The sequence below is a fragment of the Marmota monax genome, unplaced genomic scaffold, assembly GCF_021218885.2.
Source record: "Marmota monax isolate L192 unplaced genomic scaffold, Marmota_monax_Labrador192_F-V1.1 WCK01_AAM20220418_F8-fsc01492, whole genome shotgun sequence".
Classification (NCBI taxonomy): Eukaryota; Metazoa; Chordata; class Mammalia; order Rodentia; family Sciuridae; genus Marmota; species Marmota monax.
In genome coordinates, this window is record NW_026695017.1 from 1 (window position 1) to 62680 (window position 62680).

The 62680-nt window shown below is 35.1% G+C and overlaps 1 protein-coding gene across 1 annotated transcript; it reads left to right on the forward strand.

Moving 5' to 3' along the window:
* Positions 1-1235: 1235 nt before the first annotated feature.
* On the forward strand, positions 1236-49661 carry LOC124081418 (contactin-associated protein-like 3; the record flags this gene model as incomplete). Its single annotated transcript, XM_046427612.2, has 12 exons — positions 1236-1433; positions 5148-5304; positions 11417-11544; positions 15179-15349; positions 16863-17081; positions 27125-27364; positions 27927-28157; positions 29434-29567; positions 30289-30376; positions 45211-45441; positions 45653-45724; positions 49093-49661. Coding segments are annotated over 12 exons (2063 nt in total), but the record flags the coding sequence as incomplete, so codon positions are not given.
* Positions 49662-62680: the final 13019 nt, after the last annotated feature.

The following is a 62680-nucleotide window of genomic DNA, read 5'->3' on the forward strand; positions in this document are numbered from 1 at the left end:
TAAGGCATCTTCAAGTCGGCTTTATACCATTGAAGTAAGCTTTTATACCTTTATGATGTAAGGTGAATTGGGGGAGAAAGTGAGAGAAGTCAAAAGTTTTTTCTTCCATAAATATTTTGGAATGTATTTTCATTTCTTCTAATTTCCTTCATTAAAAAATAGGTAATGTAACAGAAATATGTCAGAATTTGTCAGCTGACATTGGTGTCACTGTGGTTATTACCAGGAATAGGTATATTAGATGTTCAAATGTCTTGTGTATTTTAGTATTGACCACAGAATGAGTTGCTGATGCCATATTAGTCAATTTTAATCAAAAATATTTATTTTAGGGTTGGGACTGTAGCTCAGTGGTAAAGCACTTTTCTAGCATACACAAAACCCTGAGTTTAATCCCCAACACCTCAAAAGATTGATTTTATATTATTTTTCATTATTATATAGACTTTTTCTTCCACAAATGTGTCTGTTATACAAACATTTGATTTTCTAAGAAAAAGGTACTTGGGTACTTGATATGGAAAAGATTATGCTTCTTAAAATGATAATATCTTGGCATTTGCAGGTAAATGGATGGAGTTGGAGAATATAATGCTAAGTGAAGTTAGTCCCAAAAAACCAAATGTTTTACTTGATATAAGGACGCTGATTCATAATGGGGTTGTTGGGGAGCATGGGAGGATTAGACAAACTCTAAATAGAGCAAAGGGAGGGAGGGGAATGGAGGGGGCATAGGAGTAGGAAAGTCAGTAGAATGAGATGAACATCATTACCTACCCTAAGTACATGTATGAAGACATGAATGATGTGACTATTTTATGTACAACCAGAGATATAAAAAACTGTGCTCTATATGTATAATATGAATTATAATGCATTCTTCTGTTATATAATATATAACAAATTAGAATTAAAAAGATAAATATTTATAACTTGTGGTATTATATCACAGAAATTCACAAGTGGACCTTTTAGCAATGTTGACTAAATTGTCAAACAGATTTCACCAAAGATAATTCCTGCAAATACACAGTAATGTAAATTTCAATAAAACTTCAAATTTTAATACTGATATCTTAAGAATTCCAATTATGCTGTTCTTAATCTCAAAGAGATCTGATGATTAAAAAAAACTTAATTCAGATAAGAGATGCCTCTGATGTTCATACTCATTTCAGGTATTTCAGCCTAGTCAAGTTCTGCTTTCTCCCTCCCAACCCCTTTCTGCCCACAAGACTCTGCATGGACTTCAGTGCAGCACAATGGCTCCCACCTGGCCAGAGTCAAAAGCTCTCATGGAGAAAGCCCACAGCCTGTGATTTTCAAGTACATGGCCAGCATGGACCAACTCCAGGCCCTAATTGACCAGGCGGACCACTGCCAACAGGAGCTAGCTTTCCACTGCAGGAAGTCAAGGCTTTCAGCTCACCTTGGTAAGTCATCAGCCATTGCAGACTTTAGTTCCCAGGAGCTTGCAGCAAGCAGGTGTAGATTCATGAGACTCCTGTATCCACAGCACCAAGGTCACAGCCTGGAAAGTACAAAGATGCTTTTCCCTGGGGACAAAGAGCCAAGGCAGTAGTTGCTCTTCTTTGCTGAAAGCTTGAGTGGTCTGAAGTCTCTTCCCAGGCTCACTTGGGCAACTGAGCAGTAAAGATGTTCTGATGAGGCCCTTGTTCATACATTATGAGGGGCAGCATTTCCTCACTGTGTTTTATCTCAGAAAAGATTGCTAACAGCATGGCTTAGTTATTTGAAGGTGATTATTCCATGAGATTATCTCTCAGACTGAATGCAACTAGTATCTTGGATAATTGCTAATTAGAGAAAAGAGTTGGTGTCTTACAGTTCTTTTAGGACTCAAGGTAATTCTGCTGATAGCTGATTATTTATTTTTAATCCACACTGGAAAATTCTGTTATGGGTTTTATATCTTCTCCCTTTGAAGCCATTCAATTTGTGAATATGTCCAACCCTGCTGCCATCATGATACTTCTTTGGTTTTCTGGAGGCTGGTCTGCCTTCTCTGATCAGGCATGCTGGGGAGTGGTAGGCAGAATTCTCTGAGGTCATGTTTCAAGTCTGTCACTCAGCATCTGTGGGTCTGAACTATTCTTTAATAGTTCTGAATCTATAGAGCTAAGACACTCATCTCTCTAAGACTTAGTAGTGCAGCATCTATAAAGCATGTTAAATAAATACTATTTATTCACAGCTCTTGTAGTGTATTGCATTTATAGTTAGAGCTAGGAGGCCTAGTACTTATTGTTAGTCCGTTGCTACCATATAGATCACTGAACTAAGATTGTATATTACCAAAAGGATGAGAAAGTCGGCTCCTAGAGATTAAATCAGTGACATAAAACAATCAAAGTTGGGCCATTTAACCAGAGAAAATGAGGCAAATGAAGTAGTGTTTTTTTTTTTTTTTTTTTTTTGACTGTTAGTTAACCAATAACAATAAGAAAAAAAAATCACCCAGTGAGTCTGGGAATAAAACTCATGTATTCCCATCATATGGCCTATTCCAGAAGTGGAGAATTGCCTAGATAGTAAAGAATTTCTACCTGAAGGGGTGGTGTGTTTCTAGTGATATGCACATATTTATTTGATTGTTGCCTTTCCATATAAGTATTTCAAACAACAAGAGTGACACAAATAAGTGTTTTATTGGGCTTAGGACAAAAGAAAGACAGAGAAAAGAATTTTAAACTTATTAAACCCTTTCTAAAGAAAATAAAAGGAATACATTATAGATACTCAAAATTTGTGAATGTCTTACATGCTGTCTCTGGAGAATTTTCAGTAGACACTTAATTCAGACAAATTCAGTTACAGACCCATGTATGTTCAGAAGCTTTAAACCAGAGAGAGATAAGATAGGCAGCTAGTGTAGCCCAGTTCATTCAAATCATTACACTAATTGGCTTTGTGTCATCAATCAATGCAAATAGGTATGCAGAACATGGATGTTGCCCTTGTGTAGAAGGTGTAATGCCAACCAAAGCCTTCAACTAAAGCCTTCCTTAGAATGTTGCAGAGTGAGAAGATCAAGAAAAACTTCAATAGGGGGAGCAAATAGCATCAGGTTAGAGGGGCAAATAGCATTCAAGATACAGATCCATTTCATTTCCAGAAATTTTTATTAAACAAATTCTCAGAAAGTATTAGGAACCAATACCTCGATTAATCACAAGTAGAGACTCGGGAACAGCAAGATGGGCCATAGTTTAGTAGTATTTTTGTTGTTTGATTTTGCAACTTACCTTGAAGGAAAGGTTAGGCACCAAGAAGGTGAGTCTTCTCAGTTCCAAATAAAGAGCCAAGCCATGTCATAGGGGGAAAAGAAGAAATAAAAAAAGAATAAACATGTATCTCTAAGCAATTTTTAACACACAATAGGGAATGTCAGCCTGGTGCAGTATCACATGCCAGTGGGAAATGGCTCAGGAGGCTAAGGAAGGAGGATCAGGAATTCAAAGCCAGCCTCAGCAAAAGCAAGGCACTAAGCAACTCAGCGAGACCCTGTCTCTAGATACAATACCAAATAGGGCTGGGGATGTGGCTCAGTGGTTGGGTGCCCCTGAGTTTAATCCCCGCTATCCCTCCTCCTCCCCTGCCAAAATAGGGAATGTCAGTGTTATAAAGACACTTTTTGTCTTCTAGCATCTTCCAGGTCTTTGTATTAGAAAGTTTCAAAGGATACAATCATGGGTGGCTAAAAAGGAAGTGTGACAGTGTTGATGCTGTGGGAAAGTATTCAGTTACCACATTGTGAATGAATACTAAGGTAACTGACAATTGTACCTGTGGCCAAAATACTTGAGGAAGTAGAACAGTATACTTTGTCCGTTGATTCCTTACTTATTCCTCTTCATTTCAGCCTCTGATTCCTTTTGATGTCTTTTTAAATCATTCCCTATACAAATTCTCTTGGTCACTCAAATAAATCTTGAATGGAGCCAAAGACATTCTGTACTTTTAAAAACATTCATTTGTTCCTAATTTATGAATAAAATTATAAACTCCAATACAAACACAAAATTGTTTATATATATATATATATATATATATATATATATATATATATATATATATATATGGGTTTTTTGCTGTTAATCTGTGAAAGAATGAATGTTGAATAATTGTTTTTTAAAGTGGAATTTTGAACACATCTATCAAATATCTGTTAAAAGTTCTGCTCCCTAGAGATAAGTTTGCAACAGTTTCTAAAAAGGAAGAAGGCTGGTTGATACTGATTCTTTGCACATGCCTCAACCACTGGTTCAGGGCTGAGTGATGATGAATGCAGTTAGTATGTTTGCAAGCTAAGATGTTGTCAGCAGAAGCAGAGGGCTCCTCTAACAGGGAGCCATCATGCTGCTTGTGAGTTAGGGAGAACAGAGGTCCCATTTCAGATTCTCAGTAGTGAACCAGTGGTGACAGCTGATGGGTTTGAAAGAGCATGTTGAAAATGACAAGCGTCTTTGCAACTGATTTACTGTTACTTCCATTTTCCCTCTGGTCCTGCTTCTCTATGGAGGGGGAAGTGCCCCTCCCCACTTGCATACCACCCACTTTCTAGTCACCTCACTCTCACCCTCACCTGGACTCAGCATCAAGATGAGCCCCCTTAGAGTTGAGGTGGCCTCCGACTCCGTGGCTGAGTTATGGTGGCTCTGAGCAAGTGGTGCTGGAGGACTCAGATATAATTGTCTCAGAGTTGTTCTGAACCCCAAATTCACCTCAAGCATGAAGGTGAATCTCCACAGTTTCCAAATTAAGAGCCAAGCCATTTAGTATGTCCCTAAGGAATTTTTAACACACAATAGGAAATATCAGTGTTACTTTAATTAAAATAGTAAAAGAAACCATATTTTGTATAACAAATTCTTTCATGGCAGTTTAGTATCTCAAACAGATTTTAGGTTCAATGTATAAAATAATAATGTATAAATAGTAATAATTCTCAATATTAATTTTTAAAACATTCAGGAGTCCTTTAAAAATTATCCTCTTGTAGAGTTAAAAATGTGATCACTTCTAAAATCGTCTATTTTTAACATAGGGGGGAATAAAGGAATGATATGGGGAGGCAGGTAGTGGGGGGCAAAGTAGGTGTCACCTTTCTCATACTTGTCTTTCAGATGGAACCCCAGTGAGCTGGTGGGTTGGAAGAACCAATGAAACACACACTTACTGTGGAGGTTCTCTGCCTGATGCTCAAAAGTGTACTTGTGGATTAGAGGGGAACTGCATTGATTCTCAATATCACTGCAACTGTGATGCTGACCAGGATGAATGGTGATTTCCACATGCTTTCCCTGTGCAAACTGTAATTTTTTAATTGCTTAAACTGTGTACCTTAGGCAGATATTAGACAAGATACTACAATAGGGAGAATAAAGAATTTCCCAAGAAGTTAAAGAATAAGTTTTGATGTGTATGATGTCATTCATCTAAGGCCTAAAACATGAAAATGATTTTTTTCATTTATCTGTGAATAATTATGTCCGTTTTATTTTTCTAATAAAACAAAATGGAAATACCAAATTGTTTCACATTAAATGGAAGTACAATATCAGCCTTCTTAAAGTTAAATTGATTTTCCATGGCTGATCTTGAGTTGTTTTTTGATCCCCTAAATCCTTAAATGGCCACATGGGGGAAATCAGAAAAGGCCCTGGCTCCATGAAAAGAACATATGGAATTCTAAATTTTCCCTACAGTTAGAGGTCTCAAAAGGCTTCAAACCCAATGAAAAGGTGAATAAGGACAAATCTTCCAGTTAGCACATGAGATAGAAAACTCATGTCTAGACACCCTCACACAGATTTTTAATTCAATACATAATTTTAATTGCAATATATAAGATGGTTTCAAAATTAAGTTACCATGGCCACAGGTTGGTAGCTCCAATAGCTTGTCATAGAATTACAAGATATTCTTACTACAGGTCTGCCCTCCTCCTTCCTTCAGGAATCACAGGGTTCTGACAGATAAAATGCCTTGAAGTATAAGCTCACACTCCAGTTTTACAAAACACAAAAGAAAGTGGGAGGGTAGAGAAACCGCAAAGGGGAGAATTGGAAATGTAAATGTCCCAGATAATGGGTATAATTAGAAGTGTAAAATAAATGTATGAGCAGATTGAAAAATAAGCAATGGAGTTGAGAAAACAATCAAATACTATTAATAGAGATAATTGCTATTTACAAAAGAACCAAACAAATGTTTGGAAATGAAATTATTGTTTTTATCGAAAATTTTAAGACTTGTTGGATCAAATATTGGACACAAGTGATTTGAAGACTAGTGAAATGATTAATATATGTAACCAAATTACGTGGCTTGTAGCACAGAGAGAAACAAATTGGGAACCCTGAAAGGGTTGCAGAGAAGAGAGAATGCATGTCTGGCTGAAGTTTCTAAAGAAGATGGGACATAATTAGGAAGAGGCAATATTCCAAATAGGTAAGAAATTTCCAGACTAGAGAAAATACTGAAATACCAAGCAGGATAAATAAAAGCAAATCCATATCTAGACATACTATGGTGAAATAGAAGAACTTTAAAGAAAATGTCAAAAGAAAAAAGAAAAAGAAAATGTTGAATGAAGCAGATATGGAAGAAAGACTTCTGAAAGGAAAGAATTGTAGAGCACAACAAGCTCTTCATAATTGGAAATAAAATTACTATCCATCTCGAAATTTTTGCTCAGCTGCTATTTTCAAAAATGAGTGATAAAAATGAAGATCCTCTCAGGCAATAAGATACTGAGAAGTTTACCGCCAGCACACCCCACAGGAGGAAGTTCTGAAGAACAGCTTTCAAAAAGAAAGAAAATGACCTTTTAAAGGGAAAGTCTCGGATGCAAAAAGAAATATTGAGAAAAGAAATTTGTAAACTCAGAGGCCCCAAAATAAATACCAGACACCAGGAACATGTAACTATTTTATGTATAGCTACATTTCACATCTAGCTACATGAAATTAAAACATGAGAAAGCAGTCATCTAATCTATTAACAAAGATGATCATAATTGACAAAATAGCCAAAAGAATGTTGAGAAGTAAAAATATCATTGAAATTTGAACTTGGGGTATTAGCATTAAATTACTCCCAGTGTGCATTAGTTTTAGGTGTAATCTCTAAAAGAATAAATATAGAACAAATAAATTCAAATCAGCAGAGGAAAGAAAGGAAAAACTGGGGAGGTTGGGGTTGTAGCTCAGTGGTGGGATGTTGGCAGGTATGCTAAAAAGAAGGAGGAAAGGAGAAAAAAAACCCAATTTTGCAATTCAGTTAATCAAAAAGAAGATAGCAAATGAGATTTAAAAAGAAAAAGCAACACAATAAATTCAGAGTGAGATCATAGTCTTGCACAAGGAGTGTGACGAAAGTGTCCATTTAAATCTAGATATGTCAAATTGAATAAAAAGCAAGCATATCTTATCTGTACATGCAGAAATAATGAAACTGAATATTAAAAAAATTACTAGGAAAATATACACAAAAGTAAGCAAATTTAATAACTCTAATTTTGGGGGCTGGGGTTGTGGCTCAGAGGCAGAGTACTTGCCTCGCACATGTGAGGCACTGGGTTCGATCCTTAGCACCACATAAAAATAAATCAACAAAATAAAGATTTTTTTAAAAAGCCCTAATTTTGAACAAGGATGTTCATACTTTTCAATCTTACCAGAAAGAACCAAGTGTTCTAAACTAGTACACTTGTAATAGAAATAACTCAGAATTCTAAGAATTACAAGAAGAAATTCACAAATTACCCAATAGGAAAAAGTTGAAATGCACATCTGTTAGTAATTGGTAAAACAGGTGGAAAATAATTAGAAGACAGACTATTTTGAAACCAAATTAATAACTTGATTTGTTATACATATAAAATTAAAGGATGCATCATTTTATCTAACACTTATGGCATAGTTTTGCAAACTGATTACAAACATCAAACATTTTTACAAGAGTTAGTACCATATGGACAGTTTCTCTATGCAACTTGGCTAGAAGTGAATAGTAAAAATTAAAAATACATATTCAAAAGAACAAATGATTAGAAACAACTCAATAAAGATTATTTACAGGGGGCTGGGGATATAGCTCAGTTGGTAGAAAGCTTGCCTTGCATGCACAAGGCCCTGGGTTCAATCCCCAGCACCGCAAAAAAAAAAAAAAAAAAAAAAAAAGATTCTTTACAAGCAATAAACAATATGATTGCAAAAATCAAAGAAAATTATTAAAACTAATGGGAGTATAATAAAGCTGCTGAATCTTAGAATAACTGGATTCCTATAAAGAACATGATACCATAAGAAATGTTATAAAAACTATTTGCAAAATCAACAAAAGGAATGACAACTTGGAATAAAGATTTTTTAAAAAGTATGTAAGTTTTTTATGGAAAAGATAGCATAAACTTGATCATGAGAATTTAAGAAGACCTAAATAAATGGAAATAAGATTCTATTGCCATGCATGATAAAACTGGGTACCTCTCCCTCAAGTGCTTTTTTGGTTTAATTTCAAACCAATGCCAAATATTTGTTCATGATTTTTTTCAACATGACTCTAAACTTTATATAAACAGTGGGGAACAAGAAGCTAGGACTATGGTGAAGATGGAAACCAGGTGGGAAGACCTGACACACCAAACATGAAGCTTTATTTCAGTGATGCGCAGATGGAATAGTGAAAGTCAACGGAGAGGCCACGCTGCCAGATTATTGTAATTCTGGATGATAATTATGTGGTTCCCACCCCTCTTTCACTGGAATAATTGTGAATTATGAAACTTGACCTACCATTTTCCCCCTGTAGCTTTCTCAGTAGCACAAAATACTCAAAGTTCTATTTTACCACCAAAAATAAGTCCTTTGAATCAGTGAATGGTAAGAATTATTTATAGAGAATTAGAAATCAAAAACAAAAGGGTTTGGAAATTATCTTACTGAATGTTTTAAGGAGTCTCGTGACCATGACAATTAGTATCATGCATAAGACATGAGCAGTTGAGAATGCCCTGTACTAATGAGAACAATTTTAAATATAATTGTTAAAAACTCCCGCAGTTACCAAAGTACTTTACAAACAATAAAACTGTTATAAAATCTGTTCTAATATATACTACAAGCATTATTACTTGCTTATGGATTTTCAGAATTCTGTATGTACATTGTTAATGTTGAAGACAGAATTAAGTTGTAGTTTTTCTTACATTGGAAAGCATAGTTTTGAATGGTTCCTCGGTATTCAAGGATCCTCAATGAATAACTAATATACACATTTTTCCTCTCAAATGGCAATCACAGGATTTAATTTACCAGGTTATCCCTAGAGTTGTAATAAGTTCCCAGACTGACTCCCCCAATAATGTGGTGGTACCTTCTAGCTTTCTGACAGCCTGATTTATGACAAACCAGACATTGATGTGCTTGTTATAATCTGCTTGTGTGCTTCTGTTTAGCAGGAACCACAGGGACTTACTTATTTAGTCTGATACTTTGAAATGAATTGATTCAATAAAACCGTTTTTGTTTTTTTTTTAATTTCAGGATATTCATCTTCTGTTTTTCATAACACCATATGCACTTCCAGTTACTTTATTAATAATTTTAAGAAAGAATAAAAGTTTTAATAATTCTAACTTTTCTATCTTAAAAGAATATTTGGTAGCTAAATATAATTGGAATGATTAATAAATTATTCAGATTCATTCCTGTAAAGCTATTAGGTTGAACCATGTTAAATTCCTGGATTTTTTTTTACATGCCAAAGTGGTATTTTTCTGTGCTTCAATTTGTGTATCCTATGTATGAAATATGATATGTCAAGAGCTTTGTAAAGTTTTGAACAACCAATAAAAAAATAAATAAAAAAAAAGAAATGAAACATTTCAATCATTATGGAAAGGACATTTCTTTTTTCTTAAAATAATAATTTGGTGTTATTCAAATTTCACTCAAAAGTGATGAGTACCACTACACTACTCCAAATAAAAAGTTAAATGTCAAAAAAAAAAAATTATGTATCCTAGAGTAAGTGACAGTTTTGTAACTGTTAGGAATTAAGACTTACTAGTTCTACATAGATATGAGACATCAGAAAGATAAACTAGACAAAAATCTTTTTTGTCCATAAATTATAAATGCAAATATAATTGAAAAGTCTGCAATAAAAAGTATGAACAGCTTAAAAAGTATAGAAAAATCTTATTTTACCCAGAGGGGAAGCTGTTGATTGCCAGCTTACAATCCAGGGTCTCTGGCTCCTTTTCTAGTCCTTTCTGTATTGGAAACATAGATATTAATGTTTCCTCACTTATTACATTACATAATAATAATATAGTTGCCATTACATTTATGATATTCACTAGAATACCTAGGGGCACTGATAATGTTTTTTATGTCCATATACCCAACACACAAAGCCTGGTAGATAGAAAATGTTGAATAAGTGTTTGTTGTATGAGTGGATGGTGATAAAGGTTGACAAAGCACTTTCTATCCCTCCTGTTAATTTTAGGAGTGTTATATCCTACCTTCATCTTGGTTTTGAGTCAGTATGATTTTTTGTTTTTAAATTTATGGAGTCAACAAGTAGGAAAATACCTAATAACCACAATAGGAATTTTTTAGAGCTTTACTATAGAGTCCCCACCATATCTTGAAGACCCCAATAGATCCCTGAAACCACAGATAGTAATGAACACAGTATAGGTACAGCTAGATGTATGTATACTATTTACATACATACATGTGGTTTTTTCATGTATATAAAATATATATATATTTGATAAAGTTTAATTTATAAATTAGACACAGTAAGATATTAATAATAATAATTATAACAATATGCTGTAATAAAAATTAAATAAATGTGGTTCTCTCCCTTGAAAGAGTCAAAACAAATAATATATTTCGACAAGGCAGACCGTGAGTAACTGAATTTGCAGAAAGTGAAACTACAGATAAATGGAGACTATTGTAATAAAATGATGAGGATTTAAATTCTAAATCTTGTCATTCAGGTATCTTTTGTATTGTTTGTGTTTGTGAAGGCGGATTGCTCTTCTTTGCAGAAGTTCTGTATTTAAATTCTATACAGTGGTTGAATTGGACAGAATCCTGAGCCACTTAGTTGCTTTAAGAATGCAACCTCACACCTGCACCCATGACCACATATGAGTCTGTGCACTTCCTTCTTAGTGGTCAGGTGCATGAACAGTGACCTCCTGTCCTCAGATATATGCTTATGCTTCTAAGTGTTAAGATAAGCATTTTGATTTCCCTGCTATATGTATTTACAAATTTGCTTAATACTTCTTGAACTGCAATAAAAAACTATAATTTCTTATGTTATTCAGAATAAAGTTGAGATGGTTGTGTTTATTTCCTAGGACCAGTGACACAGGAGTCCTTTCCCATAAGGAGCACCTGCCAGTCACTCAGGTTATGATGACAGATGCAGGCCGGCCACACTCTGAAGCAGCTTATACCCTGGGGCCTCTGCTCTGCCGAGGGGACAGTAAGTAGCAGTCAGAGGGATCTAATAATGCATGGTAATGTTTTATGAGAAATTAACTGCATGGGTTTATGAAAAGACTATCTGTTTTAGTAATCTGTATTTCATAGGAATATATTAACTTATAAAAAAGAAAAATAATTATAATGGAAAAAAAAGAGAAATTATATTACTTTTGGGTTCTGACTCTTTTATGCTGTATTTAAATAACACTACGGATGTAAAGACTAAGGGAATCATCTGAAATAATTTGTCACTTGGTTAACAAACTTTATCTTTTCTTTTTTTCCCAGTACTGGGGGCTGAACCCACGGGTGCTTTACCACTGAGCCATGTCCCCAGCCCTTTTTACTTTTTATTTTGAGACAGGGTCTCAAGTTGCTGAGATTCTCGCTGAATTGCTGAGTCTGGCCTCAAATTTGCAATTCTTCTGCAATTACAGACATGTGCCACTGTGCTTGACAGCACTTTCTATACCTTATCCCACCTACTAATTTTAAGGCAGCAAACTTTTATTCCTTTTAGATCCCTTATCTAAAATTCTTGGGACCTAAAATCTAAAATAATTTTAGATTTCAGGTTTTGTTTTTGTTTTTGATTTTTTTTTGGGGGGGGGGATTTGAGGATATTTGCATGTGCATAATGAGAAATATTGTAAATGAAACCCAAGTCTAAACACTAAATTCATTCATGCTTTTTATGACCTTATGCACATGGCACTGATTTAACACAATACTTTTAGTTCACCTGCATTTCGACTGCAACTTACCACATGAGGTCAGGGAGAAATTTTCTACTTGTACTGTCAATACTCAAAGTTTCTGATTTTCATTCATTTCATACTTTGGATTATTTGATTATGTATGCTCAGCCTGGATTATTTGGTTATGTATGCTCAGCCTATACATGCCTACTAAGTTCTAAGTACAAGTACTTTGATGAGTGCTGATATGCCTAAAATCCAGAAGATAATGAGAAAATGAAAGGGCAGAGCCCATTATAGGCAGAATTCTACAGTATTAATTAATCCCATTAGGTATTAATTAATTCTGAATGTTACCCAGGAACTTTGATGATCTTAACTTTCTGAAAAACAAAAAACATGTGTTCTAACTTCATTTCCATCCTTATGGTCTCTTCTAAATAAACTCCATCAAGGTTTGTCCTCCTTCCCTCCCCACACACTGCTCTCTTCCAGATCACCAGTGTGACCTTGATATTGTTAAACCCAATTATTATTTTTCAGTTTTCCTCTTAATGGACTGGCCAGCCACTTTGGACTCCATCATGATTCACTTTTTAATTCACTTTCCTTACCAGGCCACCAACATGCCACAAAGTCTGCATTTTACTCCTTCCCTCCTCCCTCCAGTATTTATTTCACCAATAGGCTCATGTTGGGATGTTCATTGTTCCCCTCATTGACCTTGTCCTTCTCTGCATGAGAATGATCGCTTCCCATCAGTCTCTTCGCTTTAAATACTCAGTAACCCCACTTTATACCTCAAGCCCAATAACTGAGCTTCAGGCTTGCCCACCTGGCTGGATGATGAACCTCTGCTTGTGCCTTAATAGATGCTTCAGATTCACCCTGACAAATCAGGGGGTGGGAAAGAAAATAATTTCTACAACTTTCCCCAATTCAGTGTGTGGCAATTCCATTCTTCTCATCACCCCTTAAACTGAGACCATTGGTCACTTTTAACTTCTCTCTTCCTCTCACACTCTCATCACTACTCACATCTGATGCATCAGCAAATCCTGTTGTTGCTAACTTCAAGAATGGATTGAGAATCTGACCACACCTCACCACTTCCTTTGCTACCTGGCCTGGATTATTGTTCCATTCTTGAAATGTTCTGCCTGCCTCTGTCTTTGCTCACTCAGGCTTATTCTCAGCACAGCCACCAGTGTGAATGAAGTCTTGTCATGTAAGTCCTCTGCCCAGAACTCTCCAATGTTGCCTGAATCAGAGGTCCACCAAGGACCCAGTAGCCATGCTAACCTCTAAGACAGAGAAATCCTGTGGAGCCTATGGGACCCAAGGTTCTCCATGGGGCCTATACAAGGAATTGCTCTGGGAGAAAGTCCTAGTGTTTCTGAATGTTATGACTAATAGTTTAGATAATAAAAATCACATGTCAAGGTTTTATTCTGAATGAATTGATTAAATGATAATTTGAATTATCATGATAACTAATGCAGCATAATAATTTATAATAAAATGCTTAGCAAAATAGCAATAGAACTTTTTTAGCTCAAGAAAGAATATCTACACAAAACAAAGCTAGCATTGTAATCAATAGTAAAAAAACTGAATTCTTTTCTCCTGAGATTGAGAACAAGACAAAGCCTGCAATTATGTAATAAAATAAATAAACATACACAGATTGAAATAAATAAAATTCTACTCATAAATACATACATATATATATATGTGTGTGTGTGTGTGTGTGTGTGTGTGTGTATTATATGACTGTTTTCACAGAAAATCTCAAGGAATTTAAACACACACACACACACACACACACACATACCCTACTGACATGCAACAAAACATGTTTACTTGAAATCTATAAAAGACTGAAGGCAAAAATCAAGAAAATATAAATAAGAGGAGACACATACACTGTGTCCATGATTGGAAAACTCAATATAGGAAAGATGTTGATTCTCCCCAAACTGAGGACACTCTTCATCAAAAACGATGTAAGGATAGCACAGATGTACATGAGAAGACGTTCTACAACATCAGCCATTAGGAAAGGCAAATTGATACCACAACACACCAATGTGAATTGCCAAAAAACAAACAAAAACTTCTAATGCCAAGTGCTGTGTGAGGATGTAAAAATACTCATACATTGTTGATGGAAATGACAAATGTACAGCCACTCTAGAAAACTGTTTGGCAGTTTGCTTTAGAGTTAAATACATACCTACCATATGATCCAGAAATTCCATGCTGGGTATTTACTAACCTAGAGAAATGAAAACTTATGTTCACCCGAAAAACTGTACACAAATATTATAGCAGCTCTCTTCCCAAATCTGGAAATGATGTTCAATGTTCTTCAGTTTGGTCAAACTATAGCATATCTACATTAGAGAAGTCAGTAGGAGGAAAAAGCAGATATTTATATGTACAACAATGTGAGTGGATCTCAAAGCCATTATACTGAGTGAAAGGAGCCAATCTTGAAATGTTAAAAAGTGGATCACTCTTTATACGACCTTTAGAAAAGGCAAACTATAAAGGGATGAGGAAGAAAGGATGTGAGTTTAGGGGGATATCAAGAGGGAGATCTCTCAATTTTGGTAAAAGTTACACAAATCAATGCAGATTAAAATCAAAATCAATAGTCATTTTTAACTCCTTAAATTAAAAGTAAAATTGTGTTTAAAAACACAGACCATTTCCATAGTGATTCTACTCAGTTATCCATGTCCAGAATCTTAATGATCCAAGTAATCACCATTTGGATATTCATATCATGGCTTCATGTCTAGAAGAACCTCAAAATGAAGACTTCCTTAGATGAGTAATGCATTTAATAGTAAAAATAAATGCTAGACACATAAAATGCAATTATTGTTTTGTTTCACTATTACTTTCACTCTTTTTTTTAATAAACAGATTCATTTTGGAATTCAGCTTCATTCAATACTGAGACTTCGTATCTTCATTTCCCTACATTCCATGGAGAGCTCAGTGCTGATGTGTCTTTCTTTTTTAAGACAACAGCTTCTTCTGGGGTGTTTGTAGAGAACCTGGGTATCACAGACTTTATCAGACTAGAACTGCACGGTGAGTTGCCACTGAGACAAAGCCACAGAATGCTCAGTAATGAGCAATAAACCCTTTAGTATTCTCATTCCTAATCTGCTGCCATGCTTCCTTATCAAGTATATTTTTATAAATACCAAAATTCTATTATTTTAAAAAAATTCTTTTATCTTAAAGAAGTCAGCATTCTATCCTTATAACAAAATATCTAAGGCAGTTAACTTAGAAAGGTTTATTTTGGCTCATGGTTCTAGAGGTTTCAGCCCAAAATAGAGTGGCTGCATAGTGTTGGACCTCTAGTGAGGGCAGTATGTCATCATGGGAGCATGTGCTTACCCCTGAGCCAGGAAAAAAAGAGAAAGAGGAAAGGGCTAAGGCCCCACAATCCTCTTCAAGGCCATGCCCTCTCAATTACCTAAAGACCTTCCTGGAAGGTCCTGCCTTCCAAAGGTTCCACTTCCCAATAGCACCACCCTGAGGACCAAGACTTTAATAACACCTGAGCCTTTGGGAATTACTCATCCAAACTATAGCAGGTAAAGAGTGAAACAACATCTCCTGAGATATACAACAGATTATAATGGTTTGGTGCTACTTTACTTCTGTGTGCAGTCAGGAGATTAAACCAGACTGGTCAAATAACTAATTTCTACTAAATTAAAAATTATTTGACTGAATTGACTGCTCACATTATTTAATCACATGTGCAAATCTTTATTTCTTATGGTCAAAGATTTCACTTACGATTTTTTAAATTATATGAAGTTTTAAATCACCTTTAATCAAAATCATTTATATGAAGCCAGATCACATGCTAGATTTCTTTCAATAGGTAAATGTCTGCTAGTTAGAGCTTAGCAAGATGAGCAATTAAACTCTGTTTTAGTCAGCTTTTTCACTGCTGTAACCAAAAGACCTGATAAGAACAATTAGAGGAGGAAAAGTTTATTTGGAGGCTCATGGTTTCAGAGGTCTCTGTCTATAGATGGCCAACTCCATTCCTTGAGGCCTGAGTTGAGACAGAACATAATGGCCTAAGAGTGTGGAGGAGGAAAGCAGCTCAGGACCTGGCACCAGGAAGCAGAGAGAGTGAGCTGTAATTACCAAGAACAAAATATAAACCCCAAAAGCATGTCCTCAGGGACCTTCCTCCTTCAGCCACACCTTATCTGCCTACTGTTGCCAACAAGTTAATTCCTATTAATGGATTAACACATTGATTAGGTTAAGGCTCTCATAACTCAATCAGTGCACCTCTAAACCCTTTTGTATTGGTTCACATATGAGCTTTTGGGGGACATCTCATATCTCAACCATAACAAACTCTGAGAAAGAATGTATTAAAATCAGTTTTGTTTTTCTTTCTCCAGGATTCAAATTTATTTTTCCCTCCTAACCAACTCTAAGTAATTCTTTCCTGCATCACTGCCCTATTCATTATGAGCATACCACAATACTGTTTTCATGTCCACTCAGGATTACATTTTCTCCCTTTTGAATTAACTTGAGAAACTTTAATATCCACAATTTCCAGCTCCCACAGAAGTGACCTTTTCCTTTGATGTGGGGAATGGTCCTTGTGAAGTCACAGTACAGTCACCCACTCCCTTTAATGACAACGGATGGCATCACGTGAAGGCAGAAAGAAATGTTAAAGAAGCATCTCTCCAAGTGGATCAGCTCCCTCAAAAGTTTCAACCTGCCCCCACTGGTGGGCACCTCCTCTTGCAGCTCAACAGCCAGCTCTTCATTGGTGAGTACTGATGGTTTATAACTGAGCTGTGCTCTAAGTGCAGCTGAACCAAAAGAAACTGTAATTTAAAATAGCAGTGATAAACCAGGCATGGTGACACATGCCTGCAATCCCAGCAGCTCAGGAAGCTGAGGCAAGAGGATCATGAGTTCAAAGCCAGCCTCAGCAACTTAGTGAGGTGCTAAGACCCTGTCTCTAAATAAAATACAAAAAAGGACTGGAGATGTGGCTCAGTGGTTGAGTACCCCTGAGTTCAATCCCTGGTATCAAAAAAAAAAAATAGCGATAACAGCAATGATGACAATAGAGACTGTAGCACCATTTGTAAGACCTTCGTATTTAATATTTAATATCTCCTTTTACAGATGCTGTTTTGCCCAATTTACTGAGAAGATAATGCAGCCTCAAAGAGATTGACTGACTTGAACCACAGAAACCCAAACTGACCCAATTAGAATTTCCAAATTTATACTCAATGTAATAGCCAATTTGCATTTTCTTCAGCTACTTCTCATCAATACTATTTTATCGAACATTTAGCCATTTTTATCTATTTCTCCTATTTTAAATCTCTGTAGAATTAGAGAACCTGCCTTGCAATTAGGACAGAATCCTCCAGTGTACCCTCAAAACAGACCACAGGAGACCATGTCACAGAAGTTATCTAGTGTGTCTGTCCCTGGCAAGAAATACCCCCATGTCGTTCCTGGCCTCCCTTGTCCTATTCCACTTCTGCTTCTCTGTGTTCACATTGGCCATGTTCATAACCATGTCTGACTTCTTTGTTCCCCATTCTTTAAAGATTACAGCTCAAACTGTGCACAGTAGCACATTTCTATAATTCCAGTGATTTGTGAGGCCAAAGTAGGAAGATCACAAGTTGAGGCCAGCCAGCCTCTGCAACTTAGACCCTGTCCAAAATTATAAAAAAAAAAAAAAGAGTTGGGAATGAATCTCAGTGGTAAAGGGTCCCTGGGTTTTATTCCCCCTATGGAAGGTTGGGAAAGAGATATCTCTGGACAATGGAAATCTTTCCTTTATTTATTTGTTATTTTATTATTGTTTTTCTCAAGGAAAAAAATGTCTTATTACATTATGTTTCAAGCAACTCTATTCTAATTTGGAAAGTAAGCAGATTAACCAAGTAGCTCTCACTTGGTCATTTCTCATGTCTTTTAAAGTAAATGAAAACAAAATCCAATTAAAACAAATATAAATCACAAGTTAGTAAGCTGGAATATACCTACACCAAAGAGGATCTAATGTTATTCAGTGAATTTAAGCAATTGTGTGTGGTGGGGGTGGGAGGTGGCGGGGGGGCGGTGTACAACCCAGGGCTCCTTAAAATTGGCTTCAAGCACAATTAGTTCTTATTGATATAAAGCTTCATTTCAAATCATCAAACTACAGCTCAACTTACACAATTTTATTTTCTGATTTATAATCCTTAGGGTAAATTAATGGAATTTCTTGAAGCCAAGTTTGCATGAAATTCACCTAGAATTAGCATCCCTACAGAGTAAGATTTCTAATGCCTTGAGAAGCTAGTTGAAAATTCAGATATGGGATATCCTAAGTATGAGATTTGTGTTTTTTAACAAGCTCTGCAGTTACACCTGTGCTTCCATGTTTGCAAACTATCACCTTAAACTCACATGAGAGTTAAGAAAATTACAGAGGAGCATAGTGTTCAGGCTGTGTTACACCACCATGACCCTGGATTAACGGGGTCCAGCCAGTAAGCCTGAGGTCCTCATTCATGGCTTCACCCTTGTGTCCTCTTTATTGCTCCCTCCTCAGTTTCTCTTCACAGCTTTAGTACTGAGAGCTCTTCAAAAAAAGAAGTTCACATATATAATTAGAGATTTTCAGCTACATAACCTTTCAAGACATATCATTTAAATTATTTAAATTATTATTTAAATTATTTAAAAATGATCATGGAGGCCCGGGTTGTGGCTCAGTGGTAGAGTGCTTGCCTAGCATGCATGAGGCACTGGGTTTGATTCCCGGAACCACATAAAAATAAACAAATAAAATAAAGTTATTGTGTCCATCTACAAACAAACAAACAACAATAAATAAATAGATATGATCATGGATCTTTATTTCATGCTTTATAAAGGAAAAATGTAAACATCTTTTTAAATGTAACCTGAAGAGCTGAGGTTGTGGCTCAGCAGTAGAGCGCTGGCGCAGCACATGCGGGGGCCCTGGGTTTCATCCTCAGCACCACATAAAAAAATAAACAAACAAAATAAAGGTATTTGTCCATCTATAACTAAAAAAAATAAATGTAACCTGAAGAAGTGTTTTTAGAATATTTACTAACTTCAACTTTTAAAAATATATTTATATTAGTGGTTTATTCAGTACTGCTTAATAATTCTCAACAATTGGTCACAATTATGTTTTCAAAATTGCATTTGTTTAGAGAACATTTTTTCTTTTTTGTTTTTATTTTATTTTTTAAAATTTATATATTCTAATTTGTTATACATTACAGCAGGATGCATATCAATCCATAGTGCACATATATTGCACAGTTTTTCATTTCTCTGGTTGTACACAAAGTAGAGTCATACTATTTGTGTCTTCATACGTGTACTTAGGGTAATGATGTCCATCTCATTCCACCATCTTTCCTACCCCCATGCCCCCTCCCTTCTCCTTCCCCTTTTCCCTCTCCAAAGTTCCTCCATGCTTCCCATGCTCCCCCTCACCCCACTTATGTATCGGCATCCACATATCAGAGAAAACATTTGGCCTTTGGTTTTTTGGGATTGGCTTACTTCACTTAGCATAATGTTCTCTAACTCTATCCATATACCTGCAAATACCATGATTTTATTCTGTTTTAATGCTGAGTAATATTTCACTGTGTATACATACCTCAGTTTCTTTATCCATTCATCTACCGAAGGGCATCTAGGTTCATTCCACGATTTAGCTATTTTGAATTGTGCTGCTATATATATTGATGTGATTGCATCACTGAAGTATGCTGTTTTTAAGTCTTTGGCTATAAACCAAGGAGTGGGATAGCTGGGTCAAATGGTGGTTCTATCTCAAGTTTGCCAAGGAATCTCCATATTGCTTTGCAGATTGGTTGCACTGATTTGCAGTCCTACCACCAATGTATGATTGTTCCTTTCCCCCCACATCCTCTAGCGGCCATTCTGACTGGAGTGAGATAAAATCTTAGAGTAGTTTTCATTTGCATTCTTCAATTGCTAGAGATATTGAACATTTTTCCATAAATTCGTTAATCATCTTCTGAGAAGTGTCTGTTCAGTTCCTTAGCCCATTTATTGATTGGGTTGTTGTTGTTGTTATTATTATTATTATTATTATTATTATTATTATTGATGTTAAGTTTTTTTGAGTTCTTTATATGTACCCTAGAAATTAGTGCTCTATCTGATGTGCATGTGGTAAAAATTTGCTCCCATTCTGTAAGCTGTCTCTTCACCTCACTGTGTCTTTTGCTGTAAAGAAACTTTTCAGTTTGAATCCCTCCCATTTATTAATTCTTGATTTTATTTCTTGCACTAAAGGAGTCTTGTTAAGATAGTTTAGGCCTAATCTGACATGATGAAGATTTGGGCCTACTTTTTCTTCATTAGGTACAGGGTCTCTGGTCTAATTCCTAGGTCCTTGATCAGCTTTCAGTTGAGTTATGTGCGTGGTGAGAGATAGGGGCTTAATTCATTATGATGCATATGGATTTCCAGTTTTCCCAGCACCATTTGTTGAAGAGGCTATCTTTTTTCCAATATGTGTTTTTGGCACCTTTGTCTAGTATGAGGTAACTGTATTTAGGTGGTTGTCTCTGTGTCCTCTATTCTGTACCATTAGTCTACAAGTCTATTTTGGTGCCAATAACATGTTGTTTTTGTTACTACAGCTTTGTAGTATAGTTTAAGGTGTGGCATGATGCAATCTGATTCATTCTTCTTGCTAAGGATTGCTTTGGCTATTCTAGGTCTCTTATTTTTCCAGATGAGTTTTATGACTGCTTTTTCTATTTCTATGAGGAATGTCATTGGGATTTTGATTGGAATTGCATTAAATCTGTATAGTGCTTTTGGTAGTATGGTTATTTTGACAATATTAATTCTGCCTATTCAAGAACAAGGAGGATCTTTCCATCTTCTTAGGTCGTCTTTAATTTCTTTCTTGAGTATTCTATAGTTTTCATTGTAGAGGTCTTTCACCTCTTCCGTTCAGTTGATTCCCAAGTTTTTTATTTTATTTTTTGAAGTTATTGTAAATGGGGTAGTTCTCTTAGTTTCTCTTTCAGAGGATTTGTCACTGATGTATAGAAATGCCTTTGATTTATGGGTGTTGATTTTATATCCTGCTACTTCATTGAATTCATTTATTGGTTCTGGATGTTTTCTGGTGGAATTTTTTGGATCCTCTAGGTATGGAATCATGTCATCAGCAAATAGTGATAGTTTGAATTCTTCTCCTATGCGTATCTCTTTAATTTCTTTCATCTGTCTCATTGCCTATGGCTAGAGTTTCAAGAACTAAATAGAAGTGGTAAAAGATTATATATCCCACATTTTCATTATCCATTTATCTATTGAGGGACACCTAGGTTTGTTCCATAGTCTAGCTATTGTGAATTGAGCTGCTGTAAAAATTGATGTGTGTGCGTCACTATAGTATGCTGATTTTAAGTCTTTTGGGTATAAAACAATGAGTAGGATAGCTGGGTCAAATGGTAGTTCTATTCCCAGTTTTCTGAGGAATCTCCATACTGCTTTCCATAGTAGTTGCACCAATTTGCAGTCCCACCAGCAAAATTATGGCATCTGCCAGTAAATGGTTGGAGGTGGAGAATATTCTAAGTGAAATAAGCCAATCCAACAAAACCAAAGGCCGAATGTTTTCTCTAATAGGCAAATGCTAATTCACAATATGGTGCGGGGCACTAGGGAAGAAGAGCGTTTCCTTAGATTAGGTAGAGGGAAGTGATGGGAGGGGAGGGAAGAGGATGTGGGGATAGGAAAAATAGTAGAATGAAACAGACATTATTGCTGTATGTATATATGTGACTACATGACCAATATTGATTCTGCAACATGTACACTCAGAAAAGTGAGAAATTATATCCCATCTATGTATGATATATCAAAGTATATAAATGCATTCTACTGTCATTTATAACTAATTAAAACAAAGAAATTAGGAAAAAAAGAAGTGGTGATGGAGGGCATCCCTGTCTTGTTCCAGTTTTTCGACGGAATGTTTTCAATTTTTCTCCATTTAGAAAGATGTTAGCCTTGGGCTTAGCATAGATAGCTTTTATAATGTTGAGATATGGTTCCTATTATCCCTAGTTTTTCTAGTTTTGAACATGAAGGGGTGCTGTATTTGTAGAATGCTTTTTCTGCATCTATTGAGATGATCATATGGTACTTATCTTTAAGTCTATTGATGTGACCAATTACATTTACTGATTTCTATATGTTGAACAAACCTGGGGTGAACCCCACTGGATTGTGGTACACTATCATTTTAATATGTTTTTGTATTAGATTTGCCAGAATTTTTATTGAGAATTTTTGCATCTATGTTCATTAGAGATAATGGTCTGAAGTTTTCTTTCTTTGATGTGTCTTTGCCTGGTTTTGGAATCAGAGTAATATTGGCCTCATAGAATGAGTTTGGAATTTTTTTCCTTTTTTTCTCTTTAATGGAATAATTTTAGGAGTATTGGTATTAGTTCTTCTTTGAAGGTCTTATAGAGCTTAGCTATGTATCCATCTGGCCCTGGGTTTCTCTTGGTTGGTAGGCTTATGATGGCATCTTCTATTTCATTGCTTGAAATTGATCTGTTTAACTTGTATATATCATCCTGATTCAGTTTGGGCAAATCACATGACTCTAGAAATTTGTCGATGCCGTCAATATTTTCTATTTTATTGAAGTACAAATTTTCAAAAGAATTACTAATTATCTTCTGTATTTCTGTAGTGTCCATCATGATATTTCCTTTTTCATCATGGATGTTAGTTATTTGAGTTTTCTCTCTCCTTCTCTTCGTTAGCACAGCTAAGGGTTTATCAATTTTATTTATTTTTTTCAAAGAACTAACTTTTTGTTTTGTCAAATATTTTAATTGTTTCTTTTGTTTCAGTTTCATTGATTTCAGCTCTGATTTTAATTATTTCCTGCTTCTACTTTTTTGGTTTGTTCTTCTTTTTCTAGGGTTTTGAGATGTAATGTTAAATCATTTGTTTGTTGACTTTTTTTTCTTTTAAGGAATGAACTCCATGCAATAACTTTCCTCTTAGTACTGCCTTCATAGTGTCCTAGATATTTCAGTATGTTGTATCAGTATTCTCATTTACCTCTAAGAACTTTTTAATCTCTTCTTTAATGCCTTCTGCAATCCATTGTTCATTCAATAGCATATTTAGTCTCCAGGTGTTAGAGTAGCTCCTAGTTTTTATTTTATCATTGATTTCTAATTTTATTCCATTGTGATCTCATAGAATATAGAGTAGTATCTCTGTTTTTTGGATTTGCTAAGAGTTACTTTGTGGCATAATATATGGTCTATTTTAGAGAAGGATCCATGTGTTGCTGAGAAGAAAGTGTATTTCACTCATTGATGGATGAAATATCTATATATGTCTGGTAAGTCTAATTGATTGTATTATTGAGTTCTGTAGTTTCTTTGTTTAACTTTTGTTTGGAAGGTCTGTCCAATGGTGAAAGAGGTGTGTTAAACTCACCCAGTATTATTGTGTTGTGGTCTATTTGACTCTTGAAATTGAGAAGAGTTTGTTTGATGAACATAGATGTTCCATTGTTTGCAGCATATAGATTTATAATTGTTATGTCTTGTTAATGTATGGTTCCCTTAAGCAGTATATAATATCCTTCTTTATTCCTTTTGATTAACTTTGGCTTGAAGTTTACTTTATTTGATATGAGGATGGAAACCCCTGTTTCTTACTGCAGTCCATGTGAGGGATATCTTTTTCCCAATCTTTCACCTTCCATCTGTGGATGTCTTTTCCTAAGAGAGGAGTCTTTTGAAGGCAGCATATTGTTGGGTCTATTTTAAATCAAATCTGCCTGCCTGTCTTTTGATTGATGAGCTTAGGCCATTAACATTCAGGTTTATTATTGAGACGTGATTTATATTTCTAGTCACTTTTGTTTATTTTTACTATATAACTTGACTTGGTTTTTCCTTTGATTGGTTTTTCTTTTAGTGTAAAACCTACCATTGCTTATTTTCATTGTTGATTTTGTTTCCTTCTCATGAAATATCTTGCTGAGGATGTTCTGTAGTGCAGGCTTTCTAGTTGTAAATTTTTTAAAATTTTGTTTATCATAGAAGGTTTTTGTTTCGTCATCACATCTAAAGCTTAATTTTGCTGATATAATATTCTTGGTTTCTTTCAGAGCTTGGCATATGTTTTTCTAGGATCTTCTAGTTTTCAGGATCTGGGTTGGAAAATCTGCAGATAGCCTAATTGGTTTCCCCCTATATGTAATCTGATTCCTTTCTCTTATAGCTTTTAAAATTCTCCCATTCTGTATGCTAGGTGTTTTCATTATAATGTGCCTTGGTGTGGATCTGTTATGATTTTGTACATTTGGTGTCCTATAAGTCTCTTGTATTTGATTTTCCAATTCATCCTTCATATTTGGAAAATTTTCTGGTTTTATTGAATAGATTGTTCATTTCTTTGGTTTGTAACTCTATGCCTTCCTCTATCCCAATAATTCTTAAATTTGGTCTTTTTATGTTATCTCATAATTCTTGAATGTTCTGCTTATGGTTTCATTTTGTGGTCAACATTATTTCAAGATTATATGTTTTCTCTTTATTGTCTGAGGTTTTGTCTTCCAAATGATCTAACCTGTTGGTGATGCTTTCCATTGTGTTTTTAATTTGGTTTATTCTTTCCTTCATTTCAAGGACTTCTGTTGTTTTTTTTTTTTTGCCCCCTCAGAACCTCCATCTCCTTTTTGAAGGAATCTTTTGTTTCCTATATTGGCTTATGTAACTCTTTATTGTAATTATATTTTGCTGCCTGTATTTGCTCTCTTATATCATCCTTTAATGCACAGAACATTTTAATTATGTATATCCTGAACTCCTTCTCTGTCATTTCTTCTGCTGTGCTGGCCATGGATTCTAGTAATATAGTATCTTGGTTTGTTTAGGGCACTTCATTCCCTTGTTTTCTCATGTTGTTTGTATGTCTTCCCTTGTAGCACTGCAGATCCAAGGTGTTACAGTTTTTACCCTATAGGCATATAGTGTCCCTGCAGGGTTCCAATACCTCTCTTTTAAGGGGGAGAACAATATTAACAGATCCCAATACAAACAATATACAACCTTGAACCAAATAACCACTATTAAGACATTTGTGGGGTTGTCACAATATGCAGAAATGTTGAGTTTAATTATTATCTACAATATAAACAGTAGGTTTGCAAAAGGGTCTACAGTTTCGGATGGTGAACAAAGAGAACAGGGGTGTGGTATAGGATGAGATGTTAAGGAGGTAGGAGGTAAGGATATAAAGACTTATTAGATCTTAGGAAGCTTGAAAAAGGAATCTAGTTGGCTAGTAGCAGGAGAAAAGAGAGAAAGTAATTTTGATGAGACTAGTAAGTGAGAAGACAATGGAATAAAAAAACAAATAACCATAAAAATTAAGAAAAATAAAAATGTAGAAATAGGAGATAAAATAATATGCAACACAACTGTCATATACTACACAGACATTCCAGTCCTCAATAGCCTAATCCATGAAAAATACTTGGTTTCACAAATGTTGGGGATGTGGGGGTGGGAGAAGAGAGAGAGAGAGAGAGAGAGAGAGAGAGAGAGAGAGAGAGAGAGAGAGGGGAAAAAAGAGAAAAGAAAAAATCTCAAAGGAAAATACAAGGATTGTTTTTGTTGGAGTTCAGTATCTTTCCTGCTTCCCTACTCATCCAGTAGTTGGGATTGTCTGTTGTTTGCTGGTATCTCCACCCTTAGGCTAATGAAGATTATTAGGGTAGGAGGGTTGGTCTTGGGGATGGAGCTCCTGGAAGTGGCATATAGTAGTTGCATGTCCCCAGTGGGAGACAGCATCTTAAGTATCTCCTTTGGGGCCTACACATGTGATGTAGGTGCCTGGTCTTATCTCCTTATATCACCTATAGACCATAGCCCTCACAATTCCTGGTATCTAATGTAGTCTCTAAACTGTATCTCACTCACCCCCTCCCTTTCTACTTCCCAATCAGGAACCTCTCTCTCCAGAGATCTTATGGACTGTGCTATGGGGGCTGCGTACCTGTCCCAGAGAGCTGTTTTGTATTGGGCAGTTCAGGGCCAGGCTTGCGAGCTTGCCACATAGCCGCAAGCACTGTGCCCTGTTAGTGGCTGCAGGGGAGGAAGGAGTTGGGGACTATAGGTACTTTGACATTGCTTCTAGGACCCAGCCGGTTTGCCAAGCTGGGAGTTGCCCCAACTAAAGATGGTGACAAAGGTGTCCCAAGGGCTGGACAGTGGCATTGGGTGTCGTGTTCAGAGATGCAGCTCGGTGGTGTACAGTGTTGTGGCTGGTGGCTGTCTTCAGACCCTGTTTGGTGTCCCCAGGTGCAGGCTATTGCAAGTAAGGGACTATGGCAGTGGTTACAGTGTCCCAAGATGGAGGCGACAGGGGAGCCTCATGGGATTGCACAGAGGAATGGTGACCAGAGGTCCTGCGCATAGGCAGCCACAACCAGGATCCTGTGTGGGTTTGCAGCAAGGGACCTGTGCATTAATGTTCTGGCACAGCTGTTGGGGGTCCTCTAATAACTCACAGAAAAACAGTATTCCCCACTGCTTGAATCCAGGTCACAGAGCAACACAGAATGCAGCCTTCCTCTAGCCCACAATCTTGGGTCTCCATAGAGAACATTTTTAAGGGTCCTGGTTTTTGATCTTGTCCACAAGGCCTCAGGTGGAGTGTTGACTTGCCAATAGTACAGGAGGAACTGTGCTGCCATTTGCAGTGTTTCCCTTGCAGGTGGAACGGCCAGCAGGCAGAGGGGCTTTCTGGGGTGTATTCGGTTTCTGCAGTTGAACGGGATGGCTCTGGACCTGGAGGGAAGAGCCAAGGTGACTCCAGGAGTGGAGGCAGGGTGTGCAGGACACTGCAGCAGCTATGCACACTTGTGTCACAATGGGGGCATATGTCAAGAACAGCACAGAGGAGTGGCTTGCGACTGTACATCCTCTGCCTATGAGGGCCCATTCTGCTCACATGGTAAGTGGCCAAGAAGGAGGCTTCAAGTACAACATGAAGAATGTTCTGGCATATGATGCTACAAAGAAAGGACAAAGCAACTCTATGATGATTTGAAATAGAATTTCTGTCCCAAATCCTCTGTGTAATTCAGGAAGAGATAGGAATCTGTTTTGAGAAGCCATTACTGGCTACTTCTGTTAGCTCTGGTAGCAGTCATTTCTGGATTGCCGTAGTGAAATGCCCCATGAAGAGGAAAAACCTCTGAATTATATGTTTAGACTAGAGATTTAATTTTATGTAAATCTAAGATGAAATATTTTGAAGGCAACAGTGAAATATTTATCATTACAAAATCAAGTTATAAAAATAATGGAGAATGAGTATGTGTAATATTTTATTAGATAAATAATAGTATATATACATTTTTAACCTTAAAATTGTAAAAGTAAAATGAAACAGTAAAAATGCCATTATTATTTTCTCTCTTGGGATAGTGAGGGATTAGGTTTTTTTAAAAAATGTGCATAAAGCAAGTATTATTGCACTTAAGTATTACTAACAAAACAAAAATTTTGTCCAGAGATTTCTGCCTATTTTGGAGCTGGTTCCTCCATAATCTACAGTTTTCAAGAGCATCACAATTACACCTTCAATGGGAACTCCAGCTCCTTAGCAGCTTTATTTCATGAGGAGCTAACACTAACCAGGGAAATAGTCACCTTGAGCTTCCGAACCACGGGGACTCCCAGCCTGCTGCTGTTTGTAGGCTCTGTCTATGAGGAGTACCTTTCAGTTATCCTTGCCTCCAATGGTGAGTATGAGAACCAACCCACTTGAATCAAATGTATGAAATATGATATGTCAAGAGCTTTGTAATGTTTTGAACAACCAATAATAAATAAATAAATAAATAAATAAGAAACTGAGTAAGAAAAATGTGACCATAAAGCCACAGGACCTTTCGGTGATCCAGTCACAAACCAGGCTTTACTACAGTTGCTTTATTTTTCATTATAACCCCAAATATTTACAGCAAAAGTTAACATTTCAACGATTCAATTAAGATGCCTTTCTCCCATAAACGTTTGATTATTTTATGGGTTTGGTGTGAAACTGTGCTTCCTGTGATTCCCTGGGGGGGGCCTATGCTTCTATGTATGAAATATATAATTGAATTTTGTAGTTCTCTTTGAAATATCTTGTTTAATACATGGAAAATATTTCTAGTTCCCTCTAAGAAAAAAAAATAAAGAAATATTTAAACCATAGAAAAGACAATATCCATAAGCATCCAATAAATATGATGGTTCTTTATCTATTAGTAGTTGAGAAATCACTAGTGTCATGCGTATATGAAAAAGTTGAGTGACCCACCCAACTGAAGCCTGCTAAGGCTTTTTCAGGAGTACACAGTTGGAGAACAAACAATCTTAAACTGGTTTCTATGGATATGCAAAAACCATATGAGAATTATAAGTATTAAGAGAATTATTGAGCTCCATCTGTGAAGAAGTACAGTATGTGGAATGAGAGATTTGGATACTGCAAAAAACAATATATTTCTATTTTTCTCTATTTCTTTGTTATGGCACAAACTTTAGGGGGAAAAATCCTGATCGTGTAAGGAAAAAAATTAATTATGCAAATGTCAACAATACATTAAATTGCAGTGAATTCAGATTAAAAGAAGTTAAAGAACCTGAACATTAATGCAGTATTGCTTGAGGTTTTACCATTTAATAATATGACTATCACATTAATAATTGACTTAGAGCCTGGTTCAGAGTTTTCATATGCTCAACTTACACTTTTTCATTTAGTTAAGGAAAATTGAGGATGTTGGAAAGGAGACTGTTCATTATAATCCATTTGATATTAACTTTTAAAATAGTAACTAAATTTAGAATGTGGCCCTAAAATAGCTCATAAACGATCAATTTTCCAGGAGAAGTATATATTGTTCCACCCAAAAATATGCTCCATAGATTCAAATTATATTTAGAAAATTTAATGTGATTTAGAACCTGCGTGGGCAATTTTTGTAAAGTTTTGTTTTAGTTAAAACTGTCTTTTTTTTTTGTCTTCAGGAAGTTTGCAGATCAGGTATAAGCTAGACAGACACAGAGAGCCAGATGTTTTTAACTTTGATTTTAAAAACCTGGCTGATGGGCAACTTCACAATGTGAAGATTAACAGAGAAGCTGCAGTGGTCTTTGTAGAGGTAAGATAATAAATCTAACAATGGCATCAATAATTAAAATAGTGGCTCTCAGAATGTATGAGTTAAAGCAAAAATTTGATAATACATCTTAATAACAGAAATACCCATTTAGCACTATTATTCTCTAAGTCTTGTTAGGACAGACATGTAATCAAAGTGTTTTGTTTAGCAATGAGATTATCAAAGCTGTTGTTAGTAAGTACTAACAGTTTTAAAAGCAAAGCTGTCCTCAGATGTTTTACTTGACTTGATAGAGAAATATCTAATATATGATAGTGAAAGTTGACAAACCCATTCCCACTTTATACAAAAGAATAAATGCTACAGCAATTTAAACACAAGGAAAAGGTCAAGATCTTGCTTAAAATAAGAATCTATTTTTGAAAAAGCACCAGAGTAAATTAAACTTTGAGATTTAAAATAGCTTATTGCATTTCCTACGGATTATACCATTTATGGATACTTATACCATGAATAAAAATAAAGGGAAAAGGGTGAGACAGTGAGGACAAGTGGAATTTAATGTATTACTGAAATTGTTCAAGAAAGGGTTTCTCCATTCTAGATAATCTATTGTTTGAAGTTGGTTTCTTTCATCTTTCTGATAGCACTAATGTATCACTTATCTTTGTCATTTTTCTTGGCCTGCCCTTGATTCCCATCCTCTTATCATCCAAATTGCTCACATTTCCATGTCTACTTCTTGTGGACTGTTTAATAGGTTAACCAGAATGCAAGGAGAAGAGCCACTCTGTCATCAGGGATGGAATTCAATGCTGTCATATCTCTTGTGTTGGGGATGATTTTAGGTAAGTGAAAGAGTGTCTCCCCACAAGAAATGGCTCATAACCACGGAATTGCAAATGCAGGAAGCTTTTGTCAAGCTGAAAGAGGCTTCTTGTCATGTTGGTAATTTTCAGTGAGTGCTAATCAAGGTAGAAACCATATTCTTATCTGAGTGCACCTGTAATCCTAAGTGCTGCCTGCCAGGAGCTGCAGCCTTCCTTGAAAAGCTCTCCCACTAACCTCCCCTCACTTGGCAATTGGCATAACCCTTAAAAACTTGGTAATTTTCTAACTCAAAAAAGCCAAAATCAAAGCAGATATTAAGTTCACAAGTTACATTTAGAAACTTAATACACACTTTCAGCGAAGAATTCACAAGCCAAATAAGAAATTATTTAATGATAAAACTAGACAAGATTAAGAGAAGAAGACAATTGTGAGTTGCAATGAGATGTGTCACTTACTCTCAGCCACTCTTGTAAAATCACAGCCTAAATATCTCACAGACATTTTTCTGCCCCTAGTTATTTTCCATAAAATCATCAAAATAAAAGTGTACTTTACTAATTAGGCATCAAATTCTTTGTGTCTTTATTTTTCCTTTTTCAACATGAATTAAATAGAAATAAAAGTCAAATTTTAAATTATTTTAAAGAAAGCATTATGAATCCCAGTGCTCTCCAGGGTGTTCCCATACATGTTAAAAACAAATGTGTGAAGTTTAGATGGTGCAGCCTAACTGACAGCTCTATGCTGGTCACATGGCATTAAAGATAAGATTAAGAGTTCCGGGTGTGGCTCAGTGGTAGAGCAGTTGCCTAGCATGATGGGCAATGCCCTGGGTTTCATCCCCTTCACCACACACACACACACACACACACACACACACACACACACACACAGAGGGCACATTGGGTTTCTTGAGGAGGGTATTTGAATTCTTTGCTGAAAGTGTATAGTAAGTTTCTAAATGGAATTGATAGGGAAATTTCAGCTTAAAGGGGTGATTCTGCATTGTCATCAAAATTTCAATAAAGAATCTAGCTAGTCCTGGAGGAGAAACAGCTTGTACTATTGGTCCTTTCACATGATTTGTTACTCTAGCCCTGGTTCTCATACATGGAAATCTGATTGAACCAGTTAAAACAGAAACAAAAATAATGATGGTTGCTTCACATTCTGTGTTAGGAGATGCTCATTACTGTTGCAGTCTGGTATAGAAGTGCTGCTAGTTATTTTCCTAGTCTCTAGCAAACTGGCTGTATTTCCTAGGCATTTCTGGATATCTGTGTTTTCATGATATTAGTAGTTTTTTATTCTATAGTATAGGAAACCAGAAGGAATTGGAAAAACAGATGAAAGAAACTGCTCCAACTGTCAGCCATGGAATAACAGAATACAGTTAGAGAAGGCTGTGAGATTCCAAAAAGTTCAAAGGCAGTGTTGAGTTTTAGGAACCAGTGGTTGCTACCCAGTTCTCAGCCATCAGCTGAACTATAATTATTTTTAACATTCTGATGAATGCTGAGATAATAATCAAGGAGTACAAAGCCTCAGATTTTTGTAAGGTCTTTTCTAAGAGCTGAATACTATACATTTCAATGTCACTGGGAGGCTGGATCTTGAATGTTCTCAATACAGTAAAATGTTTGAGGTGATGGATAGGTTGGTTGGCTTAATTTGGTTATTTCACATTGTAACAAAAAAAAATCACAGCATCATCATTTTGTATCTTAAAAACACATATAGCTATAATTTATCAATGTGCATATTTTTAAAAACATACAAGTAGAAAAGACTTTGCTTTCTCTTTAAAAATTTGCTATTGAGCTCTACCCTCTGTCCTGGCTGGTGGTGACTAAGTTTGAGAGAAATGAGAAATTGTTCCCACACGTGGTACACCGATCCCAAGCTGTACTTTGGTAGAGTAGATGCAGTCTATGAGTGCAGAGGTGGTTCCTCTCTGCCCTCAGTGAACCAATTCCTCTTTATTCCCAGATCAGATGTCTTTACTTTTTTCAAGCCACCAAGACAGAGTCAGTCGATAAGCAAAACAAACATAAACACACAAACAATTAACTTCCTGCCCTTAGTGTCTTCAGTGCCTGGAAGGAAAAATGAGTTATGTTCAGAAATGTCCATAGGAAGTTGTCTTCCATAAATGAAATTGGCAAAGGAGTAGTTTTAAATAGAATTTAGTCTTAGATTTAATGTGGGTAAAGAAAGATGCAGTAGGGCTGGGACTGGTAGCACACAGTTGCCTGGCATGTGTGAGGCGCTGGGTTTGTTTCTTAGCACCATACATAAATACATAAATAAAATAAAATCAACAACTAAAAAAATATTTAAAAAAGAAAGATGCAATAAATTATGGAAATTGATTAAAGTGAAGCATATTTTATGAATGGTGTTCATATTAGTTAAAAAGTAGAATAATAAATTGTATTGCATAAATTTTTATTTTCCTACTAATTAATATGTAGAGGACAGTGGCATTAAACCAAAAATGTTTATTTAAGAGTGATGTAGTCAAAACAATGTCATTTCAGATTGTAAAAATTAAAGTTGAAATTTGACAATGAAGCTTATAGACTGAAGCAATTGGTCTAATAAAATAATAAGTATTTCATTTCATCTCTACCTAGAGGCATGCATCTTGAATTAAAGGCTAGTACAAATTTTCATGTTTTAGATAACTGTATTTCAAGATGGCTTCTGTTCCAAGTTGCTGCTTTTCAGTTAACAAGCTAAGGATGAACACAATTTTGTTCTCATATTTGGAGACAGCAATTTGGGTTTCATTTCATTAGCTTAAAATGAAATAGAACAATAGGTAGACTCAACAGAGATCCATTCATTTTACAAGAAGTTGTCCTAAATTATGACAAGTTATTCATTACTTATTGTTAAAATTTTTAAATTGACAAAAATTATATATGTGAATCAGGTAAAAAAATGGTGTTTTAAAATTCGTATACATTGTGGAACGGCTAAATTGTACTTATCAACATATGCATCAACTCATATACTTATCACTTTTTGTATGGAAAACACTTAAAATAGACTCTGAGATGTTATTTTATATCCTTTACCAACATCTCCCCAACTCCTGTTCCCACCAACCCCAGTAACCACCATACCATTCTGTTCTCTGTTCTGAGTTCAACTTTTACATTTCACATATAGATAATGAGGTCACCAAGTACTTTTAATTCTGTGCCTGGTGTATTTCACTTAATTCAATGGCCTTCCTGATTCATCCATGTAGTTGCAAAGAACAGAATTTCCTGGAAGTCCATGTGTTATTTTTTTTCCTTCCTCTTGAGTTGAGTTCCTAATGTGTCTGAGGTGTCAGCCCCGCTATCAGATGCACAGGTTGTAAGTATTTTCTCCAATTCTGTAGATTGACTCTTTACTGTGCTGCTTCCTTTACTGTGTAGAAGCTTTTTGGTTGCTGTAACTATATATTTTTACTTTTGATACCTATCCTTTTTAGGTCATATCCAGAATCAGTGCCCAGAATGTCATCAAGAAGCATTTTCCATATTTCTTCATATATTAGTTTTATAGTTCTAGACTGAATGTTGAACTATGCAATCCATTTTGAGTTGATTTTTTAAATGATGTGACATAAGAGTCTAGTGTCATTCTTCTGCCTATGGATATCTAGTTTTCCTAACACCATTTGTTGTACAGACTTTTTCCCATTGTGTATTCTGGGAATCTTTGTCAAAAATAAGTTAGCTAAAAGTACGTAGTTCTGGGTTCTCTGTTCTGTTCGATTGGTCTGTATGTCTGTTTTTATCCCAGCACCATGCTATTGATTACTATACTTTTGTGGTATATTTTAAAATCAGGTAGTGTGATGCTCCCAGGTTTATTCTACTTGCTTAAGATTCCTTTGTTAATTCAGGATCTTTAATGATTCTGTATAAATTTTAGGATTCTTTTCTATTTCTATAAAAAATATCATTGGAATTTTTATACAGATTATTAATCTTTATACAAAATTAGACATTTTGGCAATATTAATTCTTTGAATGCAGAAATATCAATCCAGGAATATCTTCTTCATTTTCTTTCAGCAATGTTTTATGATTTTCAGTGTATAAATCATTTGCCTCCTTAGTTAAATTTATTTATAATAATTTAATTATTTTTAAATGTTGTAAATGGAATTTTAAAAATTCTTCTTTGAATAATTTATTTTGTGCAGAAAATCTACTGATGTTTGCATGTTGATATTGTATCCTATAACTTTGTTGAGTTTGTTTACCCATTCTAGCAGATTTTTGGTGAGTCTGTAGGATGGTGAAAATATAAAATCATGTCATCTGCAAACAGGAACAGTTTATTTGCTTTCCAATTTGGTTGCTTTTTGCTTTATTTTGAGGTTTCTTATTTGTTGTTTTGTTTTGTTGTCTTGTTTCTTTTTGTTCATTTTTTTTCTGGGAGTATTTTTGATGTTGTTGTTATTGTTGTGACATTTGTTTTGTTTTTCTTATACTGGGGTTTAAACCTAGAGGTGCTTTATGACTAAACTGCATCCCAAGACCTTTTTATTTTTTATTTTGAGACATAGTCTCAAAATCTTTTGATTTTACCTTGAAAAGTTCCCATTGGCATTTCTTATAAGTCAGTTCTTGAACTTGCAGTCCTCTTACCTCAACCCCCCAAGTAGCTGGGATTACAGGTGCCCACCTCAATTTGATGCTTTTGATTTCCTTCTCTTACCTAATTCTCTGGTTAGATTTCCACTACTTTGTTGAATAGAAATGGAAAGAGTGAGCAGTTCTCTTGTTTCCTATTTTAGAGGACAGCTTTTAACTTTCCACTGTTGAGTGTAATTTAACTTGTACCTTTATCACATATGACTGTGATATGCTTTGGTTCCTTTTGCTTTGTGATTTCTGTAAGGCTTACATAAAACATAGTGATAAGGAATTTATTTTAGGCTGATAGCATCTTGATAATGTAAGGAAAACAATATTTTTACTTTATCTCCCCCCATAGTTTGTTTTTATGTCACAATTACATATTTTTTGTTGTATATCCCTTAACAAATTATTGTCACTGTCATTATTTTAATTGTTTTATGTTTTAAGCTTCATACCAATGATACAGGTGATTTATATATCACCACTACAGTATTTCTAATTTGTGTACTTACTTTTACCATTGAGTTTTATACTTTCATATGCTTTCATGTTATTGATTATCAGTTTTTGCTTTCATCTTGAAAAAAAGTCCCTTTGGCATCTCTTGTAAATCAGGTCTGGTGGTATTGAACTGCCTCAATTGTTGTCTGGGTAAATCTTTCTCTTTCATTTCTGAGTGATGGCTTTTAGGGTAAAGTATTCTTGTTTGGCAGTTTTTTCTTTGAGCGTTTTGAATAACTCATCCATTCTCTGTGCCGTTTCTGCTGAAAAATCTGCTGCTAACCTTAATGGAACTTGCTTATATGTGATATGCTTTTCTTCTCTTGAGATTTTCAAGATTCCCTTTCTCTCTGGTTTTTGGCAGTTTAATCATAGCATGTCTTTGTACAGGCTTGTTTGGATTTGAGTCTGCTTGGAGACCTTTTACCTTCCTGTACCTGGATATTTTTATCTTTCTCCAGATTTGGAAACCATTATTTCCTTAAATAAATTTTCTGGCCCTTTGTCTCTTTCTTCTCCATTTTGAGCTCCTATAACTTGGATATTTGTGCTATTTCATAAATTCTAAAAGCTTTCTTCATCCCTTTTCATTTTTTTCTATTTTCAAATAACCTGTCTTCATGTTTACAGATTTTTGCTTCTTGATCCCTAATATACCCTTATATTTCATTAGACATTTGAATGCCTAGCACAAAGACACACACTGTACCTGCCTCCACAGGGTTTGCATATAATAGAGAATATAGATATAAATAGCATCCATGTCCAGCTGGGCATGGTGCCACACACCTGTAATCCCAACAGCTCAGGAGGCTGAGGCAGGAGGATTGCAAGTTCAAAGCCAGCTTTAGCAACTTAATGAGGTCTTAAGCAACTTAATGAAACCCTGTCTTAAAATAAAAAATAAAAAGTGCTAAGAATGTGGCTCAGTGGTTAAGTACCTCTGGGTTCAATAATCCATGGTACTAAAAAAAATAGCATTCATGTCCAATTTAACTTATTATTTACCCTGATATATCTTGGAAAAAAAGGTAGAGATTCAACTTCCACGATGGGGGATCTAGCCCAATAGGAGAGCACTTGCCTAGCATGCACAAGGTTCTGGATTCCATCCCTAGCACTGAAAATAAAAATGCATTTCTAATTAATGTGCTCTTATAAAAAATATTATACAACATGCTTTAGTAGTATTTACCCCAGGGATTTAAAATTGGCTCAACAGATAAAAATCACCCAATATAATGTACCTTGGTATTAGAATAAAGGACCAAAACCACATTACCACCTCAGTTGGACACACAAAAGTCATCGGAAAAATTCAATATATTTTTGTCGTACAAATACTGAACAAACTAAGAATAGAAGGGAAACTTCCTTACCAGGCATGGTGTCACAAACCTGTAATCCCAGCTACTTGGCAGGCTGAGGCAAAAGGATCACAGGTTTTTTTTTTAAATGCTAATCCTACTATCAGTCAACATCTTATCTTGAGTATTTTGACATTAAACATTCTTAGAAAACACTTTTTAAATTTTTTTTAGTTGTCAATAGACCTTTGTTCTATTTATTTTTATGTGGGGCTGAGAATCTAACCCAGTTCTCACACATGCTAGGCAAGTGCTCTACCACTGAGCCACAACCCCAGCCCCAAGGATCACAAATGTGAGGCCAGCTTGGGCAATGTAGCAAGACACTGTCTCAAAATAAAATAAAAAACACTGGAAGTGTAGCACTTGATCAAGCATGCACATTGACTCCCCTTTACCCCAAACAAAACAAACAAATTGAAAAGGGGGGGGGGACTTTCTCACATGGTTTAATCCATTTACAAGAAACACATAGCTAATGTGACACTGGACGTTGAAAGATGAAATCACCCTCCTCAGATCAGAAACAAAACAAGGATGTATGTTGTCATGGCTTTTAGTCAAGATTATAGTACAGGTTTAAAATAGGGCTATTAGGCAAGAAAAATAACTTAAGCATCCAGATTAAAAAGAAAAAAAGTAAAACTATATTTAGAGAACATAATCTTATAAGGAATCTACAAAAATAACTATTAGAGCTACTAAAAGTTTCAGCAAGATTTCAGTATTCAAGATCAATACACAAAAGTTCAGTGTATTTCTGTATACTAGCAATGAACAACATGAAATTGGAATGGAGAACCAAATATAAATTCCATTTAAAATAGCCACAAAATGTAGCATTATTTTGTTAGGAATTATTTTAACAAAAGAAGTTCAATCCATATCTACTGAAAATTATGAAATAATGTTTAAAGGCATTATAAAAGATCTTCTTAAATGTAAAGACATCCTGTGTTCAGGAATTGGAAAACAATCTTGCTAAGAAGATACTATTCTACAAATGTAGGTATAGTTTCAACACAATCCATATTAAAACTTAAATGACTTTTTAAGTATAAATTTGCAAGTTATGCTGTTAGCCATATTGAAATTCACTTATATGTGATATGTGTCTTTTCTGGAGGCTTTCATTTTATAACAAAAATTCATATGGAGGACTCAGGATATAACTCAGTGTTACAGCACTTGCCTAACATGTATGAGGCCCTGGGTACAATTTTCAGTACTGCCCATAAAAAAGAAAAGGAAACTAATTCAAATGGAAATGCAAGACTCTGCTAATAGCCAAAAGATCTTATTAAGAAGGTCAGAGTTGGAAGTCTCATTCTTCTTGATTTCAAAACTTAGTAGAAAGACACAGTAATCAAGACTGTTGTAGTTACAAGGATAGGCATATGGATAAATGGAATTGAACTAAGAGCCAAGAATTAACCCATACATTCATGATGAGCTGACTGTTGATGCTGGTGCCAGGACCATTCAATGGGAGAAAGAATATTCTCTTTCACAACGTTGCTGGACCAGTGATATATACACATTTGGGGGAAAAAAAAGATGCTACCTTATACCACATACAGATTAACTCAACATGGGTGATAGATCAAATTATAGGAACTAATACTATAAAACTCTCTGAGCAAAACCTAGTTGTACATATTTGTGAATTAGATAAAGTTTTTCAAAAGCCTTAGATTAGATGATGGTTTCTCAAAAGCAGAAACAAGGAAAGATTAAATTGTACTTGATCAAAATGAAAAATTTCCATAATTCAGAAGACACTATCAAGAAAGTAAAAGAGAACCCATGAAGTGGGGTGGGAGTTGTTTGCAATTCATGTATTCTATAAGGGTTTTTTCTAACATTATATAAAGCCATGACAACATACAACATACAATAAAGAACTCTTTCAACTAAATAATATATGTGGTATACAAAAGGCTCACATGAAAATCTGCTCAATATCATTAGTCATAAAGGAAATACAATTGAAACTACAATGAGATACCATTTCACACTGAATAGGTCAGCTATAACATAAAAAGATAGACAACAAGTGTTACCAAGTGATGTGTGAAAATCATATACATCCCTGATGGGAACAACACAGACTCTATGGAAATAGTTTGACAGATCCTTAAAAAGTTAAATACAGACTTACATATGACCCAGTCATTCTACTCCTGTGTATAGTAAATAGATAATTGACAATTTATGGCCATACAAAAACCATATACACAAATCTTCATGCTATTATATTACTTATAATAGCCAAAAAGTGGGAACAACTTTCATCAACCAAGGAATGGATAAACAAAAATGGTTTATCCTTATAATGGAATATTGTTTACCCATAAAATTAAACAAAGATTAGTATTTGTTACAGCATGGATGAAAACAAAGCAGAGACACCAAACACAAAGGCCACATATCATGATTTATTTTGTAAGAAATATCTAGAATAGGCAAATTCACAGAATCAGAAAGTAGTTTGGGTTTGCCAGGGTCTAGGGAGAGACAGGATGAGGATTACAGAAAATATGCACTGGATTCTTTGGGGGTGAACAAATGATTCTGGCAATAGTAAGGGTGAATTTAATAACCAATTCTATTTCAATAATAAGAAAAAAATTGATTAGAGATGTATTTGCCAAAGCCTTTTATCCTATGCATGCACCCTAGAGAATTAGAACAATGAGCCATAACTGGACATTTGTCCAATTTGAATGAGTTCGTTTAGGAACAGGATGGGATGTAAGAGAAAGAAAAAAGAGAACTGGAAGCACTCAGAAGTTTATGGCCACTGGCATGCAGCTGGGGAGGCTGGATAAGCCAATGTTGCAATTTTGAGTAGCGGTCATGAGTTAAGGACAGCAAACACAAAAAAGAATAATCATGCTGCTTTGACATAAAGAAGGCTGACAAAGATTATCTGCATATTATTACAAGAGCTGTTATTTACTTACAGAAGATTCTTGCAGAAAATTTGTGATGGAATTGCTTACTACAGGGCCACAAACTACCTGATCTCTTCCCACGCATAGGTGAGAGTGTCAGGGATAGTTTGATATGGTGGTAACAGGAAGGGAGATGATTCACTTCTTTCTGACTGAATACCAGAGCTCTCCAAAAGACTAAAAAAAGTCAGTCTGGTAGTCATTTTTTAATTATGGTATTCATTTATAATAAAAAAAGTTCACTCTGTTTTATATGTGTATATATCTAGAATAAATTGCAGATCAACATTTACATTGTCTCATTGCTTCCATTCATTAAAACTTTTTAACATTCATCCATGCTCTCCCATGTGGAAATAATTTATTCATTTTCATTGCTATGTGGACTTTTATTATAAGAATATACCACAATTTATTTATCCATTCTCATGATGATGCACACTTGCATTGCTTCTAGTCATTGGCTGCTAATATCCTGTACTGACTTTACAGTTAAACCTCTTGTCTACAGCAAACCTTTCAGAAGCACTCATTATTCATTGTGGGTAGCAAAGAGCCTTTTGTACACATTTTTAATTATTTGTCTCTTCCTTTTCAAGAGCAGAAATCATCTTACATATTGCAATATATAACTTACATGATAGATTTTGAAGACAAAACTACTCAACACCTGAGACAGTGGAGAATATTTGTGTCCTGAATTCTTGGAAGTTTGCCTGGACTCTCAACACTTCCTACCAGAGAAAATTTTTAAGAGAAAGGAAGATTAAATGAGTCTGTATTCAAAGTGATTGAGAGATTCTTCTCAGAATTGAAGTGGAAGTGAACTTTATGCTCAGCCCTTTAGTCCACCCTTTCCTAAACTTTGCTTTTTTCATGGCCCACTTGAACCATATTCCTGGTTCCCTTCTTACCTAGTCTGAAACTGCATCTGTCTCCCAATTTCCTATGGTTCTACCCATGTTCTCAAGATAGCAACTGAGTGCATGTTTCACCAGGCTGTGTCAATGACTAAATAACACACTAGGTATTCTCCAAAGTTCCTTCCTAACTTTTTCTTTTCCTTTCTTTATGTTTTAATGAGAAGAAATTTTTTTTAGTCAAAAGAACCTTAATGATAAAATTTCAGGACTTAGCTAATAGGGGAAACACATTTTACACTCTTTATCTAAATACAGTTCTATTCACTCTGATGCTGACCTACTTTGGGATGATGGCAGTTTAGATTATTATACTTGTGCTCCTGGGTAAAGAGCTGATGTGCTAGCCCAGCAGCAGGATCAGGAGAAGATGTAAATGACAGCTGTAGTGAACACTTTGCAGTGGGCTGGTGGAGAACACAACACAGCACCAAGGAAATACAAACACTATGGGTCCTATATAAAGTTTAACTTGCAGAAAACTCGGAAATGTCAAAGGAGCATCAACAGTGCTCAGCCTGATTGTGTCCATTTCCATCATGCCTCTGGAACTAAGGATAAGAGACAGTCTGTAGGCAGGTCCCTTCTTTTGACAGGATCAGAGAAACTGTACCTTCCATATTGTCAGGACTTGTATATCATATCAGATTCACAACCATGGAAGTAAGCAGACAAATAAATAAGAAAGTAAGTAATGGCATACCTAATGGAATTGAACAGCAAAGTTGGGGGTGAGAAGGAGGAAGAATAAACAGCAAATAACATTTTCTATGCCAGAATACACTGTTGAAGAAGACAGTAAACAGCAAAGATGCAAATTGGAATTCAAGGAGATTTTAGGCAAAGAGAAAAACACATGGGAAATTTAAATAAATTTTACAAAATTTCACTGGGTGATCTGAAGAAGATAATGATCACTGATTATCCTTAAATAGTGGCCTAGATATAATGTCTCAGATCACAGAGCAAGAAGATTAACAGAGAGGGAAAATAGGAAGTACATGGAAATCTAATCTAGAAAAACCTCACTTGTATAATTGGAGATCTAGAAAGAGAATTTAAAACAAAGGCATTAATATATTTTAAACTAGGCAATTTCTCCAAGCTAAAAAAAAAAAAACAGAATAAAAAGCAGTTCTAATGAAAAAAGATAAATTTGGAAAAATTCTGATAAAATTCCTGAAGTGCAAAACAAAAAAGAAAAACCTTCCAAATTTTCTAGGCAGAAGTTTCTACAATGAAATATGATGATTTTGTCATTAGAAGCCAACATCTAATTGTAGTAGTGAAATAAAAAAATAAAATAAAGATGAAGTAAAAATGTCATCTACTACATAATTTATCTGATAAGGTTAAAAAATGTTTTTTGAGGGTAACAAGGATGGACTGAGATTAAATATTAACCATGCATCCCATCTCAGCAAAATACTGGGAAATTAATTCAGTCTAAAACTGGACAAAATCATGAACCTACCATAGGAAAATATGAGGGAGCCAGTGCAGGCAGCAAACCTGTCCAGGTGAATTTATACCTAATGTACACATAATGTTCAGAGTTGGGCTATTGGGGTACATATAAATCTAGCCCACACATTCATGCCCACAAATATACATACATATGTACAAATATTAAGTGGAGATTCTTGAAATAGAGGCAATTATAATGTAGTACCTATGTGTCTTTCTTCAGTAATAGCACTATCAGCAAAGATGAAGCTCAGTTGTCTTTAGAAAATAAATTTCACAGAATTAGTATAATTCATTAATTAGCGTAATATTTGCCATGTTCCTTTCTTTCTTTCTTTTTTCTTTTTTTTTTTGCTTAATAGCTAGGATTTTAAATTGAATTTTAATGTTTTTTCCATAATTTAGCTTTCCCAAAGAAGTTCCATGTTGCTGTTGCAATATCTTCCCATTTTATTTCTTCTTGACACACTTTCAAGTATATCAAGCAAATATTTCTTTCTGTAAATTATACATTATCAAATTATAAAATGATAAATAAAGTCATCTTGGAAGACATCTCTAAATTTATAATATTCTTTGAGTTGATTTGTTCCAAGCTTACTTTCTCCTAGTATGCTTAAAATTTACCAGGAATTTATCACACAAAAGTTTTTTGATGTCTCATATAATCAGCCTGACCAAGATATTTAAGAAAAATTTGTTTATTATAATATCATAAACATCATGCCCCTAATTTTAATTGCTTTAGATGTTTTTTTTACACACAAACATTTACTGTTGCAACTTAACATTCCCTAAGTTTGTAAGTCAAACAGTTCACAACACACTTTTTTCAAGAGACAACTCTCTTTCAAGTCAGAAGGAATAAGAATACAAAAGATTGGATTTTCAAGAATGACAGACTAAAATAATGAAGTGAAGATTAGTAGGAATGAAAAGGAATACCTAAAATTAGATTTAAGAAGCCCCACCTTATGAGTAGAAGATTCAGAGTACATAGCTTAACCTTACTTTCAATCTAACAACAACAAACAGATTCTTCAGAGAATAGTGGTATTTCTTTAGGAATAGCATTGCAATCAGAGTAACAAAGCACTGCAAAGGGAATACACCATCAAAGTAACGTAGGAGTATAGTCAAGGAAACTTGGGGAAAGAAAATACATTACAGACAAAACTGAAGATTTCATCAGATATTTTGAAACAATAATCTTTGGGTACAGTGATTAATAACAACAGTGGCATCAGTCTGAGGTTGAACAGATACTTGATGGGTAGGTATCCTTGCAGAAGTTCTTTTGTTTGCTTTGTTTTTTTGTATACTCCTGTGCAAGCTTGTGGCCTGACAGAGACTTTAATGATAGTCCTACAAGACAGTCTTTATGACTAAGAACACTTGTTTTGTAATCTTTCCTCTCTCCCTCCCTCCCTCCTTCCCTTTCTTTCTTTGCCAGGATTGGAACAAGCAACTCCATTCTGTTGGATAATTTTCACATTTCTTTCATATTAGCACAACAACAGAGGTGACTTTAGGTACCCCAACACTCAAAAAAAAAAACCTTAACACTCAAGAAAACTCAGTGGCATGAGATGGCAATCAGCTATGGAAGTGCATTTTTATCTTGATCCAATGCATGTAATCTTTTAGAACAGATGGCTCTTCTATCCTCATGAGTGCCACATTATAAAAATTATTTCAGTAGCTACTAAGCATCCATAGAAAGATGAATTTATGGTGATGGGACTGTATATTCCTCTAATATAAAAACATATTTCAAGCATCCTCAAATTCAAAAGAAATAAGGATTGTCCTTTGAGAGTTTAACTACAACATCAAGACAGAATGGATCTGAACTGAGATTCTCAGAGGTAACTTAAAGATTGGTTCTTAAGTCAACCAAAAAGCATTTATTGAATATGTACATATGTGCTATGGAAAAATATATGAACTTATAAAAGTAAAAATAGTATAATGATCCCCATTTACCAGTCCCTCCATGTGAGCAATTATGAACATATACAGAATATACTAATGGGGGAAAAAAAGAATATCTTGTTGAGAAAGGGGTTGAACACAAGAGGCCTAAATTCAGATCCCCCCCTCCAGTAACCTTAATGTCCTACTAACTTATGCTACAAACTTCTGAACCTTCATCTCTTCAGTTATAAAATAGGAATAAAAGTATTCATTGTTTTATGCTGCAAAGATTAAAATGATAACCTATAGTAAATCATTTGGCAAATTCTTGACAACTATGTATTCATTCATTGGTTGTTAGAATAAGGAGAATCAACTGCAGTTTCCCCACAGCCAGTTTGCAAAGGGAATTTGACATCAGATATCAAGCACTCACAGCATATTGACATGGTTTCCTCTGCAGGGTAGAGGATGCTTCTCTGTTTGACATTTAAATTTTTAAACTTCACCTCTTACTCCCCTTGTCAGATTCCATGCCCATTGAGCAAGTGGAAAGGCAGAGTATATTCACTGAAATTAGCAACCTCAAGTTTTCATCTTCCGTCGCAATTGCTCTTACTTAGATCTTGCTAAAACCAACCTTCCTTGCTTGTGGTTAAAGGCAGGTGGGTCCTGGCAGGGACAGAATGGAGACCACATTGTGAAGGGGAGCAGCCTCTGGTGTTGAATACAGACTAGGAAATTTTTTAGAGAAATTTCCAGAGTGTCCTAAAATCCAAGAGATATTTCGCTTTACCCAATTGTACTAATAGGTACAAATTCCATCCAAAAGCATTGTAATGATCATTTGAAAAAGTGAAGTGCCCGAGGAATTCGCCCTTATCTACTCCGTGGCTACCTTTAGGGAAGTTTTTAGCAAAATGGACCAAAGTTACCACCCCGCTTGTCAACAACTCAGGCCATTGGTAATGGCCGCAGTGTATTTCCTTAAAGACGAAAAGATAGGGGTTGGAAGGGAGATTCGCAGGTGCGGGGCGCCCTAACGATGTATGCACTTCTTTTGTCTAAAGAGCCCCCTGGCGCAGACCCCGATACGCGGCGGGCGGCAGCGCGCGGCTTCACAGGCTGCCTGTCTGCGGTGCGCTTTAGCCATGCAGCCCCGCTGAAGGCGGCGCTGCGCCTTGGCGGACCTGCCTGGGTCACTGTTCATGGTCAAGTGGCCGCTGGATCCCGCTGCGCGGTGGGCGCAGGGCCTGGCTTCAGAGCACGGGAACTCGCTCCCCGGCTCTCAGGTGGTTCAGGTGGGTACCTCCTTGTGCTTGTTTTCTGTGTGTCACTACTGCTATATCGCAGATTTACTTAGTCCTGTTTGTTGATTCACCTACTTGGTATCTGGCCTTTCCCTCTCCTGTGTTCTTCCTTTCATGTTCATTTCTCCCACAATTGTTTGTTGTTCCGGTGTTTGTGAATTACTCTCTTCTCTTCGCTCTGTCCTCCCTTTTTCTACTGTAGGCTATTCTGGACCAACTGATGAGGGAGAGCCCTTAATTAATGCAGACAGAAGTGACTCTGCGGTCATTGGAGGTAATGCGGCTGTTAGCATGAACCAGAAACCATCTATAGCAATCAGCTCAGACTGCTGGGGTCAATGGCAGGCCTTGTAAATTTTCCTGATATTTCATGTAACTTACTGAATTCAGTTCCTCAGTAAAAAGAACTGATGGTTCCACTGAAGCACACTTTCTGAAGAATAGCTAAAACATTATAGAATTGTGAGAAGTTTTTATTTGAAAATAACTATCACTGTTATTTGATACAGGAGATAATATATATTAAAAATAGTGGTTCTATGGCTCCTTGCAATTGCCACTGAGCCTTCAAATTGTTATATAACACCAAAGAAAGGAATAAGAAGTATAGTTTTATATTTTTATGTTTGAAAAATAACAATTTGTATTGTTTAGGTGCTTCAAGCAGTGTGATTTTTGCTTTTAATTTTATTTTTAAATGTTTTGGGGCTAATGGAATAAGAGTTCCAAGGTTATTTAGAATTGAAGAAGTGACAGTATAAACAACATAGTGACTAACACAGAATTTATTAAGTTCTAACTCAAAAAATGAATGTGCAATTCTCCCTTCTTACAGTTCAAAGAATTTTTTTTAATTCTTGTGTGTGTGTTGGAAGGGGAGTGTTGGGAATGGGCAGGTCTTGGCACATGGAAGGCAGGTACTATTCCACCAAGCTATCCCATTTTAATTGTTTGGATTCTATTGAAATGTGAGTCTATTGCACACTCTGCTTAGTGAGTAGGAAGTAAACTATAATCTATTCCTTTGCTTAGTCAAATAATGTTCATAACTCAGAGAGCTGGGTGACACCACTTGGTCTCCATTGCTCATATGGGCTGCACATCAGCTTACATGGGGTCTGTGTAGTTTATCTGTATTCATCTAGATGTCAGAGAATTAGAAGAGTACTCAGACACTTTAAAAATCTCTGTAAAGATATTAACATTTCCACCCCTATCTCAACTACTTTTATTTTTGTAATGATTGAAGTATGAGGAACTTATTTAATATAACCTCCATTTTCAATTCCAAGAACAAAAAAAAAAATCCCATGTCTTTTTTTAATCATTTATATCTAAAAGAAATGCTTTATATTAGAATTTAAATACTACTCCCAAATCATTTCTAATTTATTTTAATGAAAAGTATCCATTCTAATGCAAACTAGTTTAAAATAAATGTGTTCTATATTTTCAAAGTAGGAATCCAAGTCAAAATACTTGCAAACTTGGTGCCTTTTATTTAAAAGAGCAAAGTGAATTTTCATTCTGATGATAGCAGAAAATACCAGGCCTTTGGATCTTTAGAGCTTTTGCCTAAATATCATTGGCAAAATTTCAAAGTAAATAAGTTATACCAGTGTGCTTCCCTTGAGCAATCCTACTTGGCTCCTCATAGATGGGTGGAGAAGGAGAAAACACAGGTCTCAGGGACCTGACAAGGTGAGTGTATCAGGCTTTGTGATTCACTTGTACTTGTACTGCCTTTTGTTTGGGCAGTAGCTGATGGCTGGATGGTTAGAAGACCACTGGGTGCATTGACCACCAGTGAACTAACCTGAACACACAGACTAGACTTATATGAAAAATACCTAATCCATATAAAGGATTATTGACATGGATAGATTTCTCTGTGTTCTGCATTTTGAATTATCTTTTCCTCCTCTTGCAAACAAAAGGAACAGTATAGGAAAGAATGAAGCAAAAAAAGTATTTGTACCTGGTAAACCAGAGATCACAGAGGGCTTCTTACCAAGGGACATTTACTGTAGATAGGCAGTTAGATCCATAAAGAGACAGATGTATAGATAGAGAGGCAGGCAGAGAGAAGCTCATAAAAAATACACTAACAAGCCAGGCACAGTGGTGCATACCTGTAATCCCAGTGGCTCTGGAGGTTTAGGCAGTTCAAAGCCACCTCCGTAACAGTGAAGGCTAAGCAAGTCAGTTGAAACCTTGTCTCTAAATAAAATACAAAATAGGACTGGGGATATGTGGCTCAATGCTTGAGTACCCCTGAGTTCAATCCCTTGTGCCAAAAAGAAAAAAAAAACACTATCAGCAATACGCAGTTTATGAAATGCATTGAGTGATTATTCAAATAATTTTAATCTTTGGTGTAGACAAGTTATTTTAGGATCCCATTAAATGTAATAAACCAAGCCATAGTTAAAGAGTTATCACATATAAAAAGGCCAAGGTATACTGAGGAGTTCCTGTAATGTCATGGAATTATAATCAAGTAGCCCCATCATTGTGCTGAGATTTACCAGTCTTTAACATTGCAATTGTATATGATATTTCTCCTTAAAACAAAGTCCTATAACTAAGAGAAAAAAAAGAACCTAAAGCAGTGTGATTGTTTATTTCCTAAAGGGATGCAAAGTATATTGAACAAAATGTTGTTATGAATATTTATGAATATAAACCAAATAATGAGCACACTACTTCCTCTCAGACTTGTGCTTAGGAATCCCTTTGACTAGTTATACCTAATTAAGCTTTGAGTTGTTGGGCTTCATTTTAGTTGCTGATGTCTATCCCAGAGTATGAAAAAGAACCCTCATTTTACAGTACAAATATTTTTGTATAACTAGGCAGGCACTTACATAGCACTTGTTATATAACACTTGCTTATTGGCAGTATTAATTAATACCTGTGTCAATCATCTTTAAAACTGACCTTTTACATATTTATTTCAGTATAGACTTGATATTCATTCTTTACTAATAGGATAGCTTCAGTAAACATTCCTATGGTATAACTTTATGGTTCTCGATACTTTCAGCACATTAAAATCATCTGACAAGCTTTTTGTAAAAATCTGAATATCCATAGATCTTATTTGTTCTATGTTGTCTAAACAGACTTGAGGACCACTGGCATAACTGATGTCAGGAGCTAAGAGCCTCATAGAGATGAATGACATGCATATTATATAACTAATTCAACAGCATATCAGTATCAAAGTAAATTTTTATTAAAATATTTGTACAAAAACAATTACTCTGTGATGATGAGGCTATGCACTCTATTTTAAAATAATTAAAATTTCCTGGCGTATTAATGTGAAGTGGGACATGGCCTAAGAGGTCCTGTTGTATTTCTGCACTTATTATGTGAAGTCATTAACTGAAATCCAATCGTGATCTGCATGTTAAGATCTGCCATGTAAACTTAATGTCATCATACCATTTGTCCTCAAAATTTATTATGTGTATGTATATACACATATACATACATGCATATGTAGATTATATATTATAGGTACTAATATATATGATATTACATATGATTTAAACCATCTAGTAGAGATTCTGGCGAGGTTGAAATTTATAGTTTGTCTTCTAACTTTGTATGTTCTCTTTCTTTTCTCTCACCAGGTGTGGTAGCAGTGGTGATATTTATCTTGCTCTGCGTCACTGCCATAGCTATACGCATTTATCAACAGAGATGGTTATATCAAAAGAATGAGTCAGATATCTCAAAAGCTGGAGACAATGCTGAGATTGCTCTGAAAAGTGAACTCAACATGCAAAATACTGTCAGTGAAAGTCAGAAGGAGTACTTCTTCTGATCAGTAGCTGTGGTTTACTTATACTGTAACAATATGACTTACTTTCTAAGCCTAAAGCTCTCATAGGTGAAAACCCAGCCCTGGCCCTCAAGGTCTGGGCAGTGGGCATGCACCACTACCAACTCGCCCACCCCAGCTTCAGCCAAGGTGCCAGGAATCTCTGCTCAGGGCCCCTCCGTGATCTGTTTGTGTAGCAGTGACTTAAGTGCAGTCATTAATCACTGTGTGGCCCTTTCTGACTGTTCTGACCTGTTCTTCTAAAACTAAAATGTTATTTGCCTAATGATTTTAGGTTTTAAATGCAAACAACAATTTGAACTATAGTCCTACTCTCTTAAAAATGTGACATGGAAATTTATAAAAGTCAAAGTTGGACTCTGGTGTTTGTGTTATGCAGAAATCTGTCCTGTCCTTTTATTGATCACCAGCTGACATTTGTAAAAAAGGAAATGCTTCTCAGATGGTCTGAGCAGGGTTTCCATCTTCCTGTGAATGAGAGCTAGGTAGCTAAAAATGCATTAGATACCTAGAGGAAAAAAAGAAAAACAAATAACCTTTTTGGTCTAATGATTTTTACATTTTAATGATAAAATAATGTTTGGTATCAGTTCTGAAATTTTATTATTGAATTCAGTTATGGGAAAGAAAACTAATAGGTAGCAAAATATGTAGAGGATTTTGATATACAATAATTTGTTTCTTTGCAATTTGTAATTATAGTCTTTGTAGAATGAAATGATTACCTGATGATCTCACAAAAATGTGTATTTTCTAACTAAACTTAGCTGAGATATAGACACTATTTTAACACTACAAGTGAATCTGACCAAAACATAATCCTAAATTTGATTCCCTCAAGTATGGGGTGATCAGGTCAATTTTTCTTGACAGTCCTGTGATCCTCTTTTCCTAAAAGTTATCACAATTCTTTGGTACCATCCAACATTCTTTTTGTTCATTAAGGCAAAAGTCATATTTCAAACTGAAGCTCTACAGCCCCCTTTCTAGATTTTGAACTGATTTAGGCAAAACTCTCCCTTCCTCGAGTTACTTGTCTCATCTTGTTACTGTTTGAAATATCCTCAGAATGATGCCTATTTATGTTAACGGAAGATTTCCTGAACTATATCTGTCATTCTAGTCAAGATTCTAGTTTCCATTAGAGCACCCAAAATTAAAGTTTATTTTATATTAGGATATATTTGCATACTAGAAAAGCAAGGCATTCACATGTCTATGAAAATTGTTCTAGTCAATACTTTTGTCGTTAATAACCACCTGGAGAGCCACCATGTGTGTTCAATAGCCATTTATAATAAGAAGGTGCTACATTCTCCATTTATCAACTGCCATGTGCCTGACAGGTGTTAATAAGATGGCTTATCCAAAACAGGACAATTGGCTATATAAATTTAGCCATGGTACTACTAATTTACTGTGTTCTTTTTTTTAAATGGAAAAGATGCCCTGTATATTATCTTTTTTGCAAAAACCTGTGTTTTCTTATGGTTTCATATTAGTTTTATTTGAGTTGTAACCAATTTAGTACAACATGTGTTCACTGGCTCAGTTTCTATGTGTCAGGGGCAAGGCATGAGTTCACTGGGTCTTCTTTAAAGCTGCAGTCAAGCGTCAGCCAGGGCTGCATTCTCATATGGAGACTCAGCTAGGGAAGGATCTGCCCCTCCGCTGTCATGATTGGAAGCATCCAGTTCTTTATTGTTGTAAAATTCATGTTTTCTTGCTTCTTCAAAGTGGTATAGGAGACATACTCTAGAGCAGTCCTGCTAGTGAAAGGGAGACTTATGTAATGCACCATAACCAAGAGCATGACATCCTGTACCTGTGCCATAACTTCTTCCTTAGAAGCAAGTCAAAGATCCTGCTCACACTCAAGGTGAAAAGGATATATAAGGCTCATGAACCAAGGGATTAGGAGGCACCTTAAAAGTCTGCCCACAACAGAACTATATCCATATTGGTGTTCCCTAAAATACTGATGAGAATTTTAAGGTACGGATGGTCTCTGACTTACTATCGTTCAACCAAGGATTTTTTAAACTTCATGATGGTATGAAAACAATACACATTCAATAGAAACTATTCTTTAAATTTTTAATTTTGATCTTTTCCTGGCCTATCAATATGCAGTATGATACTTTCTTGAAATGCTAATTAGCAGCCGTAACCCACAACTCACAATCAACCACACGATCATAATAGGAAACAACTGGTAATCTATACTGTGTTACTAAGCTAGGATGTTGGGTAGATTTGGTGTAGTCAGTGCATTTTCAATTTGTGGTATTTTTAACTTGCAGTGAGTTTATTGGGGCATAACCTCATCCTAAGTCAAGGAGCATCTGTATAATAATATATGAAGATCCACCTTTGAGAATGATGTACATACTTTTGTCCCCAAAGGCCCGTGAATGTTGGGGAAGAATTCAACACAGAAATGATGGGCTTTATTTAATGCACAGGCGAGTATAGGCATCAAGGAATCACTGTAGCTTCAATAAGTGATCATCTTATATGCTAAAAGAATTCATCACTTTGGTGTTGGAATTTTACAGGTTTATTAAGAATGAACTACATATACTGCACACTGCTCTCTGTTCTGAAGAGAAACAAAATTGTTGCATCTAATTATAGTAATGCATATCTACTTTCTCTTACTGATTTTTAAATTTTACCTGATTATTTGTTAACAAAATTAAATGTTTGAATTAAACTAAGAAAATATTTTTAAAAGAAGTTGAATGAAATTTGAATTATGAAATTATATTATTTACCCCTTAAATATTAAAAATGTGCAGATGTATACATTCTGTAGTGGTATGTTTATTACTTTATCCCTGCTGCATATATAAGTAATATTAGGGCCTGATTAATGTTTTTATGATGGTCTCAAACAAAAAGTGAACCCCCCAAAATAGGCAAATATTTACCAATTTTTTAAATTTTTTTTTATATTTTTATTTTTTTTAGTTTTCAATGGACACAACGTCTTTGTTTGTATGTGGTGCTGAGGATCGAACCCGGGCCACACGCATGCCAGGCGAGCACGCTACCGCTTGAGCCACATCCCCAGCCCCTACCAATTATGTTTTTTAAATATTTATTTTTTAGTTGTAGTTGGATACAATATCTTTAATTAATTAAATTATTTTTATATAATACTGAGGATCAAGGATCAAGGTGAGCACTCTACTGCTGAGCTATAACCTCATCCCCACGGATTACATTTTAATTACATTAAAATGTCTATGAGAATAGAGATTTAAACCTTTGCACTTTGGCTAAAGGATAATAATTTGACTATATACTTAAAATAACATTCCCAGTTTAAGGCTAATTATGTTAAAATATTTATATAATTTTCTCATAAAAATTTAACCAGCCCAAGTGAATGGCTTATCACAAACTCTGGCCCACAGCAAATGCCATTATTTCACTTCTTTGGTTGTATTAGTCCACAGTTGACACTCTGGAAATCTAAAATATATAAAAACAACTAAAATGGAAATCAGAATGATTATTTGTTTTCAACATGCCCAGTTAATCCAAAGAATTTAGGAGCTCTGGGAAAACAAGCATTGGTTGGAATGAATTTGGGACACTGTTTTCATGCCATTTGACCATTTGAGCCCCTCTATCGATGGGTATGAGGAAGTAATGGAAGTAACTGGTATGGTCCTCCACATCAGGAGGAGCTCACAGATATCCTAGACCCCAACTGCCAGTTACGTTTTGAGGCTGTCCAGACTGGGAGAGGAAGTGAAAGGGAACACTGCAGTTCTGCCTAAAACTGAGCTGGAGTTGAGGAAATTCCGGTTGGGACTGTGGTAACAAGTGCAAAAGAAAAGAGGTTTTGATGGTGACAGTCCAAGACAATGTTATCAACAAAGTGATGGCCTCTGAGCTAAGACCCAGGTCTGCCTCATTACAAACCTACAAATGGGTTTGCAAAAATTTAAGCAATGGCTTTTTAATTTGCAAACTTTTTATTCTTTGAACACTTATGTTCTTTTGAATTTCTTTAATAATAAATATAAACATTGAGTTTTCATTTTTTTGGCATAGTTAATTCTCCATTTGGAGGCTTGTCTGATCTGGCATTCTTTCCACATTTCTGCTCTGGCTTTGTGTTAACACTTTACTCAGGGTTTCCAGCCCCTGCATTGCCTGCATTGCTTTTGCTCCTTCACTACACTCCCTTCTTGCCCCACAATAAAAGTTACCATGGAGTTATTTATATACCACATTTATTTTGAAGCACTCGGTTCTCGAGATTTATTTTAGAAATTCTGCTATTGCAAAAATTCATCTGTGAAGTGAAAACACTTAAAATTCAATAGATTTTTTTTTTGTGTGTGTGTGTGTAGACAGTCATGCATTACATTGTAACATTATAGTCAGTGAAGGGACCACATGGTTCCTTAAGGTTATATAAACTAGTGACATCATAACCATCTAAAGCATACAATAGTTTTCATTTTTTGTTATGATAATAAGATTCCTGAGGCAGGCTACTTTATAAAAGAAAGTGGTTTGTTTTGGTTCATGGTTCTGGAGGTTCAAATTCAAGGTGCCTTATTTGGTGCTGGTTTGCTGGGAAAATACAGGATATCACATGGCAACACAAGGTGTACAGGTCCATGTGTGTCTATGTCCTGTGGTCTCTCTCTCTTCTTTTAAAGCCACCAAAATTTAATCAGTGGGGGCTATACCCTAATGATGTTATCTAATCCTAATCTCCTTCCAAAGGTCCTTCCCTCTTCATACCTCACAGTAGGATTAAATTTCAGTATGAATTTAAGGGGACAAATTATAACATTTGCTCTATAATGTTCACATAAAGATTAAATTCTTAACAACACTTTTCTCAAAATATATTCCATTGTTAGCTGTGAGAGAATGAAATATGCTTTGAAAAATAAGGAGACACCTACTACAACCGCATCAAGTTGGTTTGTTTTCTTCAGGCTTTTAGAATTTGCAATATATACATTGTTTTCTGAAGCATTTTATAAAAAGAAAAATAGTGCAAGAAAAGAACCTTTGTTTTAATATGAAAATATTAGGTGAAAATACAAGTGTTATATTGAAAATTGAACACTGACTACTTAATCTTACTGTGAGTAAAAATAGCTGGTTTCATTCAATAAAGCAAGTCAACCAACTCTAGGAAATTTTGTTTGTTTCTCTTGAAATTTCCAGATGGTTTCTGAGTGAGATGAAATTACACTTTACAACAATAATTAATTTATTCCTAGAATATATTTTGAATAGGAAATGACGTGTATTTACAAAGAAAATTGTTTTTTTTTTCTTGTGCAATTTAGAAAGACAGGTTACAGTGGCCATTCAACATACCACCTGCCACAGAAAGTAGATTCCTTCTTTGATACCTTGTGCTACTGTGATATCAGCATTTTCAATTGAAAACAGAATTTTTATTAACTTGGATCTGAAAAAGAATTTCTTTGGTCTAGTCTTCTATTCTGCTGGTGTTTATTAGGAGAGTATAAAACACACCAAGTTTTAATTGGGGTTCCAAGTAACCACTATTGTGTCTTAAGGATTTATATTTGTGTCTTAAGGATTGTTATTTTTAATACTGTTTACAGATGACATTCTAATAACTGAAACTATGTGAAAGTGGAATGGCAGATAACAGAATTCTCTGTATAATTTCTTGCCTGAATTATACAAAATTGTACTTAAAAAAAAAGTAGAGTGAATTTGGTTTCTATAAAAGAAGAATGAGCTTAACCTTAGAGAGTAAGACTACTAAAGCATATGTACTTGCTGTCTTTGGATTCAGGGGATATGTTCTCTAATGAGAAGCCTGTGAGTTTTCCATTGAAGAGTTAGGGTCATATAGACTACTACCTGGGAAACTTCAGGCAAATCTACCTCCTTCAGCCTCCCCTGACAATAAAGACTCTCCCCCATGGGACCTTTGCAGGACCTGTTCATACAGTATTTACATAGTGTCTGACATGGCTAAAGCATATGTACCACTTAAAATACACAAGAACACAGCTTATTGGAACCTTGACCCTGAAAAATACCATGTCATCTTAATATACTTTGAATGTGTCTGTGAAGTTTTAGACATGGGTCTTTTTCTTTAATATATTTTTTAGTTGTTGATAAACCTTTATTTTATTTAATTATATGCTGTGCTGAGAATCAAATCCAGTGCCTCACTCATGCCAGGCAAATGTGCTACCACTAAGCCACGGCCATAGCACTGGACATAGGTCTTTAATGCTCTAAATTTGTCTGGTCCCATACAGAAAGTAGATTACCCATTCTTCCTAGAAAAATGCTATGGGCAATTATGAAAAAAAATGATGAAATCCAGGGTGATGTCAGAAATATATGATACCTGGCATGATTTTTTTCCCATTAGTTCAGTGATAACAACTGGGAAAGGACACTAACCAAAAATGTTTTGAATTTCTGGACTTAATTTTGATGCAGATGGAGTGGTGGGCAGTTGAGTAATGAAATAAAGACTGAAGTGTACATGCTTTATACCTCTACCAGATTTAAGCACACCTGTGCATGACTAATAGCCCAGAAAAGAAAAAGGTTAGAAAATGATCATCCTGGTTTTTCTGTTTTGTTTCAATGAAATGTAGAAATGAGACTTGTAAAAAGATGCAGTAGATATATGTTTCCATATTCTTCCCACTAAGCAAAACTAAAAAATTATAGATATTTTATATTAAAAAAAGGAGATGGTAACTTTGAAAGCTAGAGAGGAGAATGCAGTCCTATACCCTCAGGACCTAAGGAATGACATGATGTTGTATTAATTGGTTTTTTGTTTTACCTAATTTATGCTACATTTGTAATTGAATAACCAGAAAGAAATCTGGAAATTTTGATAGGTTTGGATTTGTTAAACACTCTATGGGAGTGATATCAGCAACGTAACAGACTAGAAATCTTCAGACCCTGCTTACTCACAGAGACACTGCATTAACAGTGATATATGGACCAGCATACCTTTGTAAGAACTTTGGACACTAAAAACTACAGCAGTCTTACCCATGTAAATGCCAAAAAGGATTCCAGTGAAAGGAAATTTTCCGTGACCACCCATGCCTCACTCCCTATAATGTGCAATCAGAAGGAACAGCCCCTCATAAAGAAGCTCCTCCTCTGGGTTGGAAACAAAATAATAGATCATCTGTCCAACATTCTTGCATGTCGAGAGGGAATGGTTTCAATTTTGTCTGACTTGGAGGACTGGTGGCATAATTTAGAAGCCACTAGAAACAGGCAAGCATAAAGTGTTTTAGAACTGAAGTTCCATAGGCAGTCACTGGGGGAAACAGAAAATTTGGAGAAGATCCTAAAACCTCTAGCTAGGCTGATTGCTGAAAGTTTTACTGCACATGAAGTGAAAATGTGTTTTGGGGAGAGGAGGTTAATTTTAAATACCCAAATCTCAGTATAAGTTTATAAGACCCACAAAGAAACAGAGAAGGAAGCATGGTCCAATCAAAGGACAGTATTAAACTTTAGAAAATGACCCTAAAGATGGGCATATCCAAGATTATCTACCAAAGAACTCAAAATAACTGTCATAAAGATATTCAAAGAAAAAAAAGAGAAGGAAAACCATGCAGTAACATAATAAGACTATCAACAAAGAGAAACAAATAGAAATTATGGAGCTGAAAAAATATCAGAACTGAAAAATTCACTAGACTTGATTCAATAGCAGATTCTGATCACATAGAAGAATCAGGAGACTTGAAGACATCAAGTGAGAGCAGGAAAAAAATAAGAAAAGGGAAGAGAACTTGAGGGACTAAAGGGATATTACAAAGTAAACCAATATATATAATTGGGAATTCTGAAGAAGACATAGAAAAAGGTTCAAAAAGCGTATTTGAAGAAATTATGGCTAGAAATATCCTATATCTAAGAAGAGAAATAGACATACAAATTCAAAAAGTTTAAAGAATTCCAAAAAAGATAAACACAATGGGACACATTATAATCAATGTGTACAAAGTTTGAAACTCAATCTTGAAGGCAGCAAAGTATCTCATGCATACAAGAGACTATGATATTATTGATGGATTTCTGAAACCAGAAGGAATGGGATAACATACTCAAAGTTCTGAAAGTAAAAAGTCAATCAAAAATTCTATATCTAGAAAGGCTATCATTCAACAACAAAGGAAGAATTAAGGGTTTTACAGATAAATGAAAGTTGAGGGAGCTTATTATTGTTAAACTTGCTTTATAAGAAATATTAAATTGAGTCCTTCAAGCTAAGATGAAAGAGTGACAGAGAATAAAACTCAGAAGAAAAGATGAAGCCTTCAACTAAGTGTAAGTATGTGGATGAATATACTACCCTACATTATTTTAATGTTGTGCATAGAATATAAATGACCAAAATTAACAATATATAAATCCATGTCAATGGTTATATGATATATGAAGATGTAGTTTGTGGCATTGGTAACAAAGTATATGATGGGAAGAGGCAAAAATAAATAGTTTTTGTAGACAAATGAAGCTGTCATTATCTTAAAGTAGACAGTTACAACTATCAGGTGCTTTATGTAAGCCTCATGGTAATCAAAGAAAATATCAAAAGAAGTTATTCAAAAGAAAAAGAAATCAAAATAGCCATCTATGAGAAAGAGGCCTTCACCAGACACCAAGCCTGCCAGTGCCTTGATTTAGAATTTCTCCGTCTCCAGAACTGTTAGGAAAAAAATAAAAAATCTGTTGTTTATAAATTACCCAGTCTGAGTATTTTGTTGTAACAACACAAATGGAGTTCTTCAATTAATGTTAATTTTCTTATGTGATATCCGCATTAAGATTATACAGGAAATTATACATATTGTCAAGTATTTTAAATATGATAAATATGTAAATGTGGCAAAATGTTTTTTTAAAAGGATACATATCACTATCAAAAAACTTTTTTTTTAACTCACAATAGAACACAATAGAAAAAGAGGAGCAAGAGGACAACAAAATAGAAACAACAAACATAATGGTAATAGTATGTTTTTATTTTTCAACAATTACTTTAAATGTAAATGGATTAAACTCTAGACATAGATTGAGTAACTGGATAGGTTTTTATAAAAAAAAATATCTAATGATAAACTGCCTACAAGTGACATAATCATATAAAAAGATGGAGAAAAAGCACTTGACAAAATCCAAAATCTTTTTACAATAAAAAACCCTCAAAAAATAGGAATAAAGGTAATTTCTGCATGTTGATAACTAATATCTACAAAAACCTGAAAGCTACCATTGTATTTACTGGTGAGAAATTATATGCTGTGACACTAAAATCAGAAAGAAGGCAAGAATGTCTCCTCATCACTGCTTTTCAACATTATACTAGGAATTCAACTAATTTAACTAATAAAAAAAGATAAGAAAATGAAATAAAAGATATATTGATAATAGCTGCCATTCTGACTGGAGTGAGGTGTATCTTAGAGTAGTCTTTATTTGCATTTCTCTGCTAGAGATGATGAACATTTTTTCATATATTTGTTGATTGATTGTATATATTCTTCTGAGAAGTGTCTGTTCAGGTCCTTGGCCCATTTGTTGATTGGGTTATTTGTTTCTTCGGTGCTTTTTGAGTTTTTTATGTACCCTAGAGTTTAGTGCTCCAAGACAAAAAACAATAAGTATTGGTGAGGATATGGGGGATACATACATTACTGGTGGGACTGCAAATTGGTGCAGCTAATATGGAAAGCAGTATGGAGATTCCTTGGATATTTGGGAATGGAACCACCATTTGATCCAGTTATCCCTTTCCTCAGTCTATACCCAAAGGACTTAAAAACAGCATACTACAGGGACACAGCCACATCAATGTTTATAGCAGCACAACTCACAATAGTTAAACTGTGGAGCCAACCTAGATGCCCTTCAGTGGATGAATGGATTAAAAAAAAGTGGCATATATACACAATGGAATTTTACTCAACTATAAAAGAGAAGAAAATCATGGCATTTGCAGGTAAATGGATGGCATTGGAGAAGATAATGCTAAGTGAAGTTAGCCAATTCCAAAAAAACAAATGCTGAATGTTTTCTCTGATATAAGGAGGCTGACTCATAATGGGGTAGGGAGGGGGAACATGGGAGGAATAGATGAATTCTAGATAGGGAAGAGGGGAGGGAGGGAAAGGGAGGAGGCAGGGGATTACCAAGGATGGTGGAATGTGATGGACATGTATGAAGTACATGTATGAAGACTTGAATTGGTGTCAACATACTTTATATACAAACAGAGATATGAAAAAAAATGTTGTATATATGTGTAATAAGAATTGTAATGCAAAAAAAAACCCCCACAAAGTACATGTATAAAGACATGAAAAAAAGATATGTTGTTTAGGAAGGGGAAAAGTGTAAATGTATTTTTGCAGATGACATAATTTTCTATTTAGAAAATAGAAATAAGAATCAACAAAAACTACTGCAATTGATAAAGAATTATAGCCTGGTTGCAAGATATAGGGTCAAGTCAGTCACTTCATTTAAGACAGGGTTAAAATATAAGTCATTTTTTTCTATATCAGCAACAAGTGAAACCTGAAATTAAAAACAATGCCATTTACATTAGCACTGTCTTTTGAGTATTAATCTAATAAGGTATGTATGAGAATTATATGAGGAGAACTACAAAACTCTAATGAAAGAAATCAAAAAAAATGAATAAATGGAGAAATGTCCTATGTTCATGGATAAGAATACTCAATACTGACAAGATGTCAGTTCTTCTCAATTTGATCTACAGATTCAATGAAATCCAAATTAAAATCCCACAAGATTTTATTGTGGATATTGGAAAATGGATTCTAAAATCTGTATTGAGATGTGAAAAAACTGGAACAATCCAAATGCCAAATGCAGAATGTTGGAGGAATGCCACAACCTGACTTTAAGACTTACTATGAAGCTAGAGTAACAAATATAATGTTGTATTGTTGAAAGAATACACAAAGAGACTAATGGAACAGAATAGAGAGGGTAGAAATAGATCCACATAAATATAGGCAACTGCTATTTTATTAAAAAAAAAAAAAAAAAAAAAAAACAATGCCAGATATCATAGAAAGCAGTTTCTTTTCTTTTCTTCAGTACTTAGAAATGAACCCAGGGGCACTCTACCACTGAGATACAGCCCAGCCCTTTTGATATTTCATTTTGAGACAGGGTCTCATTAAGTTGCCCAGGCTGGCATTAAACTTGCAATTCTCTTTTCTCAGTCTCCTGAGTCACTAGGATTAAAGACATGCACCACCAAGCCTAGCCAGAAAAGACGGTTTCTTGAAAAAAATGATTTAACTGGAATAACTGAAATTCATGTGCAAAAAAATAGTATAGAAACAGAATTTATTTCCTTCACAAAATTTATCTCTAAATTGATCAAAGCCCTAAATGTAAATTGCAAAATTATAAAACACACACAAGATGATAAGGGAGAAAAATCTAGATTTCATTGGGTTTGGTGATGACTTTTTAGATACAATACCAAAGGAATGATACATTTTAAAAATTTGATAACATGGTCTTTATTAAAATTAATTTTTTCTATCCTGAAAAAGACAATAATAAAAGAATTAAAAGACAAGGATAAAAAGATTCATGATAAATAACCCTTAAGACCCAACAATAAGAAAAACAATAACTCCAATTTAATAAAATCGGTCAAATACCATAACAGATACTTCACTGGGAAAAAAAAAATATATAGATGTCAAATGATCATGAAAAGATGCCCAACATCATATGTCATTAGTAAACTGCAAATTAAAGCAAGTAAACACACACACACACACACACACACACACCTTTTAAAATAGGCAAAATCCAGAATACTTGACATCCCGAGATGCTGATGAGGATGTACAGCAACAGAGATTCTCTTCCATTGCTAGATGAAATGCAGCCATTTTTGAAGACAATGTCACAGTTTCTTTCTTTCTTTCTTTTTTTTAATTTGTTCTTTTTAGTTTTACATGTTAGTAGAACCTATTTTGATATATTTATGTAAACATGGAGCATATCTTATTCTAATTAGGATCCCAGTTTTACAGTTCTTATAAAACAAATTTTTGCCAGCAATCAAACTCTTTGGTATTTATCCAAAAGAATAAAAAAATTATGTACACATAAAACCTGTACACAAATGGACATAGACCCATTATTCATAACTGCCAGAACTTGGAAGCCATCAAGATGTCCTTAAGTATGTAATGAATATATAAACTAAGGTACATTCAGACAATTGGATATTATTGAACACACACACACAAAAACAAACCAACAAGTTATCCATCAATTCAGGAAAAGACACAGAGAAACTTTAAATTCACTTTGTGTGTCTTCAGGAAAATGAAAATGAAAATAAAGAGGTATTATTACACACACGAGACTAGCCAAAATCCAGATCACTTACAACATCAAACGTTAGCCAGGAAATACATGGAGCAACAGAAATTCTCATTCATTGTTAGTGACACAGCCAGATGCTTTGGAAGAGAGTTTGGTAATTTCTTGAAAAACTGAACATAAAGAGGAAACATTACAACCAATACCGTAGAAAAACAAAACTTATCTACACAAATAAATCCTGTACAAAAATGGTCATAGCAGCTTTATCCATGATTAACAAAACTTGGAATCAATCAACATGTCCTTCAGTAGGCAAATGGATAAACAAATTGGAGTACTTCTTGATAATGTAATCTTATTCAACACCAAATATAAATGATCAAGCCATGAAAAGACATACAGGAAATTTAAATGCATACTTCCAAGAGAAAGAGGCCAGTCTGTAAGTATCATATACTCTGTAATTCCAACTATATGACATTCTGGAACAGGAAAAACTGAAGATGTTAGGAAAAACTCAGTGGCTGCCAGAGGTTAGTAGATTCAAGGGAAGGACAAATGGGTAAAGCAAAGAGGATTTTTAGAGCAGTGTTAAGTATTTTGATAATAGTGCACTAGTAAATATAGATCAACCCCATAGAATATATGACATACAGTAGTAAATCCTAATGCCTACTATGACCTTTGGGTAATAATGATGTGTCAACATAGATTTATCAATTGTAATGAATGTACCACTCCAATGCCGAAGTCTGGCTGGGCACAAAATCACGAGCCACCACACAGCTTGTAGATTCAAACAGCAACTCTTTATTCCCGAACTCACACCAGCCGTCTACAAACACGTTCTGGGGAAATCCGCGTTCTCTGCCCAAATCCACCCCCACTGGGCTTCTGTCTCCCAAAAAATACTGTCTGAATCCCGTGAGAACTCAAGGGGAACTCAGGCAGCAGGATACGCCCTTTTC